Source organism: Haliotis rufescens, unplaced genomic scaffold (assembly GCF_023055435.1).
Source record: "Haliotis rufescens isolate VD_foot unplaced genomic scaffold, xgHalRufe1.0.p SCAF_25, whole genome shotgun sequence".
Classification (NCBI taxonomy): Eukaryota; Metazoa; Mollusca; class Gastropoda; order Lepetellida; family Haliotidae; genus Haliotis; species Haliotis rufescens.
In genome coordinates this window covers 180280-252368 of record NW_025963946.1, presented here as the reverse complement: position 1 = coordinate 252368, position 72089 = coordinate 180280, and the positions used below count along the sequence as shown (strand labels likewise).

The following is a 72089-nucleotide window of genomic DNA, read 5'->3' as shown; positions in this document are numbered from 1 at the left end:
GAGCGAAAAAAAATTAAAGCATTTCTCACTGCTGACTTTTCAGATAAAATCGCAAATAAGAGTTGAAGACTTGCAATAGATTATCATACGTTAATCGAGAGTGCAGTCTACATCAATAATTTGTAAATTTAATATTAATTGGATCTAATATCCATGGCAGAATGTTGGAAATACGTCCTGATTTATACTAAGTGATTTATAATGTGTATTTGATGATGTATATACATACATAATTGATTATCAATTATCTTGTAATAATTAATTATCAATTATCTTGTACAATCACAGCATGTACCATAACTCACGGAAAATACTTATTTAGCAAACCAATCATAGCGCCATTATCACAGTTTCAATGAAAGGAAAAACAAATCGAAATCGAACTTTACAGCACATCGTTTCCATAAGCGGTTAACCCAAATGCAAAAAAAGGTATTGCTGTTATAATTTAAGAACCAATGAAGATCCGAGGTAGAATAGGTCTTCAGCAACCAATGCTTGCCGTAAAAGGTGACTATGCTTGTCGTAAGAGGCGACTGACCGGATCGGGTGGTCAGGCTCGCTGACTTGGTTGATGCATGTCATCGTATCCCAATTGCGTGGATCGATGCACATGATGTCAATCACTGTATTGTCTGGTCCAGGCTCCATTATTTACAGACCGCCGTCAAAAAGCTGGGATATTGCTGAGTTAAAAGCGGCGTTTAACCCAACTCACTCACTCACTCACTCATATGTTTCTTCACCTGTTGTGACGCACCACTTCATATTATAAGTTGATCCCTAATGTTTCAGCTCCAGTTGTGACGCGCCACTTGATATAATGAGTTTGTCTCTAGTGTTTCAGCTGCAGTTGCGATGCACCACTTCATATAATGAGTTGGTCCCTAATCAAAATTTCTACTGGATTAACCTTGATTAAATTTTAAAGATGGCTTTGTGCAAGTGAGTCCAGGTTCAGCTCCAGTTGTGACACACCACTTCATATGAGTTGGTCTCTAATGTTTCAGCTCCGGTTGTGACACGCCACTTCATATAATTAGTTGGTCTCTCACCTTTCAGCTCCAGTTGTGATGTGCCACTTCATATAATGAGTTGATCTCTAATGTTTCAGCTCCAGTTGTGACGTAGGAGTTCATATGATAAGTTGGTCTCTGATGTTTCAGCTCCAGTTGTGACGTGCCACTTCATATAATGAGGTGATCTCTAATGTTTCAGCTCCTGTTGTGACGTGCCAGCTCACATGATAAGTTGGTCTCTGGTGTTTCCGCTCCGGTTGTGACATGCCACTTCATATGATTATATTAGTTGGTCTCTCACCTTTCAGCTCCAGTTGTGATGTGCCACTTCATATAATGAGTTGATCTCTAATGTTTCAGCTCCAGTTGTGACGTAGGAGTTCATATGATAAGTTGGTCTCTGATGTTTCAGCTCCAGTTGTGACGTGCCACTTCATATAATGAGTTGGTCTTCAATGTTTCAGCGTAGTTGTGTCGTAACACATTTTATTTAATGAGTTGTACTCATATTTTTCAGATCCAGTTGTGACGCACAACTTCCTACTAGTATGAACTGTTTTTTTATGATTTATGTCCAATTGAGACGCATCACTTAGACGGAGCAGACTATTTTTCCACACAGAATCATTTTTTCAATATTTTGGTGAAAACTTGGTGCTACTGTAACTCCATATAGTTTCTATAGTCACAGTGACTGACAGAATGTAAGCATGTCCTTCTACAATTGTGCGTTATACCTAGACGACCAAGTTGCCTGGACATGGGTTACACATTGCAACTGTCCGTGGTCATGTGGGCTCCATTCTGAGAAAGCCATGCTTTGCTGCACTCTCTCTGTGAAGAATGTGGTCAGTAGATATAGGGGTGTATTTTGCTGGTCCGAATGTTCCGAGTAGTGGAGAAAGTATAACCTTCCGCATTCATGGTGAAGTGTAGGAATGAGTTGCGGGTGCTGTCCACACCCAATGATACCCCAGTTACCGTAGAAAGGCAGTTGTAGTGTCAGCTGAGGTCGTCTGGAAGTCTGATGTCTAGAGAACATGTACTGATAGATATTGAAAAAGCTCTAAGCTTCAGGTTCAAATGAACAAATTCATTGACTCCGTTTACCACACTCAAAATGCTCATGATATTTATCACTGGATGTTTGGTCCAGACTTGATTATTTACAGACCGCCGTCATGTAGTTGGAATATTGCTGAATGCGGCGTTAAACAACAAACCAACCAACCAACCAACCGTTTACCACAATAGTCAATGCCAAGAGTTATGGACCTATGTTGTATATACCTGTTCCGGCAAGCAACTTTTGTAGTGTTTTATAACGATTTGCATATCACTACCAAATGATCATTTCGAAAACCAAATCAAGACTATAGTCTATACTGAAATGTACCACCTCCAGTGACGATGGTTTAGTCTTTTAATGTTTCAGATCCAGTTCAGACGTATAATGAGTCGGTCTCTTGTGTTTCAGCTTCAGTTTTCATGCGCCACTTTATATAATGAGGTGATCTCTAATGTTTCAGCTCCTGTTGTGACGTGCCAGCTCACATGATAAGTTGGTCTCTGGTGTTTCCGCTCCAGTTGTGACGTGCCACTTCATATGATTATATTAGTTGGTCTCTCACCTTTCAGCTCCAGTTGTGATGCGCCACTTCATATAATGAGTTGATCTCTAATGTTTCAGCTCCAGTTGTGACGTAGGAGTTCATATGATAAGTTGGTCTCTGATGTTTCAGCTCCAGTTGTGACGTGCCACTTCATATAATGAGTTGGTCTTCAATGTTTCAGCGTAGTTGTGTCGTAACACATTTTATTTAATGAGTTGTACTCATATTTTTCAGATCCAGTTGTGACTGACAACTTCCTACTAGTATGAACTGGCTTTTTATGATTTATGTCCAATTGAGACGCATCACTTAGACGAAGCAGACTATTTTTCCACACAGAATCATTTTTTCAATATTTTGGTGAAAACTTGGTGCTACTGTAACTCCATATAGTTTCTATAGTCACGGTGACTGACAGAATGTAAGCATGTCCTTCTACAATTGTGCGTTATACCTAGACGACCAAGTTGCCTGGACATGGGTTACACATTGCAACTGTCCGTGGTCATGTGGGCTCCATTCTGAGAAAGCCATGCTTTGCTGGACTCTCTCTGTGAAGAATGTGGTCAGTAGATATAGGGGTGTATTTTGCTGGTCCGAATGTTCCGAGTAGTGGAGAAAGTATAACCTTCCGCATTCATGGTGAAGTGTAGGAATGAGTTGCGGGTGCTGTCCACACCCAATGATACCCCAGTTACCGTAGAAAGGCAGTTGTAGTGTCAGCTGAGGTCGTCTGGAAGTCTGATGTCTAGAGAACATGTACTGATAGATATTGAAAAAGCTCTAAGCTTCAGGTTCAAATGAACAAATTCATTGACTCCGTTTACCACACTCAAAATGCTCATGATATTTATCACTGGATGTTTGGTCCAGACTTGATTATTTACAGACCGCCGTCATGTAGTTGGAATATTGCTGAATGCGGCGTTAAACAACAAACCAACCAACCAACCAACCGTTTACCACAATAGTCAATGCCAAGAGTTATGGACCTATGTTGTATATACCTGTTCCGGCAAGCAACTTTTGTAGTGTTTTATAACGATTTGCATATCACTACCAAATGATCATTTCGAAAACCAAATCAAGACTATAGTCTATACTGAAATGTACCACCTCCAGTGACGATGGTTTAGTCTTTTAATGTTTCAGATCCAGTTCAGACGTATAATGAGTCGGTCTCTTGTGTTTCAGCTTCAGTTTTCATGCGCCACTTTATATAATGAGGTGATCTCTAATGTTTCAGCTCCTGTTGTGACGTGCCAGCTCACATGATAAGTTGGTCTCTGGTGTTTCCGCTCCGGTTGTGACGTGCCACTTCATATGATTATATTAGTTGGTCTCTCACCTTTCAGCTCCAGTTGTGATGCGCCACTTCATATAATGAGTTGATCTCTAATGTTTCAGCTCCAGTTGTGACGTACGAGTTCATATGATAAGTTGGTCTCTGATGTTTCAGCTCCAGTTGTGACGTGCCACTTCATATAATGAGTTGGTCTTCAATGTTTCAGCGTAGTTGTGACGTAACACATTTTATTTAATGAGTTGTACTCATATTTTTCAGATCCAGTTGTGACTGACAACTTCCTACTAGTATGAACTGTTTTTTTATGATTTATGTCCAATTGAGACGCATCACTTAGACGAAGCAGACTATTTTTCCACACAGAATCATTTTTTCAATATTTTGGTGAAAACTTGGTGCTACTGTAACTCCATATAGTTTCTATAGTCACGGTGACTGACAGAATGTAAGCATGTCCTTCTACAATTGTGCGTTATACCTAGACGACCAAGGTGCCTGGACATGGGTTACACATTGCAACTGTCCGTGGTCATGTGGGCTCCATTCTGAGAAAGCCATGCTATGCTGGACTCTCTCTGTGAAGAATGTGGTCAGCAGATATAGGGGTGTATTTTGCTGGTCCGAATGTTCCGAGTAGTGGAGAAAGTATAACCTTCCGCATTCATGGTGAAGTGTAGGAATGAGTTGCGGGTGCTGTCCACACCCAATGATACCCCAGTTACCGTAGAAAGGCAGTTGTAGTGTCAGCTGAGGTCGTCTGGAAGTCTGATGTCTAGAGAACATGTACTGATAGATATTGAAAAAGCTCTAAGCTTCAGGTTCAAATGAACAAATTCATTGACTCCGTTTACCACACTCAAAATGCTCATGATATTTATCACTGGATGTTTGGTCCAGACTTGATTATTTACAGACCGCCGTCATGTAGTTGGAATATTGCTGAATGCGGCGTTAAACAACAAACCAACCAACCAACCAACCGTTTACCACAATAGTCAATGCCAAGAGTTATGGACCTATGTTGTATATACCTGTTCCGGCAAGCAACTTTTGTAGTGTTTTATAACGATTTGCATATCACTACCAAATGATCATTTCGAAAACCAAATCAAGACTATAGTCTATACTGAAATGTACCACCTCCAGTGACGATGGTTTAGTCTTTTAATGTTTCAGATCCAGTTCAGACGTATAATGAGTCGGTCTCTTGTGTTTCAGCTTCAGTTTTCATGCACCACTTTATATAATGAGGTGATCTCTAATGTTTCAGCTCCTGTTGTGACGTGCCAGCTCACATGATAAGTTGGTCTCTGGTGTTTCCGCTCCAGTTGTGACGTGCCACTTCATATGATTATATTAGTTGGTCTCTCACCTTTCAGCTCCAGTTGTGATGCGCCACTTCATATAATGAGTTGATCTCTAATGTTTCAGCTCCAGTTGTGACGTAGGAGTTCATATGATAAGTTGGTCTCTGATGTTTCAGCTCCAGTTGTGACGTGCCACTTCATATAATGAGTTGGTCTTCAATGTTTCAGCGTAGTTGTGTCGTAACACATTTTTATTTAATGAGTTGTACTCATATTTTTCAGATCCAGTTGTGACGCACAACTTCCTACTAGTATGAACTGTTTTTTTATGATTTATGTCCAATTGAGACGCATCACTTAGACGGAGCAGATTATTTGTCCACACAGAATCATTTTTTCAATATTTTGGTGAAAACTTGGTGCTACTGTAACTCCATATAGTTTCTATAGTCACGGTGACTGACAGAATGTAAGCATGTCCTTCTACAATTGTGCGTTATACCTAGACGACCAAGGTGCCTGGACATGGGTTACACATTGCAACTGTCCGTGGTCATGTGGGCTCCATTCTGAGAAAGCCATGCTATGCTGGACTCTCTCTGTGAAGAATGTGGTCAGTAGATATAGGGGTGTATTTTGCTGGTCCGAATGTTCCGAGTAGTGGAGAAAGTATAACCTTCCGCATTCATGGTGAAGTGTAGGAATGAGTTGCGGGTGCTGTCCACACCCAATGATACCCCAGTTACCGTAGAAAGGCAGTTGTAGTGTCAGCTGAGGTCGTCTGGAAGTCTGATGTCTAGAGCACATGTACTGATAGATATTAAAAAGCTCTAAGCTTCAGGTTCAAATGAACAAATTCATTGACTCCGTTTACCACACTCAATTACGTTGATCGATGCTCATGATATTAATCACTGGATTGTGTGGTCCAGACTCGATTATTTACAGACCGCAGTCATGTAGCTGAAATATTGCTGAGTGCGGCGTTAAACAACAAACCAAACAACCAACCAACCGTTTACCACAATGGTCAATGTAAAGATTAAGTGTTATGGACCTCTGTTGTATATACCTGTTCCGACAAGTAACTTTTGTAGAGTTTTATATCGATTTGCATATCACTACCAAATGATCATTTCGAAAACCAAATCAAGACTATAGTCTATACTGAAATGTACCACCTCCAGTAACGATGATTTAGTCTTTTAATGTTTATGACTCATTTGAGAAGCGCCACTTCCTGGTATAATGAGTTAGTCTCTTATTTTTCAGCTCCAGTTGTGATGCGCCTCTTCATACAATGAGTTGGTCTTTCATGTTTCAGCTCCACTTGTAACGTGCCACTTCATATGATGAGTCGGTCTCTTTTGTTGTAGTTCAAGTTTTGATGCTCCTCTTCATGTAATGAGTTGGTCTCTCATGTTTCAGCTCCAGTTGTGATGCTCCTCTTCATATGATGAGTCGGTCGCTTGTGTTTCAGCTTCAGTTGTGATGCGCCACTTTATATAATGAGGTGATCTCTAATGTTTCAGCTCCAGTTGTGACGTGCCACTTCATATAATGAGTTGGTTTCTTATGTTTCAGCTCCAGTTGTGATGCGCCTTTTCATATAATCAGTTGGTCTCTCACCTTTCAGCTCCAGTTGTAATGCGCCACTTCATATAATGAGTTGATCTTTAACGTTTCAGTTCCGGTTGTGGCGCGCAACTTCATAATGGTCTGTAATGTTTCCGCTCCAGTTGTGACGAGCGACTTCGTATGATAAGTTGGCCTATCATGTTTCAGTTCCTGCTCTGATGCGCCGCTTAATGTAATGAGCTGATCTCTAATAGGATAGAATCGCTATACATCAGTCGGTTTATCATTCTGTACAGCCTTTATGTTTGAGGGGGATATTCTCTTCAACTCAAGAAGTCCTTTTAAAAGGGCTGTTGGAGGGAAGGGGGGGGGGGGGGGGGGGGGAGAGGACAAGGGGGAAGTCTCCTAGGATAAGGATAATATTTAGTGCAGAAACGTTCCATTACGGGAAGGATGCAATTTTAAAAGACAGGACATTATGATTTATATATACATATATACAGACATACATAATTTACATTCCTGTTGACACATACAAAAACAAAATAATAAATATTACATATTTTTATACATAAAATGTCAACGGTTGATTATGAAGGGGTATTTATTGTTTGAAATTATAGATGTGGAAACTAATGCAGTTGATATTGACTGCTTCATTATTTGACAGGATGTATTGAAATAATTTATCTTCATGACTGTGGACATTTACATTTACATTTTGTCTGGATAATTTTTCAAAGAGTATATTTCTTTCTCGAGTGTGTTTAATACAGTGAAGTAAGTAATGTTTTTCGTTATCAATGATTGAACATGTAGAGCATAGCCTCTGATATAGTGGGGATGGTGGCTTTGTGTGTCTTCCAAGTTCAATAATTAATTTATGGTTACTTAATCTTAGTTTAGAAAAGTGAACTCGATATTTTTTTACTTTACAGTGACTGAGATAGGGTTCTAATTTTATTTCATTTTTAACTGTATCCTATATGTCCTAAGTTTGTTTCCTGTGCCTCTTGTTGTATTTACATCTTGAAGAGATTCCTTGAAGAGGGAGTTGAATTTAGATTTGATTGTCTCTTTGAATATTGGTGATAGGAAAGCTGAAATACTCAAATTGTGTTTTCCTAAGAATAGATTTAGCTGGTAAACCCATCCTAATCGTTTTTTCACCAAATATGTACTTTCTGTAAAAGCGTTCTGAAGTATTATGTTTTTGGAAGAACAGACATGGTGATAAAAATTTGCTATTTTGATTAATACTGTGTAGATAAGGGGGTATAGTCCTAGTTCAGCTCGGCTTGCCCAGTTATGTGTTGTTTTGTTGACACCTAATATGGATTTACAAAATTTGAGCTGCAGTTTTTCGGGGATAAATGAATCAAAGTTGTTCAGGAGGATTGATTCTACACCCCAGATTTCACTATTATATAAAACTACTGGATCGATTAATGTTTTAAATAGTTTGCGAGCAAGAGCTATTGGTATATCTTGGTTAAAAATGGTGGACTGAAGCTTGTGGTAGGCCCCTTGGCCTTTTTTCAAGAGAGGTTTAGCACTGTTTTTAAGTTTACCATTTGCTTCGAAGCGTATTCCTAAATAGTTATAACTATCTGTAACTAGTATTTTTGTATCACCTATGGTCCAAGTATTCTTTTCTTCTGTTTTAATTGATTGTCCAAACACTACAACATTTGTTTTATCACTATTAATCTTTAGGTTATTTGTGGCACAAAATACCTTTAGTCCATCAAGTAACACTTGTAGCTTTTGGGGGGAATCGGCAAATAGAACTAAATCATCGGCAAACAACAAATGACAAATGTTGAAACCATTGAGTGTTATATTATTGCTATCAGATTTGATAAAATGTGGAAGGTCATTGAGGAATATATTAAATAATGTGGGAGACAAAATGCACCCTTGTCGTACCCCAATGTTGGATTTAAAGGATTGTGAAATGCCCTTGTCAGTTTTCACTTTATAAGAGATATCACTGTATAGTGATGAGCTATATGTGCCGTGTGCCGGGAGCCACAAAAAAGTGCCAGTCAGCATAAACCAAGGGGACAGTTGAGTTACTGAGACTGGCGGCAAGACCAGCTAGAATACTGCTGCGTGCAGCGTTAAAGAACAAACAATCGCATATTGATCATTATCATCATCATTTGTCACCATGCGTTTGGTGTCGTCGCTAGCCCGTCGCTAGCCCGTCTAGCGTAATGCACCCCCTCCCCACCTTTCCCCCTTTCACTACGACCACGAATATCCCGAATCACCCCGAATCTGAAACTTTTGAAATGTGTGATGATTCGGCCAATAATGCACTTTCGTGGAGAATCTGTAGGAGGTACTAAGGTACGACGCAGTTACGACAAACGTACGACGGAGTTACGAAAACTGATGGCTAATCGGGTTGAAAACTATTGAGAATGCCAGAAATGGGTTAAGGTCTAGAAACACGTACGAATTACAAGATTCATGTACGGATCATGCGCGAATTGTATGAATTATCTACGACTAATTTACGAATATGCCGAATCATGTACGAATGCAGGACGATCGCAACGAATAAGCTACGACTGAAACGATATGTCTACGTGTAGAAAATCGGTACTTTTCCTGACACTTCGACATGTTCTTTGGTCCCGAAAGGCTAAAAAGCCCCCGATCGCTGGCCAACCCATCATTTCCACCATTCGTGTTGTTCTTACTTAATTCTTATATGATTCGTAGTTGACTCGGTACATTCGTTGCTGTTTCGGGATGTTTTCGGGTTGGGGACACGGAATTTTGGGAGCCACGAATCGCTAAGAATAGCAAAGAATGCAAAAGAAACGATAACGAAGCAGTTACGGAACATAAGAATTAATTACGAATGGATTACGATACAGCCACGAAATTGCAATTCGGGGACCCTTCCACGAAAGTTTTTGATAAACAAAAACTTTCTCGCCGATTCGACGAACTCCCGCGTACTGTACGAATGTTTGGGAATCAAATAAGATTCATTCAAGAACTTCAAGAAATGATTGAGATTTATCAAAGAACAAGAAAAATTCCTATTCGGGGTAATTCGGGATATTCGTGGTCGTAGTGAAATGGGGGCATTAGAGCCATCGCGGAACCATTAACCGGGATGCTGAGAACACCACAACCCCTGTGTAAAAAGCTTTGAAATTCCTTCAATATTTGAGAGAATTACACTGTCGCATCCGCATCACGCATTCATGCAAGGGGCTTTTGACATTTAATGCGTACAGTGCAGTACAGTCAAATATCTGCTTTGGACTTCATTGTGTCATTGTTTTGACATCCAGGCGAAATGAACGTTTTACTTGTTGTGGGGCCGAAAGTGAGTCTGGTTTTTACCGAGGCCTTCATTAGGAATATTATAACAGAGGATAACAAATGTAAATAGAAACAAGATTCAAAGAAGTATTTGTATGAATCATAGTATATTCGGCACAACTGATATCGACTTGTATTATAAATGCTGATTAGTCAAAGTCCTGTCTCGACAGATTCCACTGTGCCCGGTAATATGTTATGTGTGAAGGAAATATGTCCATGATAGCAGTAAGGTAGCCTAGTCACGGTCCATCAATGAAGTTGTGGCACGTCACGCCGAAACGGCCGAGTTCGGTTCCTTACATCTGGCTAATGTTTCGTATGAAGCCCATTCCTACAGTCCTTCGCCGCGAAGCGTATAACACCATACCCATGCATTTAGAGCACACACAGAACTCAAACTATGGGGTACATATAACAAAGACATTTATTTGATAACAGAATAATAAACACGTATAATATACCCATTGTAATTTAAAAGGTGTTGTGGGTACACCTGCTTCAAGTAGCCACGGCACCAGCAAATACTAACACACTCGGGTACTGTGACACGCAATCAACCAAGTCACCGAGTCCGACCACCCAATCCACGTAAGTCGCCTCTGACGACAAGCACAGGCTACTTGAGGCAACGACTACTTCGGACTCCCCATGGGGTGACATCAATAGTTAAGGCTATTGAAACATTTTTGTTTGTTTTCCAGCTTATTGACCACGGGTCTGTAAATAACCGAGTCTGCCCCAGACAATGCTGTGATTGACATCGTGAGCATCGATCACGCATATGGGATACGATGACATGCATCCCGTTAGTCGCCTGACTACAAGCATAGGTTGCTGAAGACCAGTACTAAATTTATGTGAATGGATCACTGGAAAACAACAGAGATAAACATGTCATTGTAAAAGTTTAAATATACTACTACTCTGTTGTAGATGCCAAACAAGAACCTTTAGTATTTCCTGTCATCTAACTTAGACAGGGCAGGGAACGTATGCTTAAACACGCTGCATACACATATTTTGGGTACATGTATATCAACATGTTAGAAATGAATTTACCTTCTTTTTCCTCTGCATTGTCCAACTCTGGGAGGTAAAATGTCACTTTGGAAATGAAATATGACGCTTGTGCGTACTAACTGGCGCAAATTGTCAAAATAATATAAACCGATCATATCTTATAACCCATATGGGCAGGCTCGCTGACTTGGTTGATGCATGCCATGGTATCCCTATTGCGTGGATCAATGCTCATAATGTGAAATCATTGGAATGTCTGGTCCAGACTGGATTATTTACAGACCACCGTCATATAAGGAAGATAGCTGGAATATTGCCGAGTGCGGCGTTAAACAACAAACAAACAAAACACTTAAAAAGAAGTACCCAAAGGTCAAACTACTGATCATATGAATCATATCATTGTTGCATCAAGCGAAATGATTTTTTGCTCAGGTGGTTCATAAGATTATTTGATCAGAAGAAATTGCATAATAACATCACAACACACCGATATATATGTGTGTGTGCTATCTGCTGTCTCTGTTTGATATCATGTGTATATAATGATATTTGATGATGATTGATGACAAGCAATAATTGAATATGCTTATGAATTTCAATTCCGATAATGAGTAGAATTCGTTTGAAATTGATGCATGTAAGTGACAATTAATGACAGAATATTGACAGAAGCGGGTGACCCCGCCTAGGTGAACGCATCCAAGCTGAGTCTGAGACCTGCATCACTTCTTTCCTCCCACATTAAGCTGACACGCCGTGATATAACTGGAATACTGTTAAAAGCGACGTTAAACCAAACTCACTCACTCACTCACTACCAAGCTGACTGTCGTTCATTTCCAGATGAACGTCAGTATGTCACGTGACTACGTTGTCAATCGCACGGAGACGTACAGAACTACTTTAGAGGAAGTCCTCAATGTCTAAAACTAACATTTAAAATCATTGGAAAAACTCACACTCCGGCGCAATGGTGACTTAGCATAACATACCTGTCGCATGGAACTGGTCTAGTCAGATATGGTATGCGTATATCTAAGTCTTAGAGGCTATGTGTAAGCCCAAAGTACTGCATCTGAAGCTAGCTATCAATGATTTCATGTACGTTTGGATTAAAATAGATATTTGGAACATGGGTAGGAAAGTGGGGAAAACTGAGAGCGACATCGATTCAGGCTAGGTATGATGCAGGCTTTGAAGCCAGACAGATCAGGTATATGTCGGGTCACCGAAATGAAGCGTCCATTCGAAGCTATAACAGAATGCTCGACTTATCAAAAGAGATCACTGAGCTCCACACTGTCGTCTATTGCTTCGGGAAATCCAACCGTACCGCCTCAAGCGGTAATCCCCATCACCAGCAGCCGTAGTATGACTCAAACACACACCCAAAGTTCACAGAAAGTCAATAGCAATCCATTTTCAGCATCAGCCGGGTCGTGGCTTCTTTCCAACACAAACTTTACCGGGTGCAACTTTTATTTCAAGCGGATGACATTGCCGTAGCCGTCATTTTCTGCCGTTTATAAAACCAAGGAATGTCACTCCAAATGGAAAGTTTGGGACGGTTTGACATCACGACGTCACGAATTTCCGCGCTGATAAAGTTCGCTTTAAATAATAAAATATTTAACGTTTCATGTTTAATGGATTGTTTTGTTATGATTTATGTATCTGTCAATATAAGGATTGAAGTTGTATTTGTTGACGTTCATCAGCTGATTACAAAAACACCACAGTCAGCGGGGTTTTCATGAGAGTGCTGTCCCTTTAGCCCGTTCCATATAAGGATCGTACACCATCCGCTTCAGATCAGTTTTGGAACCAGCAGGTATAATCTCTCACGGAACACGACAGCCACTCAGCAAGAGTCAATATGCGCAACACAAATGAACGAATAAGCGCAAATCAGACAACGAACCCTTTCAACCATCACCGCGAATCTGACGGTTCGTTATCCATGCATTGTTGTCTTCTCAGTCCCGATTTTGGAAAACGAAATAATTTTAGAGTAATTGTGCTTAGCGTTGTATTTTGAACAGCACGGCACCGAACAGAACAAGAAGAGAAGATCACACACCTCTACCTACATGAAACGGGTCTAATAAAGTCTTATGACGTCATTCCCTTATCAATTGGCACCAATGACGACAAGGGTGAGAAGTCATGGCGTATTTATTATAGAAATAGAACTCTCGGTAAATGTGAAAAATATGAACCGATTTAATGAATAAAATAAATAAGATACTTGTGATATTTGTATTGTTTGGTAAATACTTTTCATGAAAAAGTACAAGAAAAAAAGGTTTATTTCTGTGTGGACTTGCCCTTTAAGTGATGATTTTTTACAATGTTTCTTGTATTTAATGACAGAATAACAATGATGTAGCGTACGAGGAAATATATGTAAATACATATGCAAATGTGGGCACGTTTTTACAAGCGAACCGTTAAGTGCGTATATTACCATATAGACCACTTCGTATGCGAGAATGTCGGTCAAAGGTTGCAAAGGTCATGCGCTATCTGGGGAAGGCCTGGTTTGGGTTGAATGTCTTCGGAATAGATACTTGTGAACAGTTGTTTCGCAGACACGGTACGTTAACTTCATTAACTATATATAGCTAAGCGCCCCAATAATAACTTAGAAGAGCCTTCTTCCATGTCAGTAAAATAGGGCGAATTACTCTCGCTGACAGGTACGTTCTTCTTGACACTCAGATAACGCACTGAATGCTAAACGTGTGAAGGTGAGGTGAAATGAATTTAACTCTGCGTTTAAATGATTGCGCTTATATAGCGTCGTGCATACACGCGTGTGTGGCTGTTTGTACTAGTCCGGTCTAATGCCGGTTTTAAAGTGCCGCAGTTTAACATGAATACCCCACTCAGACACAGTCTTTGTTTTATCCTCTGAATGCCGAGCGCCAGGCAGGGTAACAACATGCTTTTAAGGCCTTTGGTATTATGTTGCCGGGGATCGAACCGGCCAGAATATCCACTGGAGGAGGTCCTGAGCGTGTGAAATACTTGTCTGATCTTCGGTACGTGATTTCATTGTTACTGGGACGTTTCGCTATTGCTTCTATCGCTGCCGTTTTGCACGGATTGCGAGGCAGGATAGCTCGCCTGGTCCCATTGTGGTCGAAAGAGGTGCAAATGACAATCGGGTGGTAACAATGAAAATTAGAATGAGGGAGAAATTATTTTTTAAGCAGCAGTAACAAATATTCCAGCGACCAATGAAGATCCGGGGTAGAATTGGTCTTCAGCAACCCATACTTGTCGTTCGAGGCGACGAACGGGATCGGGGGTTAGAGTTAGTTGATGCATGTGATCGTACCCCAATTGCTTGGATCGATGCTCAAGATATCAATAACTGGATTGCCTGGTCCAGACTCGATTATTTACAGATTTCCGTCATTTACATTGTAGCTGGAGTATTGCTGGGTGCGGCAACAAACAAACAGAACATATTTTAGCTATGTCACATGCATTAATCAAGTCAGCGAGTATGACCACCCGATCCCGTTAGTCGCCTCTTACGACAAGCATAGTCGCTTTTTGCTGCAAGCATTGGCTGCTGAAGACCTGTTCTACTCCGGATTTTCACGGGTCGATATTATGAGCAATGTTTCATTCTGTCAGGGTACGATGACACACAACCAATCAAGTAACAGAGCCCGACCACCCGATCGATTCATTTCAAGCCTTGGATAACGGGACTGTTTCAAATCTCATGGCACTGACATATTTTAATGATCCGAACCTCTTACAGGTACCATGATGTTATTCTTTAGCAATCATAGTTAGGTCCGTTGTTCGAAGTTTTAAATAGACCAGCCAAAACGCTCATCAGTAAATGCAGTTTGTTTCGTATTCAGAACTTTGGGCATCATGGAAGGCAAGGTTGCGCTGGTAACCGGGTCTACATCCGGGTTCGGCTTAGGAATAGCCAATCAACTTGCAGGGAAAGGATGTTCAATAATTCTTACTGGACTCGGTAGTCAAGAGTTGATAGACTCCATCGTCAACGACTTTAAAAGGTAAATACTTTATCAATTTTGTTCATATGAATGAGTATTTGGGACGCCAGATGTGGAGGTAAGCATTTAGAAACTTTCTAAAACGTTGATCTTGAAGTTTTGGCTAAAGCTTTGGCCTGTTCATAGTTTTATTTATTCTGAAATGAAAAAGACCCCAACAACATCGTTCTTTTCACTAGTAATGAAAATGTCCGCTTTCAAAACAGGAGCACAGGTGGTCCAGCCGCCAGGCACCGCAATTCAATGGGCAGAGTTGCGCCCCTTAGGTGTGTCAGAAACTTATGATCTTGGGTCCGAATTCTAGATTTACCCTAATTATATTTCTTGGTTGGTCAGCCCTGTTCACTTACTCGTAGGTTTCACCAAAGGTATAAAAGTCACTTTCATATATATAGTCTTTATTCATTATGTATTGTAGGTCACAGGCCCATTATACATTACAGAGTATACAGTGAGAGAGAAACATTATAATACAAAGGTAAATTTTAGGTGAATTACACAAGACGTAGTTTCATTGCTTTGTAAATGAATACGGATAGATTTCGAATGGTTAACATATTATTTGATGCCATTAAAATATTAAACGTATGTATGGAGGGGTACAGGTAAAACTTTTTGGGTATATATTTTCGTCTTAGATGTACATATCGATCACAAATTATTATAAAATGAAATTCATCTTCAATTCGATTTTGATTGCAAGCCAGACACAACCTTTCAGATTTTAACTTTTTTTTTTATACCTCCTAGTCTCAATTCGGAGCTGGTGGGAACAGCATCTAAATTGCGCAAGGGCACATCTATATTCAAAAATTGATAATTCTTTTAAATATGTTTCTAAGCCGAAATTTGTTTTGAATAAACTGTGAAGAGTTGATTTTGAGCTTGATGCCAGTTTTGTTCACAAGAAAATTTTAGACGGAGTATATAAATTCCGACAGAAAGCTTGAGATAGTTATTATAAATTGTTGTTCCCATATGAAACCAAAACCAGTAGAGAATAGGATGTGTTTTACTCTTAATGCCCAGTTAGTTTTACCATTACTGCAGTCTAACAATAATAAGTTATAACATTTCTTTACCAAACGTGATTCAGGCATATTAATTATTTTCCACCAATACTTAACAACACGTTTAAATAGCAAATATGTACGTTGGGCATCTTCCTCATTCTCCTCTAACAACGTGATTTGCGGATAACTGCTTAACACATAAAAATCTCTTACAGGTAAACATTTGTACAACTTCTATTTCTTCGTAATTATGAACACCCCAAACTTCAGAGCCATACAATAGAATTGGGTTGATTTTGGAATCAAAGATTTTAAAAAATAGATCATGACGTAATGGATTTAACATATATAATGATTTTATAATTCCAAACAGAACCTTTTTGCCTGAGTTGATGCACTATTAACATAAGCAGACAACAGTAGTGAACTAGAGAATAATACTCCCAAGTATTTGTAACATGAAACACATTCAAGCTGGTGCTCGTTAAAATACCACTTTTCGACTCTTGATAAATTTCCACCATTTTTAAAAACAACGATTTTAGTTTTTGCTAAGTTTACAGACAGGTGGTATTTATCACCAACTTAAAACATTAATTAGTTTTTGTAGCCCATAGACAGTATCTGCAAAAAGGACGATATCATCAAATAACAGCAAAAATACCTGTATGATATCAGGATGCAGTTGCACCCCTGGCGCACATGAAGATTCTATTTGTTCAGCAAGCCCATTTATAAAAATAGAAAATAAGAAGGGGCTCAACACGCAGCCTTGCCTGAGGCCCGAAGGGCAATCAAAACTTTCAGATAATATGTTATTTGAATTAACACATCCTTTCACACAACTATAGATAGATTCAAGTGCATTGAACATCTTGGGTGAAACTCCCATGGATTTTAATATAAACCATAATTTAGATCTGTTAACAAAGTCGAAAGCTTTTTTGAAGTCCACAAAAAGCACATAGAACTCACCACGCTTTTTTGAAAGGTAGTGTTGAATAATAAAATGAAAATATTATCTGTTGTGCTATATCCTTTTCAAAATTCCGCTTGCGACTCGCAAATTTTGTCGTACGAATTTGCACAAAATACTAATCTTGTATTAAGAACTGATGTATAAAGTTTACTTAAAGTGCTTAAAAGGGAAATACCTCTATTATTATTACGATCAGATTTATCCCCTGACTTATACAAAGGGATTACGATACCTGTACTCCATGATTCAGGGAAATAGAGGATTCAAAAATGACATTATAGAACAATTCCATGTATGGCAACAATATATCGGACGAGGATTTGAAAAATTCTGAAATATGGTTATCTTCCCCTGGAGATTTATAATGTTTTGGTTTATAGATTGCTTCTTGTATCGCTACTTGAGTGAGCGGAGAATCCAGTACACAGGCGGCCGCATCATCAGCATTATAGTCAGTATCAGAATTTTCAGTCTGTCCTGGCAAAACCATTCTGATATATTTACATTGTACCTTTTTTGACGGCTTGGGTGTATATGTCTTTAGCACAGTCCAATACTCTTTTGGGTTATTTATATTAGCGAGTAAAATGTCTCCCTATTAGGTCATTATATGTATTGCGTTGAGTGATATATAAATGTAGTGATTCACTGTTCTTTGATCTTCTAAAACATTTCAGTAGCCTCAGCGTTTCTGATCGATTGAAATCACATTCTGGTTGATCTGATTTTACAGGATAAGTTTTCTTCTTTTTCTTCATGAAGTCCGCAGCCTGGTGAATAGCATCAGTAAAAACTTTAAGAGCTTGATCGATATCGGTCAAGGCAAGAGTGCAACAGTCATTAAGCATAGATGATATATCGGATGATAGGATATTGTCTCTAAATCTTTCAGCCAAATAATTATCCAATAAAAATTTGAAACCTTCCCCGTCTCGGTGGGTATCAGCTGGTGTGGATTTTATAGTCACGTGATTGAAATGTACAACTGGCATATGCGGTGACTCGGTGCGAGATCCGATATTAAAATCTGAGCACGTTGCAAACAAATCACTTGACACAATGACAGAATCTAATACACTCGCTCCTGTTGACGCAAGAAATGTACAGTCACCAACGGACGCATCTGAACCAGCTCGACCATTCACAATATTCATATTTAGAATAGAGCACAGATTAAGTAGTAGTTTCCCATACTTATTAACAGATTTATCAGTTGAACAACGTTTCATCTGTAGACCGTCACATAAGAAATTACAGTTTTCCATTTGTAAAGTTTTCATTTTATCGTCTTCAACGAAATCCTTATCCGTACCAGTACGAGCATTGAAGTCACCCCCAGAACAACAGACACGTCACCAAGTTGTTGCCAAACACCCATAAGAGAATCTTGAAAATTGACATTCCACAATTAATGTATTTCTCATTATACCACGGTGAATTCTCTGGGATGATATATACAGAGCCTAATCGTTGGATATACCAAATCGGTTTTCTTTAAGATTTGGACGGAGACCTAGTGCCCACACTATATCTTCTGGGTACATACACTTTACGATCATTGGTTTTGGTGATTTTCCTGATTTCGTACCAAGTCTATGTGCAGAGATTAGATTAGATTACTTTCATATCAAAATTTCAATGTTTTCAGTAACTAATAAATTTGCCATTTAAGAAAAACAACCTATTCGACAGGTCCTGTCTTCGATCTTTGTTGTTTTCCGCGTTTTGTTTGTATGCTGTTGAACTAAAACTCCACATGTTTTATAGCACATGCGTATAACTACCCGAGGAATGTTCGGGCTCGGGAATATCGTTGATCGTGTGACCGCGTACCCTGACGGCGTGGATCGGTGATCAACCACTGAAGTCTGTCCTAGACTCCATTATTTGCAGGCCGCCGTCATATAGATGGATACATGCATACATACTACTCACAAGAAGTAAAGGAACACCCGATCATTTCATATTACTACAGTTAATCTATCCTTACATGATATATTGACTACAGTAAAATGAAAGAATTGGGTGGTCCTTAACTTCTTTGGAGTGGTATATCTAAAGGATGGATCTCTTTCAGCAAGTACAACAGCAGAGTAGACTTTGTCCCAGTCGACCTGAGGAACGCAGAGTCCGTGCAGGGATTCTGTGATCACGTGACCACGATATACCCGGATGGGGTGGACATACTTGTGAATAACGCAGGTAAAGCTTTCTTCTTCTGTTTGTCAAGGAATAATCAGGAGAATTTTGTGAATCGGTGTTTTTTTATTGATAGTTTCTTAATCAGTTACTCTTGTGAATGTGACATTACCACGCTGCACACTACAGGGTCATCAATCGCAGTGAGGGTGCGATGTTTTGTCTCCTGTTGACGGGCACGCGCACGCAATATTCCAGCTGTGTGATGGCGGCCTGTAGGATTGTTTGTTTGTATATTTGTTTGTTTGTTGTTTAACGCCACACTCAGCAATATTACAGCTTTATGACGGCGGTCAGTAAATAATAGAGTCTGGACCAGACAATCCAGTGATTGACATCAGGAGCATCGATCTACGCAATGGGAATACGATGACATTCATCAACCATGTCAGCGAGTCTGGCCGACCGACCCCGTTAGTCGCCTCTTACGGCAAACATAGTCGCCTCTTACGGCAAGCATGGGTTGCTGAAGACCTATTTTAAGCCGGTCTTTACGGGTGCCGTTACCATGTTTTTGTGTATGCAAGGATCCGGCTTTGAGTAGGGATTCAGCACAATTGCTGATCATACAAAGGGGATCGGGTGGTCAGGTAGGGTAACTTGGTAGGGTGAGTGCCAGCGTATTCCGACGGCGTCGCTCATAATATCAATCATTAGTTCTTTTGGCCCAGGCTCGATTACTTACAGGTCGGCGTGAATAGCTTGAACATTGATGCCCGCGGTGTAACTCAACAAGCAAACATTCTCTGCAGGAAACACATTCTGAAAGAAAAACTTGTATATGGTTGATCAATATATGTTATCTCACATCGTATGTAACAATACAAAATTGCAGTACTGACTGCATATCAGCTGTATGTATCAACGGGTGATTAAGGAAGGTAGGGAATAAAAGTGCTGATAATGAAGAACATGGTGTTTCCTTAAACATTGTTCAGGGACGGCGGGGTAGCCTGGTGGTCAAAGAGTTCACTCATCACGCCGAACACCTGGGTTCGATTCCCCACTTGGGTACAAAATGTGAAGCACATTTCTGGTGTCCCCATTTTCTGTTTTAATATCCCAAATTATATTGTTATATTCCAGGAACAATCTACAACGCGCCGGTAGAAGAGGTGCCTCTCGGCAAGTGGAATGACGTCATGGCAGTGTCTGTGACGTCACCCTTCCTCCTCATCAAACACTTCCTACCTGGGATGAAGAAAAAAGGTGAATGTTGTCCAGTATAAGAAAATGTTCTATATTTGCGCATGACATTTCATCTATTCACTGATGAAAAGGTAACATTGTTGAAAAAAGGTTTTACTTACTCCTGCCTTATTGTAATAATCCTAACAGTTGATGGATTGTTATTCGACATGTGGAATTAAAGATGTTAGGTTTCCTACAAATCTTGTAAATTAAGCGTATAAGACGTTTTTCTCTCCGAAGTAATTTTGTCAGTCAGTTCTCGGAAATAAAGATATGCGGCAGTGAATATATTGTTAGCGCAGCTCTCTAAATGAGGGGGGTAACGAATGTGTTTTGCCAGAGACCATCGGTATATTGTTTCTGGTCGGAGCACCTTAGCCATTAACAATTATCAGGAAAACACATTTAAAGTAATTTTATATCTACTGCCCAAAACTGAGTGAATGATTTGGTTGTGTTTAACGTCCTTTTGAACAGTATTCCATTTATATCACGGCGTGTCAGTTTAATGTTGAAAAGCCCGAAGTGATGCAGGTCTTAGATGTTTACCGCCTTGGTGAAACCCACGAGCACAGATTACATCCCTTATAACAATATAAGGCAGTCAATTGATAATTGATGATATGTTTTATAAAATGGTTATAGTTTAATGGTAAGCGTGTTTGCTTCACAGACTGAACGTCTGAAGTCGAACCCTGGCATGAATCACATCTTTTGTGTCTGTTACAATAGGCAGGCTAGAAACGTTGAATGCGGAACAGAAATACAACATTGAATATAACAATCCCTGATGGTGAGGTGAGGTGAAACGAGGTTTAACGTCGCGTCCAAGATTATTGCACTTATATAGCGACGTGCATGTACATGTACGTGTGTGTGTTTGTGTGGCTGCTTGTACTAGTCCGGACTGATGCCGATTTATAGTGCTAGCTCACTGAGATACCATGCCGCAGTTTAACATGAATACCCCACTCAGTCACAGTATACTAACTCCGAGCCGACCAGTCCTTGTTTTAGCCCCTTAGTGCCGAGCGCCAGACAGGGTAACAACAAATACCATCTTTTAACGTCTTTTGGTATGACGCGGTCGGGGATCGAACCCCGGACCTTCCGCTCTCCGGGCGGACGCTCTACCACTAAACAATCCCTGAACTAATACCATGTTGATGAATGTTCATCAGTGTCATCACTAACTCTCAACCTATCCATTTACTAGTATTATCTAATCATTTTCAAATTTGATTGCGTTTTCCTAAGCAATACTTTGTCAACATGTTGCAACGGTTGTTTCCAACAGAATGTTGCACATTATAACGCTGTTGCTTCCGGGTAATGACTGATGTCCATGCGTAGCAGTCAAATCCGTGGTAACTGGAAACTTTCTCTCTCTAAAGATTCAACGAAAAGGTATTTTGTAATTGTGTCTGTATCTATTATCGATCCCGTGATGTTGCAGGTTGGGGACGTATCATCAACATGTCGTCACAGATGGGTGTCGTCAGTCTGGCTGGTCGTTCAGCGTATTGCGCTTCGAGATCGGGTCTAATTGGCCTTTCACGGGTAATTTCGGGTTTTATCATCGCCTTTCATATTCAATGGCATCGATTTATCATTATTTTGAAATTGGGTAATTCATTACCGGGTTTACATACAATCACATTCAACGGTTTGTCACGTTACTTTTTTTTCAGGAACATTTTGTACAACATTTCACCGCGTGGTAAATACGCGCACCTTAATATTTCAGATAGAGAATTTAGGTTTATATCGACGAATGCACGGGACAACTATGCTTATCGTAAGAGGCGACTAACGGAATGGGGTGGTCAGGCTCGTTAACTTGGTTGATGTATGTCATCGTATCCCAGCTGCGTGGATCGATGCTCAGGACTGATTGTCTGGTCAGACTCGATTATTTACAGACTGCCTTCATGTAGCTGGACTGAGAGGTGCGCTAAACAACAAACAAACATTCAAAGAACCCCAGCACCTGCGGATATCTTTGCTGAACCGTGAGCCGGCTCTGCGAGATGCACGTGAAATGTGTCACCGAGCCTTTTGCACATGCATCTCGATCTTTGACTACTCGGGTTATGAAATGCATGGGGTTTTTTCGTTTAACGCCGAACTCAGTAATATTCCAGCTGTCTGACGGAGGGTGAGCTTGGTTCAGTTATTGTAGTATGTAACGGTTGTCAACTTGTGTGGGAGGGAAGTGGCGGGGTAAAGGTCTCAGATGGTATCACTCATGCACATAAGCCACAATAATCTACAGACTGGTCATGAGTTCGAATCCTCGATTTTGTCCATTTGACCCAGCCCCATCCCTCCACAAAGTGGGCCAGGGGGATAGTTTGGCTTCAACGCGGACACGTTTCTCGGAAACACTGAAAATGGCATTTTGAATACATCATTAAGTTATGAATATGTTATGAAACCCGCCATCGAGAATCTATATGTGCTAGAGTTTATTACCCTTACTTCTAATTATCCCCTACCAATAGTATATAGTCTGTTTACAATTTGAGGTATACAAGGGGCATGTGGATAACGCCAGCAACATGTTATCCATGTTATCCAGTGCTTATGACTTTCACCAAATGTCTCCGACCGGCGTCAGTTTGTGCCTACTACGCTTACTCGCCATACAACCGCACCCGTGAAGACCCGGGGTCGAGTAGGTCTTCAGCAACCCATGCTTGCTGTAAAAGGCGACTATGCTTGTCGTAAAAGGCGACTAATTGGATCGGGTGGTCAGGCTCGCTGATTTGGTTGATGCATGTCATTGTATCCCAATTGCGTAGATCGATACTCATGATGTCAATCACTGGATTGTCTGGTCCAGACTGGATTATTCAGAGACCGCCGTCATATAGCTAGAATATGGCTGAGTGCGGCGTTACACAACACACAAACAAAGTTTTGGCCTACTACCCTTACTGGTTATACAACCGTCTTATTCTACGAGCGGCTTTAAACCCATACTTCACTCACTCACCCACATGTACTGACTGTGTTGATAGTGCGTGGCCCTGGAAGCAGCACCTTATGGAATTACGTGCAACGCCATCTGTCCTGGCTTTGCCAACGCGCCCAGTAAGTATCGACGAGGTGATGATGATGATGACGACGAATGAGTGAGTTGGCTTGTTTGACGCTTTTCGCAATATTCAAACAATATCATGGCGGGGGACACCGGAAATGGGTTTCACACATAGTAGCCATGTGTGGAATCAAACCCGGAACTTCAGCATGACGACCGAACACTTTAATCACTAGGCTACCCAACCGCCACAATGATGATGATGATGATGATATTTTCGATACGTATTGATCATACTCAAACATGTATACGTGATACATTTCCTTGTTAGTTGACATATAGTATCATAAACCAGATAAAGTAATTAATAATCCCTTGAAGAACTTTGGGTGAACTAATTCTGATCTGTGTAGATTAGATTAGAGGTTTCCTTGGACATGCATTGGGCAAAGATATTTTTTATTTATACTTTTCCTTGCTGTTTGGTCCTGGTCCGATATGATGGTCAGTCCGGAGCTGTTTCTGACAAATTAGAATTGAGGGTATCTCAGTAGTTACTTTTTGACCAACCCGTGAAGATCCGGGGTCGAGTAGGTCTTCAGCAACCCTTGCTTGCCGTAAAAGGCGACTATGCTTGTCGTAAAAGGCGACTAACGGGATCGGGTGGTCAGGCTCGCTGACTTGGTTGATGCATGTCATCGTATCCCAATTGCATGGATCGATGCTCATGATGTCAATCACTGGATTGGCTGGTCCAGACTCGATTACTTACAGACCGCTGTCATATAGCTGTAATATTGCTGAGTGTGGCGTTAAACAACAAACAAATAAACCCAAACTTGTTGTCCACTCCCCATGTTAAATGTAAATTTGCACTGTGTGTATATTGTTGCAATGTGAACGTTTATGTCATCGTAAGAGGATGATCTAATTAATATTTGTTCTTTTGCCAACACCAAACAAATTGTCAACAGTTGCCTACTTTTATTCGTATATACAAAGTTGAGCGGACGGTGTTTTCTTTTGGTTTCAAGGAGTCAAAACTTTGTGTACAGATTAAATCAAACACATGTTGCTTCACGCGAAAACTTTCGGTGAAGTAACTCTCTTCTCATTCAACTTTGATTAGAAAAGAATGTGTTTTCGTGAGTCGTGAACAGACTGGCGTATATGTGTGCCTTACACAATGTACATACTTTATTTCCACACCAACGATGCTCTTCATGTGAACGCATAATAAATTTACATATACGCACGTTTGTATTGTCACACATGTGTAAAATTACTTAACGTGAGTAAATGTTGTGCATGTGAACGGGGTATAAGACGCAAGACACCATTTCTCCTCAACAGCATCTGAATAATGGAATACCATTTATCGTATGTATATTTGGTTTGTTTCAGTGAGCCACGGACTTATAAGGGATTACGCTCACAAGAATAATCTCACGTTTGATGAAGCAATGGTATGTCTTAACACTTAGCCATCGAGCAATGTTATAAGTGCTGCTTAATCCAATAACGTGGCTGATATTACCGTTCCACTCTTCAATTCTTTTAGCGTAACAATATTTTTTCCATTAAAAAATCCTCATAGCAGATGGGACCGTATCCGTGGTCTAGTGATAGAGCGTCCGCCCGGAGCTCGATCCCCGGTCGCGTCATACCAAAAGACGATAAAAGATGGTACTTGTTGTTACCCTGTCTGGCGTTCGGCATTAAGGTGCTAAAACAAGGACTGGTCGGCTCGGAGTCAGTATACTGTGTCTGAGTGGGGTTGAACTGCAGTATGGTACCAAAGTGGGCTAGCACTATAAATTCGCAATAGTTCGTACTAGGATAAGCAGCCACACGCACAAACGTCCATGCACGTCGCTATATAAGTGCAACAATCTTGAACGCGACGTTAACCCCCATTTCACCCCACCTCACCTCATAGCGGACGGAACTTTTGATAGGTTTAACTTTGTCGATATTTAAAATAACTGAAATTGTGAATATGTTACTGTTACAGCAAGTGTTTGTGGAGAAGAACAACCCGACCAAGAAAGCAGTGGAAATTACTGAGGTACTTCTTTTTTCTCCCGTGGCGGACTGGGATTGTGTTTGGAGAATAGATTTCAGCTGCAGCTTCAAAACCAGATATGTTCAAATTAAAACTATGAGCCTAAATATTGTTTCGTCAAAAACTCAATGCAACAATGACATTTTTAAGGCAGGCAATATCATTTTTTTACAGTCTGAAGCATAAATAATTATTTAAAGAATTTTCTTGATCAATTTTTTTTTCGATAACCCCCCCCCCCCCCTCTCCCCCAAATAGCAAATAGTCGGTACCTTTTGAAAACGGGCTCGTCGAAAATGAAAGCGGGAAAAGGATCGCGTTGTCGAGTTAGTTTTGGCCAAACCCAAAGACCAAAAACCTAATACATATACCTTTTGGGGGCTTAAGATTATAACCACGCTTCTTAAACCGGTGACTGAAAGCGGTTTGGTAGAAACTGTAGCCGTTAATATGAACAAGCAATTTGAGAATGACATATCAACAGTTAAGGGGAGACAACCTAACCAGGCTTTACGGGGTGCAAATCAGTTAACATCGGAATACTGTAGTGTAAGGGAGGTAACTGATAAAACCTGTTTGCGCTATTAATTATTAGAAAGTCTCTTTTTTCTTAACATGAACTTTGCAAATATACCGAGTATATTAAATCAAATACATTTTTATCAATTGTTTGAGTGATTCTTTCAGCTTGAGTGTTGGTGTGTCTGTTCATTTTTTACCATACGCATCACTATTCCAGCGGTGGTCTGTAAAGTATTGAGTCTTTGGCAGACAAACCAGTGATTGACATCATGAGCAACGCCATAGTCGCCGGGATGCGATGGTCAGTTGTGTCGCCTCTTACAAGCTTTTATAATCTTAAAATTACGATTATGATTAGATCGCTCTCCGGGTTTTCTTTCAGATTTGTGGTCTTGTGGAGTTCCTCTGCTCCTCTTCGGCTTGCAATATGACCGGTGCACCCATCCTCGTTGATGCAGGGTTTACGTCACAGTGACAGTGACAGCGATGGCGCGAAACTTCGTCACATTCATCAGCGATGAATAATTTTCAGTTATGACAAACGGTGATGATAATCTTGTTATGAATAACAAGTGTGTTTCAATTATCAATACATCCGCTATAAAAAATGTGTTTTGACTTTTACTCCAGGTGCACCTACAAACAGAAGACTTAATAAAGAGTAAATGAGTGAGTGAGTGAGTGAGTGGGGTTAAATGACGAATATATATGGCTTTCATCTTTCATTAAGTGAGACGACTTCAGACTCCTGAAAACACCTTGCCGAGGAATCGAGCAGATAGATGAGAATTCGATCCACAGAAAGCTGATTTCCTTCACTTTGGGATGTTTAGGAAGAAAATCTGTTTTCGCAATATGCTTGGTCCGGTAACATCACAGAAAATGAATCTTCCCGAAACTTTATCATTCTTGTAAAATGAAATTCCACAGCAAGACCCTGCACAAATCTGAAAACATTGCAAAACCTACCTCTGTTGTACACACTATTACACCTTTGGACATTGTCCAATACTCTCAACAAATAGATGTTTTACCAATTGATCTGATATGAGCAAATACAAGTAATCTACAAGATCTATCTCTCTGCAAATAATCTAACTTTCTTGTCGCCATCATAGATATTTAATGTATCATTCTTGCTTCCTGGAAAACTTCATTACCTGACCGGGGAGGTCGGGTAGCCTAGTGGTTAAAGCGTTCGCTCGTCACGCCGAAGACCTGGATTCGATTCCCGACATGGGTACAATGTGTGAAGCCCATTTCTGGTGTCCCCCGCCGTGATATTGCTGGAATATTGCTAAAAGCGGCGTAAAACCATACTCACTCACTCACTCACTCATTACCTGACCACTGGATATCCGTCCTCCGATGGACATTTACTCCATACACAACTATAGTTGCAAGCACATGATTATATTCCTGAGACCATGTTCAAAAGCTTAAGATCACCGCCTAGACAAAAGGTCAGCTGAAATATTTGATCAAGAATAACTACATGATCTAATTCTCTGGCTTCATCAATGATTTCTGTAAGTGCATTTGAAACATTCCTGTACGTTTCCTTGCCTGAAAACACAGCTAGACCGTAATTATCATTTACAGATGGACAGTTTTCCTCCTCAAGTATGGTTAACCCCAGGGTTTCGTCACCTGCAAAGTTAAGTACCATCTCCAGGTAGTTTAACATGCAGATGTTTACTTTCAAGAAGCTTCTCTCTTGCTCCTGTTGTCAAAATGTGTGAAGCACATTTACCTCATCTTTCTTTCAGGGATTGAAGTACACCAAAACTAGGATCTTGATCCGGAGTGGAGGGCTTGGACGGGTAACTCGGGTAACCGGGTCGGTTGGGTACTGAGTAGGACCCGGGTACCCACAGGACTACCCGGACCCGTGGTTAGTCACGTGATATATTTTTAATGACAAAGATTATCTAGAACTCTATGAACTATGAAGTCACAAATGTTCGCATTTCTTTCTGACTATGCACCCATTCCTTCTGACTTTTCATATCTTTGAATAAAGACATAACTTGAGTCAACTTCAGTGTCTGCAATACCAGATTGTTGAAAACATGCATCTAAATACGCTTTGCCAGTGCTATGGTAAAAAAATGCCCAATCGGACATTTTGTACCTATCTCTTGAGACCTACAGAGGGTACCCGGGTAGGGTCGGTTAATAGGGGGTGGGTACCCGGGTAGTAAATTCGTACCCATCCCAGCCCAACTGGAGTGTTAACTCTTTTGAAAGTATCATTGTATTATTTTATCTTTTGAGACAAAATATGTGACCTTGGCAAAAACAGCATTGTCATTGACAACTCATGAAATCCTTTGTTTGAAATGTTTTGCGTATCTTTGACATGTAAAGGTCTATCTAAATTGGTGTCCATATTTTCTTTATCACTGGTTACTGTGTTTTCAGTTGAATAAGCTAAACACTTTTGGCCATCTGTCCTTTGTGCCTGTACTAATGATGGGTCGAGTTCATAAATGTTCATGAAAGTCAAGGCCTTCTGCCAGCACGTGTTTTCGTTTGTAATGTTGTTATCTAGGCAAATTGTTTTCGTTGGGCAACACTTTCAGTATATGATACTTGTTCCCCTCCATATTTGGAGGCTTTGTAGACAACTTTCGATTTTTTTTCTAAGAGCCGTAAATTTAGATTGCAGCCTTTCTGATCACTATTTAAATTTGCGAAAATACTCCTTTTTTAAAGTTTCTCTCCATTTCCAATTTAGAAAACATTGATGGCAACCAGTGTTCAGAAACAACAACTTTGACATAATCGAATTCATTTTCCCAGGTCAGAAGAAGGTGTTTAAATTGCTTTTTCCCCTCACTCGTAGTCTTATCATGCTTTGATACACGTTTCTTTAAGTAAGATTGTAGGACAGGTGATACCTTGCCAAACAAAACAAATGAGCTATCAAGATGGTGTTTGTTGCAGACGAAACCAATGACTCCGAAGCAGGTTCCAAATACTGCAGTGACCCTCCTGTTTGATTTAAAACTTTTCATAAAACACAATGACATTCAGGTGAAACGTGATTTTGAGAATACGTTAGAATATTCATGTGATTTAGCACACAGTGACACCTAACACAACTTATTCTGTCGGGTAAATTAGGTGTATTGGATCCCAAACAGGTACTGGTACAAAACAAATTACAGAAGGGAGATTGATATTGTTCATTTCTTTACAAATCTAAAACACCAGACATATAAAAAACCGATACGAACATCTCACAATTAATGAGATTAAATTAGCTTATTTCAGATTGTATTAGCCTAAAATAAACATAGGCTGGTCTTGAAATCAAATTAGGTTTAAGCATCGAATGATACTCCGAGCAGACTTGTGATATATGACCTGATGTTTTCTTAGTCTTAAAAATCATAGTAATATGTTAAAAATGTGTGTGATAAATCAACCGATATTAACGAGTGAGTGATCATATGTTGAAATATTCGAGGTGATAGTATTCACACCAGTTATCATAGTTATCTTGACAGAATTCCAGTTTCTGGTTAACACGATGATAGCGTATTAAAAATATATTGTTTAAAAAAAATGAGTTACTTGATGTGGTTGTTTCAAAACAAACACGGTCGTGAAGATCCGGGATAGAACAGATCTTCAGCAACCCATGCTTGCCGTGAAAAGGCGACTATGCTTGTCGTAAGTGGCGACTAACGGGATAGGGTGGTCAGACTCGCTGACTTGGTTGATGCATGTCATCGATCCCAATTTCGCGGATCAATGCTCAGGTTATTAATCACTGGATTGTCTGGTCCAGACTCGATTATTGACAGAATATTGCTGAATGCGGCGTTATAACATCAAACAAACCAACCAACCAACCAAAACAAGGACACGTGAACTCATATAAGGTACACAAAACGAGAGATGCCTCCCGCAACGGGAATTACCTCCATTCTCGAAATTATCCCCCACCACACACACACACAATTATTATTATCAACGCTTCCCAACATGCACATTATCATCTTGATTATCAGTAAGACGTATGTCGTTACAAAATGTGCAATTACGACAGGCAAATGTCCTTTACGGCCACTGATTCTTCGTTTAGAATTGGGCACGGGTGGCCCAGTCGTCTAAGGCGCCGCGATTCGCTGTGCAGAGTTGCGTCCCTTGGGCACGCCAGAAACCTATGATTGTGGGTTCGAATCCCGGTTCGCCCCGATTATGTTTCTAGGTTTGACAGCACCATACCCGTGCTCGTGGAATAATGTTAAAAGTGGCGTTAAATCCAACTCACTCACTCTTCGTTTAGAATGAGTGAGTGAATGTTGTTTTACGCTGCTATCATTACATGTATTCCGTGGTGGTATGTAAATAACCAGGCTACGATACGACAAACGACGATTCACTGCCAGGTCACATGTTGTATTGGAACCTCCCGAGAACCTGTCCCAATTACACTACTCACCAACTCCACCCCTGCACAGGGTCGCTGCAATCTACTGTTCGGCTTACGTCATTGCAATGCCACAGCTACGGAGATTGCAGGACGCATCCCTGGTTTGAGGAGGATATCGGACCAGACTGTCAGGAACCATCTTCGCGAGGCTGGAATCCGACCCACTAAGACCAGTTATCGTCCCTGTTTTGTAACAGATTCATCGACAGCGAGGCTTGCGTTGGTGCTATACCTTACAACCTTGGAATTTGAGAAACTTGAGGCGAGTGTGGTTTAGCGATGTATCACGATTTCTTCTTCACCGGCGACATGGAAGACAACGTGTTTATCGTCGTCGAAATGAGCGTTTTGCCCCACATTGTGAACGTGAATTCGAAAATTTCGGTGGCGGCTGTGTCATGTTGTGGGGGCCATATCTTACACCACGAGATCTAACTTGGTTGTGGTCCAGGGAAATTTGACAGCAAATCGCTACATGAATCAAATTCTTCAACCTCACCTTCTTCCAATCATTGACCGGCAGAGGGAACTGTTTCAACAGGACAACGCTACACCGCACACAACTCGTGTTACGGTAGACTACCTTCATGATGCCAACATCAACGATTTGCCCTGGCCGTCGAGATCACCAGATCTCAACCCAATCGAAGACGTCTGGGATGAACTCGATCAACGTGTACGTCAACCTGAGAACACGCCACAGAAACTCCCCCGACTGGCCAACGCGTTACAAGCAGAATTGCGCAGAATTCCGCCTTATCCAGTCAGTGCCGAGGAGATGCAGAGGCGTGATTGCTGGCCGGGTCGGTCACTGATACTGAGTTCCGCAGAGCCTTGTGACATGACAGCGAACAGTTTTCAATGCCTGTGTGCAACGACAACATGTGATTATCGAGCTCCAAAATTTCATATTTTTTATCTATGATATCAAATTAAATATATCGACTTCATTAGGTACAATAAATTTAATAAAACTCAACCTGTGCGTTTCTTTTTTTGAAGAGTGTATATCTTGGTATGGAGACATTTGTGGTATACAAGGTTTGTAATTGAAGTTGATACGAAGTTTAACGGTCTGTGTTGATTTTGTTAACGTACGGTTATCGAAAAGCTTCTCTCGACACTCGGTTGTGTTAACATTGTCACTCACTGTTCGAAACACCGCCACCTTGCGGGCTATTTTTAGTGAGAGTGGCAAAAAGATGTGTGTGATGATAGGGTGGGTGAGATTGGTCTTAGGACTCTTTCATATTTCTCTCTCTCTCTCTCTCTCTCGCTCTCTCTCTCTCTCTCTCACTCTCTCTCTCTCGCTCTCTCACTCTCTCTCTCTCACTCTCTCTCACTCTCTCTCTCTCACTCTCTCTCTCTCTCTCTCTCTCTCGCTCTCTCTCTCACTCTCTCTCTCTCTCACTCTCTCTCACTCTCTCTCTCTCACTCTCTCTGTCGCTCTCTCACTCTCTCTCTCGCTCTCTCTCACTCTCTCTCTCACTCTCTCTCTCTCTCTCGCTCTCTCTCTCTCACTCTCTCTCTCTCTCTCACTCTCTCTCTCTCTCACTCTCTCTCTCTCTCTCGCTCTCTCTCTCTCTCACTCTCTCTCTCTCTCGCTCTCTCACTCTCTCTCTCACTCTCTCTCTCTCTCACTCTCTCTCGCTCTCTCACTCTCTCTCTCTCTCTCACTCTCTCACTCTCTCTCTCTCACTCTCTCTCTCTCTCTCTCTCACTCTCTCTCACACACACACACTGCCCCGATCCTCCCGTATAAATAAAGAACAGACCTTAACACAAAACTGTCCTATTAAATGTCTTGTAAGATCCCCATGATTTAAGACGTGACATGTATTTCACGTCGATTGTTTACATGACCGCAATGATGAAGTTGTTATCATGCTGATACCCACTCACGTGCCGATATCAGTGCGACGTGACTGTTTGACTAATGGCCGTCAGTTATGAGTATCCAGCTTCTCCCTCTGACAGGTGATTCATCGAAGATGGGGAAACTGAGAGTAGTACATTCGACGACACCTTACACCTCTGTTGTGTGATAATGGGGATATGGGGCCCCATAATGTTCATTACGAACCCTGAACATGTATTGCTATCCAACTATCCACCGATACGACTTCTCACTGAAACGTAATCTCCACATGTGACATATCGGTATCTCGTGACCTATGACGACATAGTGGTCGATCTACAGGCTCAGCGTATATAACGCTCAAACCGTTTGTTCACCGAACAGAAGCTCCACCCATCACAGCTTGAAATGCAAGGTAAAACGCTATCTTTTACCCATGATATTGGAAACATTTATGTTTGTCGTTTAAATTTATGGAAAGCGCGTTCTTTGAGTGAGAGGACTTTGGTTTAACGCCCATTTGAACAATGTTTCAGAAGCACAGCGCGTCAGTTTGATGTGGGAGGAAATCCCGAAGTTATGCAAGTCTTAGACGTTTTGCAACGTTGGTGAAACCCACGACCACAGGACAAACCACGATAACAGATTTATGGCACATCTTAGGGAGGCAACGTTATTGACATTAGCGTCCGTGGTACTGTTGTTGTATCTGACTTGGTACCAAAGTGCCGCTTTAAACAACAAATAAACAAACAAACAGCAAGTACTAGCACTGTTACTTGCTGCTACAACAACAATTACTACAACTACTACTACTACTACTACTACTACTACTACTACTATTAGTATTACTACTTTACTACTAATTCTACTTAAACTACCTTCCCTTCTACTACTACTACTACTACTACTACTATAACTATAACTACTACCACTTCTTCTGCTACTACTACTACTGCTACTACAACTACTACCACTACTACTAATTCTACTTTCACTACCACTTCACCCCCCGTTACTACTACTACTACTACTACTACTACTACTACTACTACTACTACTACTGGGGAGGTCGGGTAGCCTAGTGGTTAAAGCGTGTGCTCGTCACGCCGAAGACCCGGGTTCGATTCCCGACATGGGTACAATGTGTGAAGCACATTTCTGGTGTCCCCCGCCGTGATATTGCTAAAAGCGGCGTAAAACCATACTCACTCACTCACTCACTACTACTACTACTACAACAACGACTATTACTACAGGCAGGTGTCGTATAGGAGCAAACCATCGTAATGAAACTGGTAGGGAGTCCAGGTCAGAAGAGGCCCTCTGCTGTGCTTGTAAGCCGGGAGGAGAATTAGAAGATCGGGTGGTCCAGCTCGGTGACGTGATTGATGCCGTGTCATTGCTCATAATATCAATCACCAGATTATCTGGTCTTGACTCGATATATACCTTGACTATTCCTATGAAATAACACAACACAAACAATAACTACTATTTTTACAAACACAACTACTACTACTACCACTGCCACTGTCCGCTACTTTTACTAGCAATACTACTGCTACTAGGTCTACGACTGTTACTTCCCCAACTACTAAAACTACTACTGCTACTCCTGCTACCACTTCTTCTTCTACCACTACTACTACTATTATTACTACTACTACTACTTCTACTACTACTACTACCACTACTACTAGTACTACTACAACTACTACTACTCCTACCCCTACCACTACTGCTACTACTATTACTACTAGTACTACTACTACTGCTGACGTTGTACACAAAATTCCTCTTCAATATCGAACCGTTTTATTTCATTATTTCCAGATGTTTTGCCCCGTGGGGTCCTGTCCGGGCATCAAGTGTCATCCCCTCCTGTTGTACGTATCAATCATTGTCATCATATCCGTGACGGCGTACCTCAACGTGTCCAGCTTCAAGTTCGGTTACCATAGCAACGACCTTGGTGGCGTAGGCCAAGCGGCCGTCTCCGACGTGGTAGGTGATTTTAACCCCGTCGTGTGCAACACCTACAACGTGACGTCGTCGAATCCGATGAACGTTTTCCTTGTGAAAGGAACGGCCAGAATAGAACGTGGTAACATTTCTACACTGACAAGACAAGCAGCTGATTTATTCCCTGGCATTTTCGTGAATAGGAATTCCTTCTACCTTCTGGAAGGTTCAAAGATGAAACTGACAGCGTGTATTGACAGCGGAAGCAAGGATAAAAATGTCCAGATTATTGTGCTCAAGGGAACTAACTCCTGGAACGCCTGGACGTTAGGCGGGTGTAATGGCTGTTCATTGCGCGTAATTCCCTTGAGAACAGAATGTAAAGACGGGAATTTAATATTTCAGTATAATGTCGTAAGCAGAGACACATACTATGTCACGATCACGAAGGATAACGATCACTCTGTTACCTCCCTTGACGTTACTGCGGAACTGGTAGTGAACCGCACGATCTTTGACACCAGTCATGCGCAGCAGGTATGTCTCTCGGCAACAAAATGTGTCCTGGATTTGACTGCCGGTAACAGCGAAGATGTTATCATAGAGTCTGACGACCTGCTGTCCTTCGGTACAGAGTGTGGGCAGCGTCTTGTGTTCTGGTTTGGAGTTTTTGCCGTGTTGCCTCTGGGTCTGGTCATCGTGGGCGTCTTGGTTTTCCTCTCCTGTCGTAAAAAGAAAGAACCTGCCAAAAATACAAGGGGAGGTAACTCCGCGTTTGATGACACCACTAAATTAGTTCAGGAAGACCAGCCTTTCGGATACAACTCTGTTATTAAAACAGCCAACGTTCAAATATCATGATTCGAAGGAATATTAAAAGCTGGGACCCTGCTTTGGAAATGTTCCTGGCCGATGTTTGTGTCTCTTTGTGTGTGAGTTAGTCAGTGGGTATAATTTTACGCCGCTTTTAGCAATATTCCACGGGGACATCAGAAATGGGCTTCATACATTGTACCATGTGGGGAATGAATTATGATTTCGGCTGTCCGTGTGAACGCGTTGACTATAACCGGGTAAGTCACAGTAGCCATCGTCACTTTTTATTTGACGCAGTTCATATATAGACAATTTCTTATTGATAGCACGTCCAAATGCACATAACTGCTCGTGTTATGTCCGCGTTTGTGTTCTATTCTATGTTCCAAAGTTTACGCCAGCTGATCGCTTTTTTCAAACAAAGCTTAAAATCAGTCAGCGTTGAAAAATGACACTTGGACTGGTATTTCTGAGGCAACGAAACATTATATTAATGTGAAAATTTGGTTGATAGTAGAAGGGTGTCACAGAGCTGTGCTCCAAAAACCAGGGTGTCATTAGACAAGATTGGTTGTTGTTTAACGCCGCACTCAGCAATATTAAAGCTATATGACGGCGGTCTGTAAATAATCGAGTTTGGACCAGACAATTCGTTGATTAATATCATGAGCATCGATCAACGCAATTTATATCGATGGCATGCATCACCCAAGTCAGCGAGCCTGACCACCCGATCCCGTCAGTCGACTCTTACAACAAGCATAGTCGCCTTTTACGGCCAGCATGGGTTGCTGAAGACCTATTCTACCCCGGAATCTCCACGGGTCTCATTAAACAAGAAAAAAAGTAATAATTAAAACGTGGTAGTAGGTTCACAGGTTTATTATCATCAGCTAGTTGTAACTTGTATGTATATATGACAATAGAAAGGATAAAAAAATCAGTTGACACTAACAACGATCACTGATTATTTAAACCAGAACAAATATAGAAGCTAAGCAGCTGTATTACAGAAACAAAAGAAGGTAGCTAAATCAACACTTTGACAACACAATAGACATGATGCACAGACACCTCAATTACGTCGGCTGCGACCAATTAATACCTAAGAGTTAATTAAGTCAACACTCTAATGAGTGAATAACCCCGTCTAGGTTAAATAGGGAGAAGAAAACACAGAGGGCCTACCCCCAAAATAACTCTCTTGGACAATAAAGTAGACGAAAAACGTCTGAATAGCAAACTAGTCTTATAGACTTAAGTCACTTGGACTGAGCTGGGAAATTCTCAACTTCCCCCAAATACAAGGTACTTAACTTATTAGGTATCTAGACTCACAATCATTTAGAAAAGTACTTGACCAAATGAGTAACTTGACTCCCAATCGTTAATAAGTACTTGACCTTAACTAACCAATCACGGGAAAGCTGGTTATCCACAGATTACTAAAAAAAAAACCAAGCTACATGTAATATGTTCAGCTCAATACAACCAGAGTAAGTCATTACCAGATTAAAACTGCCCCGTAATTTCTTACGAACGAAACCTGAGTTTCGAATGACCACCCAGTAGCAAAACGACCCGTTAACGGCCTGGCGATCCCTGATGGTAAAGACACAGGATTTCGACGAAGGTTATATATGTGTGCGCGGACCTCGGAGAGAAGAACCCGTCCTGGTCAGCTGGGGAAATGCTACATGCTGAAGCAAAAAACAAAGTGTGTTTTCTGACACACATGTAGGAGAAACCTGAACAGCAAACTAGCTATTAACCAATGTGGAAGATGTAAGTATCAACATACAGCGCTTAACATGATCTATCCTACGGTACCACTAAAGATATAATTACAACCAGATATCTACAATTATCAAGGAGGCAAATGTGACCATAAATACACGAGAAATAGCTACAAATGTTAGATAATCGCGCTATTGCCTGAAAATCAGTTACGAAAACATTTTCCATACATGAACAAGGTAGCAAACATGTATCAGATAACAGATATGAAATCAATACATGATGCAAGTATTCGATTAAACCGCTAGAGAATAATATGTATGTGTCATTAAGTCTCTGACAAGGAATAAAAAGACACCGGAGAACGGCGACCGCCGGGGTCCTTATTATTAGAATACCCGTCAGCTAGTTATAATATACGTAGTAACGTATACGGAACGCAGAACGGTTACAGTAAAGATAGCCGTTTCTTCACGATATATGTGAACACATTATCATGACAAGTTGCTCATTTAACAATTGCAGATAAAAAAGAAGTTATGTACTGAGCACAGCTACTGTATTCAAAGCAAGATAAACACAATTTTATGGATAACAACTTCTTTAATACTGTGAAAAGCGACGTTTCAGTATAGATCCTTATACCGTTGTCAAGCAAGACCTCATTCAGTCTTGCTTGACAACGGTATAAGGATCTATACTGAAACGTCGCTTTTCACAGTATTAAAGAAGTTGTTATCCATAAAATTGTGTCTATCTTGTCATCCGTCAACTTCTAAGTTCTGCCTATCAAACAATGTATTCTAAGCGTTGTGTAACAATGACCTCATCAAAGATTTGTTTCTTTGTTGTGTGACGTCGCATTCAGCATCATTCCAGCTGGCGGCCTGTAAATAATTGAGTCTGGACCAGATAATCCTGTGATTTAAATAGTTTGATAATTATTATCCACGCTGTCGGGGTACTATGACACGGTAATGAGCATAGTCACCGAGCCTGACGATCCGATCCATTAATTTGCCTATTGCGACCAGCAAAGCCTGTTGGGGACCAACTCAAACCCGGGATTCCCACGGGGATCATGAGTGAGTGAGTACGGTTTTACGCCGCTATTAGCAATATTCCAGCAATATCACGGCGAGAAATGGGCTTCGCACATTGTCGGGAATCGAACCCGGGTCTCCGGCGTGACGAGCGAACGCTTTAACCACTAGGATACCCGACCGCCCCCACGGGGCTCATGGCAGTACGATCATAAAATAGACAGAAGTCGACGACAATACAAAATATAACAATAAACAAAACCCATAAATGAAAATTATTGCAAATCAAAAAGGTGTGAGCGTCACACTTTAATATCACTCTCCTTTTAGTAGAATCTGCATCCATGTCTTAACTGTCATTAACTAGGAAGCGTGTGAGACATATGCTACAAAACCCAGTTCAAGTTCATTTGTTAAATGCTGGTAATAATCACAGTATTTGGAGGTGTGAACTTGACCTCATCAAAGATTTGTTTCTTTGTTGTATAACGTCGCAAGCAGCATCATTCAAGGCAGGAAGAAATCGAGTCTGGACCATAGAATCCAGTGATTGATATTATAACAATGATCTACCGCCGTCGGAATACAGTGACACGCGAGCAACTAAGTCAACAAGCCTGATCATCCGATCCATTTATCCGCCTCTTACGACCAGCAAAAGATTTGTTTGGACTAATTTTAACCAGGAAACCCTTGGGGTTTAAGGAAGTACAATTGTGAGATAGAAGTCGACAACAATATAACAAAGAAACAAATATTATAACAATATACAAAACCAACAATTGGGAAATATGACAAAAGGTATATATATATCACGTTAATGATTCTCCTTTAAGCAAGACATGCACTCATGTCTTAATTGTCATTGACATGGAACCGTACACGCCATATGCCTAAAACATTGTCCTTATTTCAAGGAACACGGATATAATACCTTTAAAGTCATTTTGAAATGCTGGTAATTTCTTTTGGGCTAGTTATATTCATCGGTGGTGGGTGTGATCCTGATGACGTTGAGTGTCTTCTGTGAAAATAGTTTTCCAAAACTGCGCTTCGTGGGACGTGTTTCCTCTGAAGTGGACGTCTTCTTACGGAAATAGGTGGAATTAGAAGTTAGGTACAACAGATGTTAGTTTCTTTCAATATACCACCACTGTTTTCCACTATGCAGTCTTCTGGGAATCCACTCTTATTGGAAAGGGAATTCCATGACATCGAATACATTAATTAACAATAGACAACAAATACATGATGAGCCTAACTGCTTCACAGACATCACAAGCACAATGACGAGCGGAGTTTCCAGCTCAAACACAAATGAGAATTACACTTGTCGCACCCTTTCCAGAGATACCATTTTTAGAGATATGTTGAACACTAAGTTGTCGTAACAAAGAAGCACTCGACTGCTGCTGCTCAAACTCTACAATAGTGCGCGTGCTTAGCCATATATAGGTTTTCACAATCATTCAGTCTGACACTTTCAATGTGACTTGTCAATTTGACGATGACATCTTGATTTGTTATGTACTCGTCCCATAGTTGTCAACTACTAGATACTGGACTGGTTGTGCTCTGACATCATGGCCCACCTCCTCTACTTTTGATTTGTTCTTTATGAAATTGCGCACTAATGTAATGGCATCCTCTTCATTCATGTCTGTCACTCTCAAACGATCAATTTTGAGATGATATCTCGTACTGCTAGAAATGTTTTTTTCTTCCCCCATGGGCTCCTTCGTCCATGCAGGAAGTATATCTTCAATGAATAAGACAATGGACAATCTCTGTAGCCTCAACAGGTTTTCGGAATTCTTGACATTACTGCACGTGTCTGACATAATAGCAATGAGGACGTTGAGGAGGAACATCTGGAAGAATATGACAGAAAGGACAAAGACTGGGATAGATCCCTGCATCCATGCTTCCTGAAGCCCGCTCACCTCCTCATGACCAGTCATCATTTTAAACATCGTCACCAGACTGATAGTGAAATTCGCAAATGCTTCGTTTCCAGGTTCGGTTCCCACCATCGAACTGTGCATTGCACTAGTGAATGCTAAAAACATTATGAAGATGATTGGTATAAATTTCAGCATATCTACAAAAAGCACTTTCTGTAACATAAGTGTTAAGTAGGTCAGCGGTCGTATTCCACGGAGGAAGAAGGTTGTTGACCACCAACCAAGGAGCAATGCTATCACCAGACAGTAGTTGCTTGTAACAGTTACAACATTCGACGACGCGTCTATTAGCAATGCCAAACCAAACAGCAAAAATATCAGTCTGTATACTCCATTGTGATGCAGTCTTGTCATATGGAAAGGTTGCCATGAAAGGAATGTCCTGTGAAATTCTAGAATTATATAAAAGAGACTAATGATGATTGAGAAGCTATTCCAAGCCCTGAAATTCCAGTTACATTTTTCTCCTGCATTGTGGATGACATCAAGTTTACATGCAGAATGGTAGGTGAGGACACTCATGAGTAATATGTGCAAAATGAGGCCAGCATAGTAGAAACGCCAGTACTTCTCCCACTTTAAGTAAACCACTTCTTGAACCGTGTAGTCGTTCAGAAATTCACAGGCCTTTGCTGTCTTCAAACTGCATATGGTTTCCAAAATGCTCTGGTTCTTATTTTGTTTCAATTTCTTCCAGTATCTTTGTATCTTCCAATCCTCTCTATCGTTGTGCAGCCCCTCAGCTCTGTGTGATGTGTTTTTGTGATCAGGCGACTTCTGAAGAACAGTTTTAACCCAAGTTACCTTGTCAATCTCTGTTATATCACACTCGTAGATATCAAAAACACCGTCATGACCAGTGAAGAACTTGTAAACATGTTTTATTTCAAGGATGTGTTGAAACACTTTTTCCAGACCCAACTCGGCAGCAAGATGAAGCGCTGTTTGTCTTTGATAGTTTTCTAGTTGTAGGTATTGTCTCTTTTTCTCCTTGCCCTTTTTTTCCAAAATTTCAAACATGCTGATGATGTTATTCTCTTTTTCTGGATGGAAAGATGCGTACAGAACCAACGAGTGAAAAACTGTATTCCCAAAATTGTCTGTATCTTTCAGATCAGCACCATTCTGAAGGAGGAGATTAACTATACTTTCAACATTCTTCAAAGCAGCAATGGACAAAGATGTCCCTCCTAACATCACAGTGCCTTTTAATTTCTTTCCAACAATTTTTCCGTCAATCGCTGTTTTGAGCAAATCAGGAGTAACTGTGGTAATTATGTGTTTCAGTAGATCTTGCTGACTGTGGTCGGCTGTGGCTGTGGCTATGGCAATATGGAATGGCGTCTGTCCACGGTAGTCATCGTCCAGTCTCGAACAGTTTATTAAATTTGGATCACATTTAATTATTTCCTTGGCAACTTCATTCCTCCCAAGGCTGACGGCAATGTGAAGCAGCGACTCACCGGAATCTGACTGTCGAAATTTCTTATGCTTGTTCTTCTCGTCATCATTATATCTGTAGCTTGTCACAATGTCTTTGTTCCTCCCAGTGGCTTTGTTCTTACCCATGATCTCCTTCAGAGATTCCAACAAATCGGTTTCACTCACGGACTGGTCAATTAGGTCATCCACAAATCTCAACATGGGATCGCTACATTTTCGTGACATCTTTAAAATCGTATGTTTTAACCCTGCAAATGAATAAAAAAAGGACCAAATATGAGTTATGTATTGCCACACTTGCTTCAAACAATGAAAGGTCACAGTATTTCACAACGTTCATCAAGTAAAATTGGTATTGGATATTGCAAACTGGTGGGTTTTCAGAACGAAGTGATTTCAAATAAATATTGTCTGTCTAAGGTAGATCGCCGATCAATAGACATGCAGGAATTTACAATGGCACGGTAGAAATTGAAATAGGTACATTCATTAGATGATGGAATATTTCGTTACAAAGTTTATCTAATGACATTTAAGACAATTGTGACAACCAAGAAAGGCAGCTGGCACAGCACTATTGCTCTGCCACAATAGTCAGACATCATGCAATCACTCGGAATTAAAAGATTTTATAGTCTACAAAATCAGACATCTATCATGGTGTAACATTTCTACAAATTTTCAATGAAATTATTAGGAAAAACTTTTATACAAATTTTCATTAAGTTATAGATCCAAAGAAAGTGATTTATTAGGACTCAGGGAAAAACAAATGAATAGTTTCTGTGTCAGATAGATTTTTAAAATGGCTTATTTCTCTACAGTAACAAAATAATTGGTACAACCATAGCGTCTAAATGGCGCAGTTGACATCCAATTGACAAATGTATTTTCTGTCCTTGGGATAGAATATAATACATTGCTTTAGCGGCTTGTTCTGATATTTATTTTGCAATAGTTTTTTGCAAGATAACACCAAGTGAGTGAGTGAGTGAGTTGGGTTTAACGCCGCTTTTAACATTATTCCAGTTATATCACGGCGTGTCAGCTTAATGTGTCATACAAAAAGACGTTAAAAAATGGTACTCGTTGGCACCCTGTCTGGCGCTCAGCATTAAGGGGTTAAAACAAGGACTGATCGGCTCGACGTCTGTATATTGTGTCTGAGTGGGATATTCATGTTAATCTGTGTCGTGGTATCTCAGTGTGCTAGCACTATAAAACTCGGCATTAGCCCGGACTAGTACAAGCGCCCCCCCCCCCCCCCCCCCCCCCCTTAGTAAGCGGGTGACTAAACTGGTGAACTAAAGGGAACGTATCAGCTTGCATACTGTTTTTTAGTCAGACCCTTAGCGCTACAAGGTTTATTAGGTGGAGCCTTATTGTTCAAAGGTATCAGCATGTGTAAACCCAATATTTCACATAGTAGAAAAAATCGACGATCAACTTTTTCGAGTACCGGTAATATGACAGGAATCATATCACTGATATCCGAAATGATCCATAACTTTCTGGGGCATAAACATATTTGAAAGTCTTTTGCAAATTTACAAACGTGTCCTTGCTCAAGGAAATGCTCATATTTCAAACCCTTATACATTGATAAAAAAAAGTCTGAACATAAGTGTATACTTACTGAGCACCAAAGCAGCTGTAGTTATCAGACTATGTGGACTGTCGTACTGGTGTGTCTTTGACCACGCAGTCGTTGTTTGTTTATATGGGGCCATGCAATATGATTGACACATTCCATACAATGCAGCCTGTGATCACGGCCCAATTGCCGTTGAGGATTTCAGGTTAGAATTGGTCCCCAACAACCCACGCCTGTTGTACAAGGTTACTGAATTGATCGGGAGGCTAGGCGCTCTGTTTGTTTGTGTGTTGCTTGACACCGCACTCAGAGACTCAACAACAGCAACAAAAGTGGACAACTTTGGCTTTTTCATTGGTGTGTTTGTCTGGTGTTTCATAGGCTGAAACTATCATGGAAAACAAGAGGACCATGCACGTGCACGATGGTACGTCGTTTGGACTGTTTACAAGTGGCACACACGAACTGAACACTTACAATTTTGGTGAAACATGGTGTTTCTACAATTTGTATATTTCATATACGTTTCCAATACAATAAATTAGAGTGGATTTTCCATGATGTATAGCTTTGTTGTTGAGTATATAAGTCGGCGGCGGAGAAGCTACGGAGCTTGGTTGATAGCGTACAACTGAAGTTGCAGAACTGCGGCGTTACCTCATCGACGGGTATAAACATTATTTAGCTACTCTCATCAACGTCATTGACATGAAAAAAGCACGAGGAATTTAACTTCTACAAAATCTTAAGTTTCATGATTAAGTTATTGTTTGAAAACAACTCGAACAGTATTACATAGAATTTCACATATTGATGTACACAAAAGAAACATTTGTGTTCTGGGTAGTTTAGGTAGGAGGTCAACGTGAACTTTCCCCTTCAAATCGTGCATTGAAACACAAGGTCAATTGAAGCGTCTTTCTCTTGTACAACATTTGGATCAAGAGTCTGTAGGATTGTCATTGTTCCTCTATCACGTCACCACTGAATGTTTAATGCTGTAATTTCAGTTCGTACATTTTCCGAAATTGGCTATTGATTCAGTCTCTGTGTTAACCCTTTCCATAATCATATGAAATCTCAGCAAAACGTCCATTGTCTCTGGAATAGTGATGGTAATCTGATAAAGGTTGAAAGGCGAGCGAATCAATCGGTAGCACCCGTCACAAACACATGCAAAGGTAAGGCAACAATGCCTATGAATAACATAATTATTCACGAACATCTATTCATTGGACGACATATCACGTCCTAGCTCCACCCCTAACACTACGAGTTCAGAAGTCATAACCAGTTTTTACCAACACTCAAACTTCTATATACATTTATTTGTTTGTTTGGTCTTTGAGGACGCACTCAGAAATATTCAAGCTATATGACGGCGGTCTGAAAATAATCGAGTCTGGACCAGACAGTCAAGTGATTGACATCGGGAGAATCAATTTATGCAATGAGGATACGACGACGTGCATTAACCAAGTCAGTGAGGCCTGACCGCCCGATCCCGTTAGTCGCCTCTTGCAACAACAATCATGGGTTGCTTAAAAACAATAACCCTGATCTTAACGGGACTCTATGTATGTGTCCTAGTAAAGATACTCTTTAACTAGTCCCCTAAATATTAAATACATGTATTATGTCTTTGTGCTGCTGTTATTTTGTTCCAGCTCATACTGAAAAGAAATAATTTGCCTCAGGTGTTGAAAAGAACCGAGTTGTGTGTAAACAAATTATTAGTCTCATCCTGTCAATATGACAACACTCCCAGCATCTTGATATTCCAATAGACAAAATGATATAAGATTTTCAAGTAATCCTGCTAGCATAAATTTCAACCAGTCACGATGCCTAAGTACACTCAAGGTGAAGTGAGGTGAAATAGGGTTTAACATTCGCGGTCAAGATTTCGCACACTCGAAAAAACGCGTTCTTTTATGAAATATATGTTAGGATTACGTCTACTAATTCGTAGACTGACTAAGCACAGCCTTGTAAAAACTCATGTCAGATAGTTTGTCTAGACGGACACAATGACGTCATCGAGTTGGAAGCAACGTCACAACTGTCCCTGACTTTGCTTTACTGGAGGTCACCACTCGAGGTCACAACATAGATCAGATAGTGTTATTAAGAATATATCATCGAAATGATCAATTACATTTACATTTCTGTCAGTAGTAGAGTGTACTAGAAATGTCGTTGTTAAATCACTTCTGCACTTCATGTTCAAGTCATTTCAGTGAAAGCAAATGAGCTCTATTGTAAAACTTATTCAAACCCGAGATTTGTAAAAATTATGAATTTATATGTGTAACTTTATAATAATATGACTTTTCTAAGGAACGTATTTATTGAAAATTGTTTATTGATAGCAATGTTTATGCCAGGCAAAATCAGTACTTTTAAAGTACTTTTTAATGCCCCTTAAAGAAGAGGACATTTTTATGGTGGTATGAAATGTCCTCGAAAAGTTAATTAAGAAAATGTTTCCGCATGTCAACATACATCTTATTACTCAAACTGCAAAACTTGCAAATACTCTTTTCCCACATGCCAACCCACCTCAATGAAAACAAAATAAGAGCTGCGAGATACTTGATATTGCTTGGTTCTAAATATAATATGATATATATCTAATATTGATCCGATTTGTCAGATGTTGAAAAATGCATATGAACATGAGTGCATCTAGTAGCGCAGATTTGTCAACATGCAGTGATCATTGCAGCCTGTATGTAAAATGTACCGCGGGATACTTGTAAATGCAGCGCTCTTTTACCACTTCTTCTGTCACCACTTACTTTCCATTAACATATCACTTAGATTCGGTTAAGGTAACAATGGCCTCTTATGTGGTGTTTACTGTTTGACTTTAGATGGTGACACACCTCAAACAACTGTAAGGCTTGAATTTTGAGTACTCGGGGAAATGAAAGTAGCAAACGCTGCTTGTCCTTGTAGCAAGGCGCTTTCTTTGAAACTGATTTGTTCAAAAGATACTAAAGCTTAAGCTTTTCTCGGGAATAGGTGACAATTCTCAGAAGGACAAGCTCATTAAAATCTAATTTTCTACTCCGATAGGATCCCTCCCTTGTGTGAAGATCTGAGAAAACATTCATGGGACGTCGGGCTAGTTTCTAAGCAGTCATTCAGCTTTAAGCTTTGATACGAGTGAACAAAGCATTTACACGAGCAAACACGTCAAAACCTATGTTCAAGTATTATACACATGCTTAGACATGCCCAAAATGGTTTAGAAATGTGTTTAACTCCAAAACGGAATGAAGGTGTTTGGAACTTAAAAACGTGAAACGAGCCAGTATCACCCGACAAAACTCCAAATACTCTAAAATGGTTAGATTTCAAAGATATTGCGGACAATTCGGTGTTTAGAACAATTTGTACGCGGAAAATAAGATTGAAAATGTATTAGAATATAACGGTATATGTTCAGACGCGGTGAAGCACAGATGGCAACACTGAGACCCAATAGACGCATTCCACGACTTTCCTCACTTTCAGGAAATATCCCACTTTGTCGTTCGCGTTTATTGTTCATCAACATGAGTCATCTGCGAAATGGAGAGACCCTTAAAGAACCGGGTGAAGAATAGGTCTTCAGCAACCCATGCTTGCCTAAAAGGCGACTATGCTTGTCGTAAGAGGTAACTAACGGGATCGGGTGGTCAGACTCGCTGACTTGGTTGATGGCATCGTATCCTAATTGCGTGGATCGATGCTCATGATATCAATCACTGGATTGTCTGTTCCAGACTCAATTATTTAAATTTAATTTATTCATATAGCTGGAATATTGCTGAATGTGGCGTTAAACAACAAACAAACAAATAAAACGTAATAAAGTAGTACTGTGGAAGAGGTTCTGAGAACATGGTCAAAACCACTGAAGATGACTAAAGTGTGAATGATCTCTTATTGTACTAGACTTCTAAAGGTTTATTTACCTGTTACCTGCATTCTAGCAGAGCAACTATAAAAACTCTAACTGAACATTAATTATTGTAATGTTTTGGCTCTTAGTACAAAGGGTAGGGAAGCAAGGCGTGGCGTGCAATGCAATAATAGAAACACTGGACTCCTTGTTCTATCAACCACTTTCAACCACTTTCCCATTCCCATTATTGTCACTGATATACAGGTTTAAATTGAACTGACTGACTGACTGGATAAAAAGCCTATCGTTCATGAGCAGGGACATGGACAGCGATATGGTGGGGGCATGTTGATCTTGTACATTAGTTTATGGGGTATGGAGTCACCGGCGGTAATATAAAAGGTGAACTTTGTGTAACATTGATACACATTCATTCCCCTCGGAAACGCTATTACGGCCTATATCGTATCGTTTTATTGTAAGCAAACAGACAGAATTCAGTTCTCTGTTGTGTGCTCTATTAGCCCACCCCTGTACCGGGTAGGCGTCACACACAGTCACGTGGGTGTACCTGTGTTTATGTTGACGTTCACAGTCCTCATATATATCCCAAACATTCAAACACCAATAGCAACACGCATGTACCAACACGACAGTCATTTGTATCAACCACAAATGTATTGACGACATAAATTCCAGCCGCCTGCACTCCCAGAAACCTTCTAAATCACAGCGTAATTTTACCTTGTGATTTTCAGTACACTCTACAAAATGCTGGATTTAACAGTCATTCCAATAACGGCAAGATGCTATTCTAAATTACAGCATACTTCGGGACTATTTATATTCCATGCCCACACGTAGGAAACCTGTAGGGCTTGATTGACAAGTCGGCTTGATGCAAATTGAGTGTCAGTTACTCATGTGAACATTACCGATAATACACTGGTACGTCTTGTACATCTGTCAGATTTTGCAGTAACTATCTCGGGTTCGCATGAGATGTTAAAAAAATGGTACAGATTTAAAGAAGCAATCTTAAGGGACACCATTTCTGAGATTATACACCCACAATCTAAGCTTCAAAAGAATGTCGGTTTCAGATGAGCCTTTGGAAATTCAGTAAATATTTAGCAAGGTCAAAAAGAAATATGAAAAAACAACATTTACTCCACGTGCCGCATACTTACGGCTGATCAAAGTTCATATTCACCCTATAGGAAGGAATAGTATTTCACAAATTTAAACCATTTTGTAGCCCATGTTTTGAGGACAAACATTTGAATTGTTCGGTTTTTTTGGCCGCGAGATTTGCACATATTAACGCGAATCTTGAAATAAAATAACATTCAAGTCACTATGAACATATATTACAGAGGTGTCTCAATATGGTTATGGCTTTCCTGTATTTTCTGGCATGTACAATAATCGTACAGATATGACATGGATAATAAAACCCTTGAAATCTTGTATGACCGGGTTTAGATTTAGCCTGTTTTATACGCACCTCGTTGATCAATAGAAGAGTTCCATATTGAAAAAAGCATCTATTTCAATGGTTCAATCATACCTCACTGAACGCTGTGTAGCACAGACTATTGAATTTCCCCCTGTACACTGCGTTTTTGTTACCGCAGGCTTTATCGAGGCACTACACTTGTAATTTTAGATTAGGGGTATTACGCAAAGTTTGTGAATACGATGTGAGACTCAAGAGTGCAAAAAAATACAACACATGTTCATGTGCATGGGGATTGAGTTGGTTTAAGTTGCACCATCATATATATTCAAATAACTACATAGTTGCTTAAGAACAACTATCACTTGTATACACGCCTTTTAGAGAATGATTCAGATACATAGAGGTTATCACGCGAGTGTGTTTGGGGATGGTAAATATCCTGCATTAGGAATAAACATTGTATTTAGCGAGCCTTGGCGAGGTTTCAAGCCGCAGAGGTCTACAAGCACAGATATGGCTACTGATCCCGCTTGGCTAGGCCTCGTGCCCTCGTAAAATTTATATCTCCAAAGTTGCCAAAACTTATAAAATGCCTTAGCTACGTCACAGTTATACACTGATTTTCAGTATATTATACTGTTCTTTTGATAATGATAGCAATTATCCCTGTAGTTGATCCAGATTCCCGATGGTTAATTCTGACTCGATCGCCGAATGACGAGGGCGACGCCATGTTTGTTTATAAACAGTGAAAGTAGTCCTACTTGACCTTTGATATTTGCATCTGTATCCGCATATGACCCCAACGGATATCGTTTTTATCCTGCCGAGAAACCTACCCATTATATGATAAATGTAAATATGGGGTATTGAGGTTATAAGGCGCAATTATCCCAGAATCAACACAATCGAAGAATGGAAGATGCATTCTTGATATTTGTAGGCATTTATTTAGAGAAATTTGGGGGCAAAACACAGCACATGCGCAAATACATGAATATTGTACGCATGGCAGCTACAAAGATGAAGGGTTAAGGTTGGGGTTCATGTGATCAGCAGTTTCAACTTCGCCACACTCACAGTCCTCACGAACCATCATCAATAATGAACTCTGGCTTATGTTTGTAACCCCATCATCAAGTGTCAGTATCAATCCATACTACAGGCAAGGTCAAGGTCAAGGCCAAGATGTTAAGCCCAACATGCGGACGAAACGCCAGCTTCCATGCTATGACTTCAATCTTACGAAATGTAGCCGCAGTGTGTGCAGATATGCACATGTATGTACCAGTAGCAGTAAGCCTCACGCTTCCCGCCTTTGTAAGAATATGTCAAAGTTGGCACATGTAAACCCCCAAAATGGGAAAGCAACCTAGTTTTGCCTGATAAAGGTAAATCGCCAGTCAATCTAGAATATTTATTGGCTTTGTTGAAAAATTTACCTAGACCGAAATACGTCTGAATACCTATGGCGGGGGTTTTGTTTTGTTTTTTGTGTGAAATATACAGGCCCAAGGGAATCATGTTATTCCCATAACTTGAAATCATGTACATAGTTACCAGAAGTAACTTAGACAAAATTGTTATGGATTAGCAACTTCTTTATTACAATTGGGCGACGTTTCGGTGTAGATTCTAACACCGTTATCAAGCAAATGATCATCATAACAATTTTGTTTTAGTTACCATTCCAACTTCTAAATGCCACTCAAAGAAGTTACCAGAAGTAGTCAAGCAGAAATTACAGAAAGAAATCACATCGGGTAGGATGGCAGGGCCATTTAGTTTTCCACCACTTCCAAACTTAAGGGTGTTGCTAATTGGGCTCGTTCCAAAGAAACAACCAGGAGAATTAGGTTAATTCACCATTTGTTATACCAGAGGGTACATCTGTCAATGATTATGTTGATGATGAGTATTCCTCAGTCTCTTTTTCAAGTTTTGACGAAGCAGTGGACTTAGTCGACCAATTTGGCAAGGAGAATTGTTAGCAAAAGCAGACATTAAACGTGCGTTTCGATTGTGTCCAATCAGGATTTTGATCTCTTATTTATATTTTTCCAGGATAACTATTATGTAAATATGTGCCTCCTAATGGGATGCCGCACCAGCTGTGCAGTGTTTGAAAAAGTAGCAAGTTTTATACACTGGGCATTCAATGCAGGTTCGAAACAAGGGGCCAAGGCGCTCTTGACACCTTCATGTTGCTATGTCAGAAGTTGGGAGTTCCTATTGCTAGTGAGAAGACAGTGCTTCCATGTACTTGTTTGACATTCCTTGGAATTGAAATTGATACAGTGACAATTGAATTGAGAATACCGAAAGGCAGAAATTATTCAATGTAAAAAGTTCCTTCACGGTTTTGCAGATCATAATAAAGTGAAATTGAGGGAAATGCAGTCACTTATAGGTTTGTTGAACTTTATCTGCCGGGCAATCCCCATGCATGGGACGCCCATTCCAAAGGCAATTTATAGTTTCAACAAGAAATATAAAGAGAGCAAATCATCATATCAGGCTGACTAGAGGGATGAAGGGAGATATTAATACATGGCTGGAATTTTTAAGCTGTCACAATGGTATTACATTGTTCCCAGACCAATACTGGAAGTCAAGTGACTCTCTACAGTTTTTAACAGATAGCGCGGGTTGAGAGCATTGTGGATTTGGTTTGTATTTCAAAGGCAGGTGGGCAGCTGTATTATGGCCAAAGGAATAGAGGTAACACCTCAGACATCACATTCATGGAGTTTTTCCCAATATTTGTCACAGTGCATATTTGGGGGGAACATCTCACACAAAAAAAAATGATATTTAATTCTGATAACCAGGCAGAAGTGCATATACTAAATAGGTTAACATCGTCATCACCGAGTGTAAAGGTTTGAATCCGCTTGTTTACTCTCAGATGTTTGAAGCTTAACATAATCATGAAATCTCAATAAATGCTAGGGTGCTACAACAGCATAGCAAATTCTTTATCCCGCTTTCAGTTACAGCAGTTTCGGAATAAAGCACGCCAGGCTTGTGCGCAGCCAACCCCAATACCAGATTCTCTATGGCAGATATGGAAGACGAAGCTAACAGGCTATTAAGTATGTCAGTATCTCAAAACACCAATAAGGCGTACAGGTATGCATTGCGTCGATTTTTACAGTTTCGTTTCAGCAAAAACCTAGAAAAGACCAGGCTTCGCAGATTGCTCATAACATAGCCACCCTATCCTTGGAGGGTAAGTCTCCAGCAACAGCTTATCAACATATATCAGTTATCAGTAGATATAATAAATTAGCCTCATTATCAGACCCTACAGAGAAGAGTGAGTGAGTATGGTTTTACGCCGCTTTTAGCAATATTCCAGCAATATCATGGCGGGGGACACCAGAAATGGGCTTCACACATTGTACCCATGTCGGGAATCGAACCCGGGTCTTCGGCGTGACGAGCCAACGCTTTAACCACTAGGCTACCCGACCGCCCCCCTACAGAGAAGAAGAGATGCTCAGAAGCCGGATACAAGAGCTCCTATCACCTTACCATTGTTAAAAAGTTAACGGTAGCCTTGCGATCTGTTTCAAAGTCTGTGTACGAGACTATTCTCTGTCTCAGAGTATGCTCTCCTTGGCATTCTTGGGATTCTTGCGTGTAGGCGAACTAGTGAGTAACAGAGGCCCAGCGAATCAGGGATTGCTGCTATCTGATGTGATATTAAATTCATCAAGTATTGTTATGACAATTCATATGTCCAAAACCGATTTGAGAGCCGCTCAACTGCAAGTTGGAGCCCATGCTGATGTTTCAATTTGCCCAGTGGCATTGCTGAGATTGTATTTGGATATCAGACCCCATTCATCATCCCAAGAGAGTTTTTTTCATACATATTGATGGTCTTCTAGTTACAAGATACCAGTTTTCTTCAAAGTTATCAAAAGTGTTAGGGATTGTTGGTCTGGAGCACAATAAATACAAGTCTCCCTCTTTTCACATCGGTGCAGCTATGCAGGGTATCCCGACTGACATCTTTAGGTGTTGGGGAAGGTTGAAATCGGTTGCATTCAAAAGATTTATCAGAATAACTTTAATATAAGGAACTGTTACATTTCATGTGTATGCTTAACCTGTCAACTAAGTTTTTCAGACATTTGGTATGTTGGATCTTCCAATGTGCCTTGGGCTGAGAAGAATTCACGGCGGTTAGGATTTGGGAAGAATTTGCGACTAGACCAGCTGGGAGCTGAGGTGAAGTGGCTTGGCAAGCGAGGAATTAAGATGGACGACTTGAGACCATGCATTAAGAATAGACTCAAGACACATCCTCCTCCAAAGGTACTTGTATTACGTCTTTGATCAAATGATCTAGTGATAGATAGTGGTGTAGACTTAAGTAAGAAAGTAGAAGGGTTGGTTCCTGGTATCACAGAGTCTATGCCTGAGAGACTACTGGTGCACAGAGCGGGGCTGCTATTGAACGGAAGAGAAAGAGAGTAAACTGTGTCATTACGAATCTAATCTGCAAAAAAAGGGGGACGTCGAATTAAGCATGATATAATAGCAAGCAATTCCAACTTATATCGCAATGATGACATTCACCTTTCCGATGTGGGGATAGCTATTTTCTAACAAGAAGTACAGAAAGTACCGGAGAGTATCTGTTTAAACAGTTCTACATGACTTACATTTGTGGCGGCGATCCCATAGGTATGGAATCGGTGGCGGGACCCTTGGGGTCATAAACATGATTCAGGTAATTGTTAGGTTAGCAATCATAAGTATGGTGCTTTCACACCTGTCTATGCGATACCCTAGCAGGCCTAAAGGACTGTTGTTATGATTTGTATTGGAGAATGGATTTGTTGATGTGATGTCCCTCACAGATTCTCTAACAAGGTATAGTCTGGAAGTTACTTTAAGGTACCGACGTTTACTACAATATCTGAAAAACTATTGGACCTACTCCAGTCAAAGTTGGTATGAGATTATTAAACAGTCATACATAACTGGTAAGGACATTTAAAGACAATCGGTGCATGAATAAAAAATCTGTCTATTTAGCTATCACTATATTTCATCAACAACCAGACCTGTTCACCACGGGTGGAACGAGCATTCATTGTAACAGCCATCTGCATAATGCTACCCCTGCGTCACAGGGCCATATGACACAGTTGAACCCACAGTTGAACTCAACTCGAAAGATTGCACGGGAATCACGCACGCTCGAATACGGTGTTAGCGTTGGACGTCTCAAGCAGTTATTTAATAATATTTATCCAATTATTTTTGCATTCTTTTTCAGGTCAGTGTTATGGACTTGAATGTATCATTCCTTGCCACATTATTATATTTCATGCATCATGTTATTAGGTGTAATATATCATACGTAATTATTCATTTAGACAAATCATTGCTTTATGGTTTTGAAGAAAATATTTTAATATTTTCGTAGATGATTCGAGACTGTCGGGGCTGTTTCGGGTGAAAGAGAATCAAATTCTGAGCCAAGAATTGCACAAAGTGGACAAGATCTGATTACGACATGTACTCCAAAGCACGGACCTGAAATTCGTAGACGACTCCTAGAAATTCTTTGATAAACAAATTTATTCTCACGAATCCCACAAACTAAAAGAATGTTTGGGAATCAAATAAGATAAATTTAAGATTCATAAGAAATGATTAAGAATATGTACGAATATGTTAGAATTTTTATCCGTGGTTATTCGGGCTATTACATGTCGTAGAGAAACAGGGGTATATGTATTGCGCTATTCTTGGTCCCGCGAAATGCCCTCATCGTCAGATTCGTTGTCTGTGCTGTCACCTAAATGAACAACAACAGGCTGGACAGTATCTGGTCGGATACAGTCTTGTTTCCAATACTCTTCCTCAACTTTGATAACATGTTGGACACAGTTTGCCCAACGTACATCTGTAATTTCTCCCATCCCTTTCAAGACAATCTGCTTGACGTCGGCAAGCTTGAAGGTCTTATTTTGCCGTGCAACGATATTTTTCAAATCACCCCAGATTAGTTCGATGGGATTCAAGTCACAATGGTAAGGGGGAATCTAAGTACTTCGTGACGTTGTTCTCTCAACATGTTGTCAATCAAATAAGAGGGCGGGTGTTTGTTCTGAAGAACCAGTTGGTAGTAGTCATTTTTTTTTACTTTCGTGGGCCGAGCAAGGCGGTTGTTGTCCAACCGCCGACATATCTCACCTCTGGTGGAATTTGAGGTTGGACAACGGTTAATAGGATCTCGACAACTGTGATAGGGAGCATTGTCCATAACCACCAAGGATTTATCAGGCAGTGCTAAGAGGAGCTGCTCCACAACATACGCAGTGAAAACCTGACTATTCATCTCGGTATGGTAGTCTCTGCCATCTGTAGATCTGGATCTGAACACTAGATCACACCCAGGGAGAAAACTTCTGTGGGAGCCTGCGTGGAGGACAACCATGCGCTACCCTTTACCAGGGGGGTTCTTGCGCTGTGGCTCTCTGGTATCTGGGTGAGACCATTGGTAAGCCGCTGTGTGGCAGGCGTTAACCCAGGTTTCGTCCAAATAGACAGGCTCATAGCCCTCTTCTCGTTTCTTTTTAGTGCACAAATAATTGATACGCAAACGAATGATATCTGGTCGTTCACACATTGCTTGTTTCGACCCTTTCGTCTTTTTGTACTGATATCCAAATTTGGAAAGGAGTTTACAAATGGTCCATTTGGAAATATCTAAGTGATGCTCTGTAAGGAGAATTTGTTTTAGTTTTCGTGTTGAAATAAATTCTTTTTCTTGTGTTAACCGCCGAATCACGTCCCTGACAAGTTTCTTATCAAAGGAATCTAACTTTAATTTCCTATCCCGTTTTGAGATGCCCCCTAAGGGATGTTCAGGGGAGCATGTGTTTTTATGAGAGTTCAAAATCTGTTTGGGAAGCTGTAACGCATGAATTGTCCTTTGAAATCATGAAATCTAATGCTAACACCGTATTCGTGCGTGCGTTATTCCCGTGCAACCTTTCGAGTTGAGTTGATTGGTTCAACTGTGTCATATGGCCTTGTGACGCAGGGATAGCATTATGCAGATGGCTTTTACAATGATTGCTCGTTCCACCTGTGATGAACAGGTCTGGTTTTTGATGAAATATAGTGATAGCTAAATAGACAGATTTTTTATTCATGCACCGATTGTCTTTAAATGTAATATCCAGTTATGTATGACTGTGTAATAATCTCATACCAACTTTGACTGGAGTAGGTCCAATAGTTTTTCAGATATTGTAGTAAACGTCGGTACCTTAAATTAACTTCCAGACTATAGTGCCCACACTATATCTTCTGGGTACATAAACTTTACGATCGTTGGTTTCGGTGATTTTCCTGATGTCGTACCAAGTCTATGTGCAGAGATTAGATTAGATTACTTTCATATCAATATTTCAATGTTTTCAGTAACTAATAAATTTGCCATTTAGGAAAAACAACCTATTCGACAGGTCCTGTCTTCGATCTTTGTTGTTTCCCGCATTTTGTTTGTATGCTGTTAAACTAAAAGTCCACATGTTTTATAGCACATGCGTATCTACCCGAGGTATGTCGGGCCTAGTGGTCAGGCTCGGGAATATCGTTGATCGTGTGACCGCGTACCCTGACCGCGTGGATCGGTGCTCACATTATCAATCACTGGATTGTCTTGTCCAGGCTCCATTATTTGCAGGCCGCCGTCATATAGATGGATACAGTCATACATACTACTCACAAGAAGTAAAGGAACACCCGATCATTTCATATTGCTACAGTTAATCTCTCCTTACATGATATATTGACTATAGTAAAATGAAAGAATTGGGTGGTCCTTAACTTCTTTGGAGTGGTATATCTAAAGGATGGATCTCTTTCAGCAAGTACAACAGCAGAGTAGACTTTGTCCCAGTCGACCTGAGGAACGCAGAGTCCGTGCAGGGATTCTGTGATCACGTGACCACGATATATCCGGATGGGGTGGACATACTTGTAAATAACGCAGGTAAAGCCTTCATCTGTTTGTCCAGGAATAATCAGGAGAAATATGTGAATCGGTGTTTTGATATTGATAGTTTAGTGTTTATTTTCTTAGTTCGTTTACTAACAATAACAGTGAGAATGTTTTGTCTCCTGTTTATATTCCAATATACACAATATTCCAACTGTGTGACGACAGTAGTATAAAAGTAATACCTTCAGCGCCTTCCGTGGAAGGCGCCCTATGAATATTCATGAGCCTAGTGCTATGCTAATAGACATGCATGACGTAACAATGAGAACCGAGTCATTATGCATGCATCTTAAGAATGTGAAGAATGCGGCCTTTGTTAAAATGTCATAGTTGAGGAATTCCTTAGGAATGCCACCTATTTGGAATTCTTTATGAATGCTAAGTATGTGGAATGTAGTCGGGGTAGAATCCTTCAGATGTATACTAGAATGATCATCATCAAATGGAATGTCATCCCTTTTGTGAAGAAATTTGGAATTCTTTAGGAATGCCAGCTACATGTATGTGGAATGTAGTCGGGGTTGATATCTTCAGATGTATACTAGAATGAGCGTCATCAAACAGAATGCCACCCTATCGTGAAAGAATGAAACAGTCCGCGATCTCTTGATGTAGCTACTCAATGAATAAGTAGAATGTCGTCATCAACCCCGACTACATTCCACATACATGTAGCTGGCATTCCTAAAGAATTCCAACACGCTATATGTACGAGTTCATTCACCATTTGATCATCACAGTCGACTGCGAGGAAATATATATATATATATATTTTTGTCTTACAAAATACAGACGGACCTTTCATTTTTGGATGGAAAAAATCTGATTCAACCAATACCATCAATCATGTTCACTAACATAAATGAATAAAAAATAGTATAATAATAGTATAATAGTATAATAAAATATTTCTCTACTTTATTCACGCCGTGATATATACTGAACCAAATTAAAAACTTCACAATCCTAAAATTTTAACATTTTGACCAGTTATCATTGTGGGCCCTTATTGTGTATTTAAACAGTAATGGCCACGTATTGTCTTCAGATAACGCCCGTTTTTGTGCAGGTGAATCGATCAAAATCATGTGCACAGCACTATAGTGGCAAAAGTGGTTTTTCACGTGCAACTGGTCACGTGGCCATAATACCGCACATGTTTTCAGCCATACTTGTTAGCAATCATTAACAAAAAAACGAAAAACACAAGAAGAAAAAAGTCTTTACGGCTTTTTGTCATGCCACGCCTTTCAAATGTGCAACGTGAACGTGCCATCGGCATGTTGCAGACGGGAACGTCCGTAGCTGAAGTCGCAAGGACGATGGGTTGTAGTCGACCGACTGTTTATGATTTACAGCAAACGTGTACCACCTCTGATCGCCCTCGGCCAGGTCGACCACGTGTGACGTCACATGCAGAGGACGGCTAGAGCAACCAGAAATGAACTGTTTAGGGCTAACTGAGTGCGCAAACTGTTCGAAACCGTCTGAGAACTTCTCACCTTCAATTACATAGACGTCAACGTCAATTGTGGGCACAGCGACACTTACGATGGACTGGATGGATGGAGGAGTTGGAAGCAAGTCGTCTTCAGTGATGAATCCCGATTTAATCTTCGATTTGCTGATGGTAGGGCGAGGGTGTGGAGGCGCCGTCATGAACGTTACGCCCAGTGTTGTGTACAGGAAGTTGACAGATTTCGAGGCGGAAGTGTCATGGTTAGGGTGCTTTCTGTGGCAATGCACGTTCCAGGCTTCTTGTCATCCGTGGCAACCTCAACGCTTCTGCTTAACGTGACCAGATACTGGCACCAGAACTTCTGCCTTTTATGGCAGCACATGGACCCGGTTTGATCTTCCAACACGACAATGCCAGACCCCACACAGCAATTTTGACAAGGAATTTCCTTCAGAATGCGGGTGTCAACGTCATGGACTGGCCGTCAAGGTCTCCCGACCTCAATCCCATCGTACACGTCTTGGATGCTCTTGGCAGAACCAACCACATAATTTGCAAGATCTTGGCACCATTTTGCAGCAACAATGGCGTCGTCTTCCCAATCATATGTTCACCAGCATCACAAGTGTTACTGTGCAAACCATTTCAATACTTTTACTTAAATAGTGCAAACCATTTCAATACTTTTATTTTACATTTCATTTATCTAAATTCCATAACTGGTTCAATATGTTTCCAAGTGCACCGAAATTCTATGCCCTTTGTCTGTTTAATATATTCAGCAAACATTCGGCGTTCCCCTCTTATCATAAGCCCCTCCGGGCAGGATCTTAATCTCCAGCGCTGTCTATAAATTTTAATTAACACCTCCTAACGTCGCCGGATCTTACGTCTATACATACACGTGGGACAATGACCTTGCCACACGTTATGTAATACCTCGCTCTATAAAACCCGACTGACATGGTCAGTCAGAGAGACAGCCTGGAGACAGACAGAAGATCGACTCGTGTAAGTGACAGAACGGTTCTCCCACCCGGGAAGATTGGCCACTCGGTCCCGGTGTGCGTTCTGTCACGTTATTATCAACATGTACCTTTTCGACTCATTTCAACCTGCATCAATAAATATGGCTGCTGTCGTCTAAACTTCACCCCTGAGTTTTGTCTTCCGTCATCACCCTGAGCTACCATCCGAGGGCCGAAACGTACGCCCTTGGACACAAGGTCCATGCAGAGGCGTTGTGTGGCAGTTGTCAACGCACATGGTGGCCATACACGCTACTGAACCTGTGTGCCATCAGATTCACGTGCTTGGGACTTATGATTTAAACTGTTGATGTTATCACCGAATACCGTAGGTGCTTGGAACAAATTATGGTTACCACCGTTAATTAAAATCCTTCTTTGGAAAATAGTGATTAAAAATATCTAGTTCACATCACATATTATTCACCGAACATATGATAAATAAATGTAAGTATGTTGTAAAAGCTAGGTTGAAATGAAACATCCCAAGTTCTTATTAAGGATACATGAACAGTTTCAGAATATTTTTAACTCACCGAGAGTGTTTTCCAAATCCTGTTGACATTCACGAAACACATATCTTCCGTGTAGCATGTAGCCCTTATTCCACACGGCTTTTAGAACTTTTACCCACCTCAACCCTATACTGTGATATACCACCGTAAATGGTCTTATAGAAATAACCGTCCCCTCTTATGGTAACCCATGTTTAAGTGACAGTACCCTGTTTAGAGATAATACGTTAGTATGTACTCTGAAAATAATGTTTACCTCATCCGACATCCGGCTGTTTGAATGGGCGGGACACGCGTTGTACTGATTGACCTAGATGAATACATTACCTCAGGCATTGCTAAACCGTGTGTGAATATAGGCTGCCGCTTTGGGAGACGATGTGGGTCACCCGTGTCGAACAAATGTTTTATCATTTTGAAAATGGTATTCATTGAACAAAATGGAATGTCGCTCGGAATAGTTTATCCAAAATTCCAAGTTTATTCTTTATGTTGAGTGGCTGAGCGAAGTGGAATGTCACTTTGAATAGTTTATCAGGAATTCTAAAATTCTCTCCAGACAAGTGTTGACCAGCCAACTTAAAAAATAAAAGAGGTCACCACACAGTCGAAAGTAGAACAAAATGCTACTGACGCATTAAAGAAAAGTGAGATATTTTGTCAATGTGTGTAATTTTGGAAATGTGATAAGCATCATTTCATACTTCTCTATTTCACACATGTGCGTTACATTCGAAACATCTCAGAGAGACTGTAAGGTTAGCGTGTGTGTGAAGCTAATTCTTTTTTGATAATTTAAAGTAATCTGTTTCATCTTTGAATCTTTTACATCTCTATCTAGTTAGTTTTAATAAAAAACATGTTCTAGTTTCCGTCCAAATTATATTTTTTTGAAATGAAAAAAGCATATCTTGATGATGAAAAATGATACATTCCCGATTTATTTTATATTTTCCAAAAATATTGTTTTCATCTAAAAATATATGCATATGCCCTATGGTGCCTTGTTTTGATTTCCTCTGTTTCCCAATAGGAAATAGGTTATATTTTTTTTAATAATCTCGCTGGTCACACATCTATAATTTTAATCATCAATGTCTTCTGTCGCACTCGGTGAACACTAATTAAACCATTGTCGGAGATATGTAGGTTACAGCCTTGTGAGAGTGAAATATTATGTTGTTTAAAATATTATCTGAACAAACTACATATGTATGTTTTAGGTTTCAATATAATGTGCCGCCTCCCTGGTCTAGTGGTAGAGCGTCCACCCGGAGAGCGGAAGGTCCGGGGTTTCGATCCCCGGCCGCGTCATACCAAAAGACGTTAAAAGATGGTACTTGTTTTTACCCTGTCTGGCGCTCGGCATTAAGGGGCTAAAACAAGTACTGGTCGGCTTGGAGTTAGTATACTGTGTCTGAGTGGGGTATTCATGTTAAACTGCGGCATGGTATCTCAGTGAGCTAACACTATAAATCGTCATCAGTCCGGACTAGTACAAGCAGCCCCCCCCCCCCCCCCCCCCCCCACACACACACACACACACGTGCATGCCATGCACGTCGCTATATAAGTGCAACAAATCTTGGACTCGACGTTAAACCCAATTTCACCTCACCTCACCTTCAATATAATGTCTCTTTACATTATGTATATAGAATTCATTTACTGGATAGAAATGTATCGTCACAGAGTGCTCCTTTTCAGAGGCATGTAATCAAATGTATGTCAGACCAGAAGTTTCTTGACTGGACGTCACGTGACCATGGTTTGAATCTCGTGCCTGACCTACGTACGGGATCAGGTCTTTTCAATAGGCAACTGTCAGACGGACAGAAACCGAGGAGTCGTCTATTGAAAACCTATACCTACAGACCGCATGACATTTGAATGATGTACTGCTCGAACAAACATCCTTACAATTCTAACTATGTATATGACGGACTAGAAGTTTCGTGACTTAGAAAATCCGTATCACTAAAAAAAAAAAAAAAAAAAATATTATTCAGCTTCAAAATATCAGAAGGTTGTATTATTTCACGTGAAAAACTACTCGTTTAACCAATACCAAGAATATTTTTCAAGAGAAAAAATAGAGTGAAATAACGTAGTTTCAAGAAGTTTTATACCAAATCATTTCACACGTAAAAAATTTGTGTGAAAAAAAATCGTGTTTCATGTTTATTTCATTGAAAAAATCCAGTGGTGTGTGTGTGTGTATATATATATATATATATATATATATATATATATATATATTGTTCTACATCAAATTTCCTCCAAAACTAAGCGTAAAAAATAATCGAACCCCTTTATATAGTTTTTCATTTATAATGAATCATAATGAAGTTAACTTTACACTATTATTAATGTAGTATTTTGGAATTTGAATCTAATCATTCAATGGCTACGAAGATAACAGATAGGTTCGTACTGTTTTATTCCATGTTAAGTACACCACAGCCACAGCTGGCGGAATGTAGCACATTAGCGCACAGTTTCCACGACGTCTCGGGGAATCATCGACAATATCTATTATACCATATTCAAACGTCCACAAGCCTCTCTCGTTATTTAGTCACCAGTCACTGATTCGCGCTTGGGGGTAGACGCAATAGTTTTCTTTCACATCTTTGAATTATTTTATATTTCCTGTTTCATTAAAAAGCAGCTTGTTCACTTGAACGCACACGCTATACAGCTGATGGGTCGTTAAGTGCGTATTCAATCGCCGAGGTAGAAACGACTTTATCGTCTCGTTGTAAAGTAAACATACTACAGCGACTATGAAATAAACTATGTTAGTAGTATAGGTAATGGTGATTCTGGACCACTTCCACTGGAGCCGGATTTATATACCTATACTGCTACTACAGGTGGCATTTTTTATGTAAAAATGATGATGCGATTCAACGATAGTCATAAGTCATATTAAAAGAAATATCAATATTAATTAATAATGAATAAAATTTACTATAGCCCACGAGGATATTGGAAAGGTGTAGGAGCAATAAAAACATTAGCCACCCGAATGGGTGACATGATTATCAGCTGTTGTATCAGCGCTGAATAATTAAGTAACGAGATTAATAGGGAAGAAACCATCCAATGCGATTAAAATGAAATCCGTCACTTCCGAATCTTCAGCACCGAGGAGAGGCAAAGAACAAAAACTTCCGGATAGAGTAAGCGTAAGATATTTATACCAGCCCGGTGAACTCGAAGAAGGCCTACGTCGCGCAACCGATCCCATATGGTCCCTTAAGACATATAACATTAGTCGATTGGTTACGAAAGAAGGAGAGCCTATTCTTTATTATCTTAAAGATGGACCGGGTAGGGCATTTGTACGAGAAGAGTTGTTCATAGTTCCAAACCATACAGTATTACTGCACTAAATAACCATAAGCATAGGTAGTTACACCATCCTTATCAATCCATCTCTTTGTATCTAAGGGGAATAATGATGTCTTGTTCATTCTTAATCCATATATCCTATGATTGTAACTTCTTAAAGAGTTCATTTCATGTTTGAACGTTCTACCGTTGAATAATGCTTCTTTATACTGTTCGTGTTTAATATGCTTTTTTACCACATACTTTTTAACACCCTTAGCTTTTCTTATCTCTCCATTATCGGACTTCCTTATAGAATCCACTTAGGTCTTAATCCGACATACTCCGCTATAGGGAATCCCAGCACATTCTTCCTTCATCTTACCTAACACCTTTTTATTTACTACGCTGTGCAGTGGATTATCTTTTGGGTAATCGCTCGTGTCGTACATATCTATTTTTTCTGCCATATCTTTAGATACATCGTCGGTTTGTATTTCCATCAACAAAGAATCTGTGTCGGTATATAACACCTCGCATCTATCGCCGTATTGCTTCTTAAGTTCGTTGTAATAAAAGCCATACATTAAGTGTTTTGACTAGTCGAGAATACTCATACCGACGTACACCGGTCTGTTGAATTTTTATTACTCTTCTGCATATGCAACACGGCTAAGTCGTTATCGAATATCTTGCTTCTGTTAAAAGCCGGACTGGCTATAAGTTTCCTGAGTCTTTCTTCCTCATTAGATCTGACCAATTTAACATCAACACGCTTCCTTAGATTCTCCATAGTTTTACCAAATACTGAGTTATTCATGAGCTTATATAGATTCTTTTCGAAATCGCTGGTAGCTATCTTTCTTAAATCTGTGTTCAACCTTACATAGGGCTCCATCCAAGGGCTTTGATCAAACTTTAGAACTCTGTGTATTTTCTTTATTTTCATACCTAACGATAGATATAACTGGAGATTTCTGTAGTGAACTATATATTTTGTCTTATCTATCAAATTTGGTACGAGTTTTTCTACGTTAGCTAACCTTGTATTACCCATCAAGGAGTATTGATATTCCAACATCCAATCTTTATTAACCATTAATCTTTCGGGAGCTAGCGGATAACTGTTATGGTCTTTATGTAACGAATTTGGATATTCCAAGTCAACTTCTAGTATGTACCCTTTATTCGCATCATTCGCATTGATATCATTTACTTGGATATCATCGACCCACTCAAAACCACCTGTGGATAAAGGTTGACTCATAGCCCATCCATACAAATTGTTAACGTTGAGATATAATATGTGCGTGTCGGGTTTACTCTGATCATATCCTTCCACTAATTTATTATTAGCCTTAGAATACCTTTTCGCTACCATCGTTATACCACCTCTTAATCCTTTCTCAATAAACAAGTGCATATCGTAATCTGTGAGTAGTTTTAGTTCTACGCCGGTCTTCTTTAACAATGCATCCCACGATAGTCCGGGACTGGAATAGTACCATGCCGGGTCCAAGCCGTATTGTTTTAAACATGTCTTTCTAAATATCTCGAATATATCGGCGAGTAACAGTACATCGGTTTTTAAGTACAGATCGTGATAATCGCCTAAATTCTTACAACCTAATTTATCCCACACCGTCAGAGCGTGTTCATAATCGGCATCTGTTATTTTAGATTCTGTTAAGTTACTATAGAATGATTCAAGGGGTGGTAATTTAGTTTCGTCGAATCTAGACCAATCATCCATATATTCGTAAGGATATACACCTTTTCTCAGCAACAAATGACGAGTTATCTTATTGGTATATTGATTTGTTATCATAAAGGCATCGGGATTGTTCGCATTAGCTAAATTGTCCAGGGAAGATAACAGAAACTGTACGGAGTCTATGAATCTAAGCCCATTACTTTGCTTTATTCTGGCTTTCCCATCCTTGTCCGTATAATGTATAGTTTTAGTCAACGAGAATGATATGTATTTTTCCATATTATTAGGAATACACGTTAAGCCGCCGTCGGTCTTTGAGATAGCTTGCATAATGAGATGTGAATCGTATCCCCTAAGGTTATGAAACACAACGGGGATGGGTATTGTTTGAGAATTCATTTTTAGTTCCAAGTTACACTCGTTATGCGCGGCTCCCCTATAATTACCCGTGACGTGACAATGATCTCTTACGGAATCCCCATTCAGGGGTTTATTACAAACATGACAACTCGTTGACTTCTTATAGGCCCTCCAATCATCCCTCGTCATACACATGGGTTTCTTACACGATAAATTTTCCCTGATTATTCTCTCTTCATTTTGTAGATATTCTAGGAACTTTCCCGCTGCATCGGGACGTCTGTAAATCATGGGCGGGTTTGTTTTCCCATCATACCTTACAACTATATATCCAAACCCACAAGGAATATGTTCTTGAGTTTCGTACGTAAAACTTCTACCAGTATTATCTTGATTATTCTCTATGGGTTTGATAAGCGCTTCGAAGTTGGCATAAATTATGTACGGTACTGGCATTTGATTACAATAATGTTCAAATTTTAATATATTTTCCCCCTCTTTAGGCATATCAATCCTGATAGCAGTCTGTCCAACACCTCTACAGTCTTCTTTATGCGCTTCTAATAGATCTTGTCTGCTGTACCCATGTAGGCATCTTTCACAGAAATATTTCTTTCCTGCATGTTTTGTTTGATCGCATAATAGCCTGCTTAAACTCTTTATCCACGTATAATGATATTTTCCATCTTTTTCGATTAGAAATGAATTGATTCTGGTGATATGTTCTGGAGCGGAGCTTATCCTGTGAACAACTATTCCTTTAGAAGAATGTCCGAAAACATTCATAGCTAAATTATTTTGCTTTTCCACCTTATCAATTTGTGATATTGGTGTAGGTTCGTCTATACCATCGAAGTTGAGTTATCTGTATAGTGACACCCTTGCTAGCATTTTCTATTCTCCTCCCACTGCCGTGTAGTTGGTCATCGTCCGTTGTTCGCATGTCGAGCCATAGCGCGTACTTCGTGGTGAGGTATTCACCCATCGATACACCCCCGAGAGACAGATCTTTCATGACCGCGTTAACTTCTGGGCTTCGTTTTATAGAAGGGAGTTTTTTAATCTCATCCCACTGTTGATACGATAGCATTCCTTGACTATATAGTTGCTTAGGAACGCCCTCGATAGTCAATTCTACTTTTGTAATCTTGGGATTGTAGAACTTCTCAGTATTTCCTTTAAATGCATCAGAGGGGTCCTCGAACAACATTAAAATACACTTCAACGACCTCGTGGGGACGTTTTGATTGATATTCCACGTCGTATCTTTTTTGTTCCTGGTGATCTTTTGGTGTCGAAGCACGCGATCGTACAAAATGGCTAAACTTCCGGTGTACTGGTTATGAACTTGTCTGGCTAATTCGGGATCTGTTATCATATCAAAATCCAGCGAGATATTGTCAGTGGAATAGCTAGCATCTTCAGCAGCTCTGATTACTCTACCGTAGTCATTAAAAGTGAGTTCGTTTTCTAACCTATCACCTAGGGATGCTTGATAAAAGGGCATGTGGGAATCTAGTAATTCAAAGTCTATGGGAATATAGAATCGGTTACCTCATGCGTCGGCAACGGCCTGATCTTTTACGACGGTACCATCACCACTAGAAGCATCTACACGCAGTCTCAATGTGTTCCGATTACAAATACCTTGGAACTGTAAGTTTTCCCGCTCTTTATCCGTTCTCCAGAGATCCATGTAACAATAGTATACATCACTATCGTCGATACTCAAAACTTCATAACCGCTAATTCTAATCCTGATTTTCTTAATGATAGCACGACCTATGTTCTGAACGGGCTCCCTGTTAACGTCGGTAGAAGTCAAAATAATCGTAAATGCTAGTCTGACACATCATGTGCGCCGAGATTAGAAAAGTGAACCAGAAGCGTTTGATTCTGATCGGTGGTACTCGGGTTATTAGTTATAGTTACAGACTGACGAATTGCTTTGACCCCTAATATTCCTAAGTCTACGTTGTGGGTTTAACTTGCGTCCGTATTGCGAGGACATTGTTATATTGAAATTATATTACCATATGTTTAATATAAAAATGGATGATAACATAACTGATACTAGTACAATCAAAGAGGGTACTGATGAAACCAGCTTTGGTGGCATGAATCTTAACGATGAACTTTTACAATCAACAGTGAATGATTATAACGATACCTTTAAAGATGTTAGTCCTATTGGTCATGACTATTCAAAGTTTGAATTAGATGGTAAAGGAATATTGCGACTGCGTAGAAAACCTGATATTGATCTTATAAATTCTCGTACTCGTAAGCCCCTAGCCTTGCCTACGATAGCCGCTAAACACGGTATCAGCACTGTTCATGATGAATAAGGTTTTGTAGACTACTCACAAGGAGCAAAACTTTCCACGATGACTACTAAGGTTCTTCGGACTGTGTGTGATGAACTCGGTAACATAGATAATTTGGAAGAAAGCTCGAAGGTGGACTCGGACGGACTCGGAGAAATCTTGGATACCTACTACAATAATTCCACGGTCAGTGTATCACCATATTCAGAGTTCAGTATTAGGGAATAGCTGGGAAAGCCACATCTGCACTTCCCGGTATAATAGGGAGTAAACTTGTCAAAAACTTGTGGGCACTGATCGTAGCAATTGTAGGACTGTTGTACGTATTCGCTAAAGACTATTTAACCAAATCATGAGTAAACCACCCGCGACTCCACCCACTACAAGCGCTTTTTTTTCATCGATATGTTGTTGATTTTTAGACACAATATGCGGTGGTACTTGTGGTTGTGCGTTAGTAGATGGTTGTGAAACATGTGGTAACTGTGGCTTGACTTTCCCGTTTCTCCTGTGTTTGTTTGCGTTATTAATTCGGCATTCATATCTGAATTTATACCTGGTTTTTGTTGATCGGTAGCAATAACAATTTTATTATTATAACCTATCACTTGACCGATCTTAAGTTCCACATTACTCGGAGACATGTATAGTCCCGGTGCATAAACATAGTCCACTTTGGATTGAGTGTACTGTAATACATCTTGATAACACTTTATAGACGATGGTATGTCAACTGGTGAATTAATAGCATCCTCCACGTTTGCAACAAACTGTTTTTGCGCATCGAGCGCCGTCCCAGAACCAATAATGGACGGTCATGTTTGCGATTGTGCACCGAGAATTGCCCATACATAAGTTCTTATTGATTCATTAACTCTTACAACTCCTGGGTTAGTAAAATTATTTTCCGTTTTATCATTAAGAAATTCATTCCAAGCATTTGCGGTATCGTTCATTTGTATAAATTTTGTAACAATATAAGCCAAACCACCCTTAAAACTCTCAAAACATTTAAGCAAGATCAATTAAAGACTATTATATGACCGTAATATACACTATGAGTTTATATCCGGCGCTCGATGAGGCATTTGAAAAGATGGATACGGTTGATGGATTTCGATTACATCAAATAAGCGGCATAAACCATCGAATATAGAAGGAGAGGGAGTTGAGACTTGGATTGTATAAAAAGTATCGCAGAGCCGTGAATGCTCTGGACTGAGTTGACACCACGCTTGTAACAGCTGGCATGGGACTCGGGGTAGCCGGTGTTGGTTTACTATCAACTATAACCGCCACGCCTATCGTACTTGGCATGGAAATAACCGCCGGAGTCTCAGGACTGGCAGGAATAGAGATAAAATTCATTTCTCGTAGGTTGCAAAAGAAAGCCTTTAAACACGATAATTTTTGGATACTCCCCGAAGCAAAGTTGAACAGCATTGAGGATCATATTTCAACAGCAATGGCTGATTGTAAGATATCCGAGGAGGTGTTTTGTTTTGTGTTGTTGGAACTTACCAAATACAACGTAATGAAGCAGGAGATTCGATCAAAATCTCGTAAGACCAGTGGTATTAGCGAAGATGAGAAAAAAAAGTTCATAGAACAGGGGAGACAGCAAGCGCGTCAATTATTCCGTGCCAAAACCAAAGAACTGGTTGGAGATTTAAAATAGATTGCTTACTATCATTAGATCACATTTAAATGAATGCTTACGTAAGTATATAATAATGGAGAATTAAAAACCAACAAAGGAAGAACTCGAAACAAGCTATTGAAACATTTATACTTAGGGACAAAATTATCAAATGGAGAGAATTACCACAAGGTATATATTATATTTGTGATGTCAAATCAACCAAATACGGTCATCAATTGTTTCTTCCAATTACCAAGAAGACTATATAGTCTGGTCTCCTAGTAAAATGAACGAAGAACTTAGTAAAAATGTTGAGTATCACTTCGTTAAAAATAATGGTATACGTATTAGTCAAAATAATAGAGAATATTTTCATTACAATTTAGTTTAGTTTCATCATCGTTTTTATACTAATGGTATCATTTATTGGCTCCAGGTGGTGGTGAGCTAGAGTCAATTTAACCTAATCTTATGACTATCGTTGAATCGCATCATCATTTTTACATAAAAAATGCCACCTGTAGTAGCAGTATAGGTATATAAATCCGGCTCCAGTGGAAGTGGTCCAGAATCCCCATTACCTATACTACTATGTTTAAAAGTGAACGATCATTCCAGTTTGGTTCTTGGCTTAAAGTGGAAGCAATATTCACCGTCTTCCGTTGAAGTTCATGTTTACTTCCTGGTTATTTTTTTTGTAACTGAACGAAAATTGTACAACATGTCATCTCCCGATGGAAAGTGCGCCCGAGATTTATTGGCGAGATCTGAGGTTAATCGTCAAGTTGCTGACGAATGTAGAAGAGGCATATGTATCAGACCCTTTCACAGGGAGGAAGCTGTAGTCGGAACTCTGGTTGGTTTACTGATGTTAGCAATCACCACTTTGACTATCGTAAATGCGGTTGCTATTTCGAATTGAAAGTTCACAGCAAATAGAAAATGAACTATTTTTTTACGACCCTCCTATTAAACCAACCCTCAGTCTACAGTCTATCAACGCTTCTTCACAGTGCTCGAACACACAGTTTGTCTTATCCCATTCAACACGAGCTGTCGTTTGTCGTAGCGAAAATCGCACCATACTTGACGTGAGACAGTTTCTGAATGAGAAACCAGCAATAAAAGGTATAACGCTTACTGAGGGCGAATGGAAAATAATGTTACACCTGAGACCTTTCATCCGTGCACAAATCAGATCCATAAATGAACGGACAACGAATAAACGAACACGGCCTGAATGATCTCCACAAACAATTTAAAATTACATATTTAGGCTATTAACAATGGGCTTAAAGACGATGAAAAGAAGAAGAATGCACTCGAAGTTTACTACGCTCATCAATGAAAACCTACTTGCCATAGAATATAGCACTCGAACAGAGTTGTAGCGATATGTACTCGAATAAATATACTTGAATGTAAATGATAAGAGGAATTGCTTGTTACTCCTTTTGCCACGATAGTCGAGACACTGTTACCACCATCCAATATGTGTTTAAGGTAAAGTGCATAAAAGCGCGCGCGCGTGTGTGGTGTGTGTGTGTGTGGTGTGTATGTGTCTTGTGTGTGTGTGGTTTGTGTGTGGTGTGGTGTCTTGTGTGTGTGGTGTGTGTGTGTGTGTGGTGTGTGTGTGTGGTGTGTGTGTGATGTGGTGTGTCGTGTGTGTGTGTGTGTGTGTGTGGTGTGTATGTGTCTTGTGTGTGTGTGGTTTGTGTGTGGTGTGGTGTGTGTGTGTGTGTGTGTGTGTGTGTGTGTGTCTTATGTAAAAGGTGCCCTTTTACAGTATGGCACGTACTAACCGTTGTTGGGAACGAAGCCTTAAGTGAAACTTGGAAGAAGCAAACCTTCTGTTTATTCTGTTGATGACAGAGACAAGAGGGAAGTTGCTCTTGGTTTCACTATGACTCTCAGCATAATTAGCCTTTATATCTTCGTTTTGAGTCACAATCAGCTTTATGTTTTGATTAGTCACATACTTTCTAAACTCTCTCTTTTTATCGGAAAACGACCCTCTTTGAAGATTGTCCTCAACCCCTTGGTGACTGTCATAGTCTTTTTATTCAGAAATGGGACAACCCACAAATACCTCGAGAGGATATCAATAATGATGAGTAAATATCGTATTTCATCATTTTTCTTAGCATACCGACTCACATCTGCCAAGACAATATCCCAAATTTCATCTCGGCTGTTCACCCGAACTCTCAAACGTGGAAACCTATATTTCACTGGCCTATGCAACGAATAATCATCTTTGTCATTCAAAAATTGTCTTATTCTCTTGACTTTATGCTTGTTGTTTCTCTGTTTCTGCAATGCTTGTTGGAATTTTATCGCACCATAGAAGGAACCTGGATTACGAGGGTTAAAATAACAATTTTCTAAAGCCTTATCCATAGAGGAATGTGCTGTGTCTGTAGCCATGATTCAACTGGGAGAGAGCGATATTCGTTTCTACATCAATACCTGTTGAGATAAACTAACGATATCTAAGAACGATAAGCAATGAGGACAAATCAATCAGAGAGTGATAAACAGCGTATTTTATTCATATGAACACTCGATCTAATTGCAACATTTTTACAACGCGTTTTCTTAACTCTGTTACCCAAAGGGCCAAAGGGGAGTTTTGAAGTAAACATCTCGATAGTCTTTGCACTGGTATTGACACAAAGTAAAAGATGGCGTAGAACTTTAATTCGAATCATCGTGAACCAATTTTAACCAGTTTTCAATAACATGATCTACATTGACTTCAGATAAAGCCAAGTTGAAATATTGATTGACTCTATCTTGTTCAGACAAGTCACGACAAGTGTGAACGTGTTCTCCTTCTCCATCAAACATACAACGAAAACAGAATTCAATACACAAACGCTTGATGATTTTACTGTGTTCAAGTGTATAACACAATGTCAGCAAGGATTCAAAGTACTGGATGACATCGCCAGCTTCCACTTCATCTACTAGAACTTTCTGTGGGCGGATTTTCTTGACGATGACCCGTTTGCTTGCTTTCACGTCGTCATGGAACTTGATCTTTGCATCTTGCATGCATTGGTCTCTGTCTTGAAACCATTGGGATGACTGCACAATGACTGTTTCGTTGAGCTGGTCAGCTTCACACAACACATAATTCCACGTGTAAAAGGTGGCCTTTTCAATGGTCTGTCTGTACAATGCATTAG

General features: G+C 40.1%; 3 protein-coding genes across 4 annotated transcripts; 2 read left to right on the top strand and 1 right to left on the bottom strand.

Annotated features, from left to right (window-relative positions):
* The first annotated feature begins 13707 nt into the window (after positions 1-13707).
* Positions 13708-27066, top strand: LOC124152622 (D-beta-hydroxybutyrate dehydrogenase-like). 2 transcript variants are annotated; one of them, XM_046525609.2, is made up of 9 exons: positions 13708-13793; positions 15082-15243; positions 19313-19437; positions 20521-20643; positions 22082-22185; positions 23649-23721; positions 25073-25134; positions 25683-25736; positions 26638-27065. In XM_046525609.2, the coding sequence occupies exons 2-9, from the start codon at positions 15095-15097 to the stop codon at positions 26728-26730; spliced, it is 783 nt and encodes a 260-aa protein (XP_046381565.2). In that variant the 5' UTR covers positions 13708-13793; positions 15082-15094; the 3' UTR covers positions 26731-27065. The 2 variants fall into 2 exon arrangements, with proteins under 2 accessions (XP_046381565.2, XP_048258297.1); XM_048402340.1 differs by lacking the exon at positions 13708-13793 and adding an exon at positions 13802-13896 and having other exon boundaries at positions 26638-27066.
* A 5786-nt stretch (positions 27067-32852) lies between these two features.
* On the top strand, positions 32853-35429 carry LOC124152623. Its single transcript, XM_046525610.2, has 2 exons — positions 32853-32975; positions 34397-35429. The coding sequence occupies exon 2, from the start codon at positions 34397-34399 to the stop codon at positions 35384-35386; it is 990 nt and encodes a 329-aa protein (XP_046381566.2). The 5' UTR covers positions 32853-32975; the 3' UTR covers positions 35387-35429.
* A 2373-nt stretch (positions 35430-37802) lies between these two features.
* LOC124152637 (transient receptor potential cation channel subfamily V member 5-like) lies at positions 37803-43264 on the bottom strand. Its single transcript, XM_046525630.2, has 2 exons — positions 43165-43264; positions 37803-41776 (listed from the first exon to the last, which is right to left on the bottom strand). The coding sequence occupies exons 1-2, from the start codon at positions 43256-43258 to the stop codon at positions 39645-39647; spliced, it is 2226 nt and encodes a 741-aa protein (XP_046381586.2). The 5' UTR covers positions 43259-43264; the 3' UTR covers positions 37803-39644.
* Between the last annotated feature and the right edge of the window lie 28825 nt (positions 43265-72089).

What these genes read in the sequence shown, in the direction of transcription:
- LOC124152637 (XM_046525630.2), bottom strand. Translation starts at nt 43,258, where the DNA reads ATGGCCCCATATAAACAAACAACGACTGCGTGGTCAAAGACACACCAG. An exon ending in TACAGCTGCTTTGGTGCTCA is followed by an intron (nt 41,777 to 43,164) that starts GTAAGTATACAC and finishes ATTCATTTGCAG; the next exon opens with GGTTAAAACATACGATTTTA.
- LOC124152623 (XM_046525610.2), top strand. Translation starts at nt 34,397, where the DNA reads ATGTTTTGCCCCGTGGGGTCCTGTCCGGGCATCAAGTGTCATCCCCTC.
- LOC124152622 (XM_048402340.1), top strand. Translation starts at nt 15,095, where the DNA reads ATGGAAGGCAAGGTTGCGCTGGTAACCGGGTCTACATCCGGGTTCGGC. An exon ending in ATCGTCAACGACTTTAAAAG is followed by an intron (nt 15,244 to 19,312) that starts GTAAATACTTTA and finishes GATCTCTTTCAG; the next exon opens with CAAGTACAACAGCAGAGTAG. An exon ending in ACCTGGGATGAAGAAAAAAG is followed by an intron (nt 20,644 to 22,081) that starts GTGAATGTTGTC and finishes GTGATGTTGCAG; the next exon opens with GTTGGGGACGTATCATCAAC.